The following is a 72089-nucleotide window of genomic DNA, read 5'->3' as shown; positions in this document are numbered from 1 at the left end:
ATAAAAATTACCTGGACCCGTCCCCTTTTTAATCAGAATCAGTAATCTTATTACATCATTGAAAACCGTGCTTTCATAATATCTTCTTTTCCATGAACTAAAAAAAGGGATTGACATTTAATTCCTCCGGGTGGGCGTTGTGGTCTAGTGGTTATGACTCTCGTCTTTCAATCGGAGGGACGTGGGTTCGAATCCCGGCCATGGCGCGTTTTCCTTCAGCAAGATATTTACCCATATTGTGCTGCACTCGACCCAGGTGAGATGAATGGGTATCCAGTAGGACTTGAATGTTTAGCGCCTGTATGGCTGCTCAGCTACAGCCGGGGTAATGATGAGTATCAAGCGCAGTTGAGTATATGCAATCATAATTATATATAGTTGCGCTATACAAAATAGATCATATATTATTATGATTGATATTGTGTACTTTACCTCTTTATTTATGTTATAATCATTTGTACCTACCTGATTAATGTGTAGCTTGATGTATTATAATAATAATTATTATTAGGCCCTATCATTATATTATTATTATTATCATCATCATCATTGTTATTATTATCATTATTGTTATTATAATCATTATAGGTCATTATAAGGACCGCTATTCATGATATGAATCAGGGGTTGATAGAGGCGTTTCCCCCATTTATGGCCTCCTCTCACCTCCCACAATGTCCCCTTAAGAAACCTAAGGAATGACGCGACAATTTCAGGTCCAAGAATTGAACACCTCATTTTGCGATTTGTTATACCGGTAGATAAAAGATTTCTGGAACTACTTCCCATATGCAAGCAGTAGGTGGCGTCATCCAATATTAATTATTAATAAAAAGAAAAGACCGTTTGCTGGTTTGCAAACTAAAATGTATTTTATATTCCAAGATTAACGAAGAAGAACAAGAAGGGTGTAATGTTTCATTCGCGATATTATTGTGAGGAGGCATGCATCCGTGACCGGCCAATCAGTTTGGCGTCGATGATAAAAAGTGGGATGAAATAACACCAAGACACCAGATTCAATTTTACTTTGTGATAAAATCAATCATTCTGTCCATTACTTCTCCAAGCTCGATTGAACCAGAACATCTTTATTGAAGATTAGCACCATAGTTGCATAGTAAGGGGGTGGGGCGTGTTTTGCAACTGGCATTTTATTTTGCGATTTTTGGCAGTCACTGCATATCTTCCGCAGGTGATCTTTTTTTTTTTTTTTTTTAGAAAGGGTGTATTCTAAATTTAGATCAATACTTGATACTTCGCTGTCTTTGATTATAGCTGTAAATATGAGCCTACCCCCCCCCCACAAAATTTCCCAGATATATGACGAGACCCAAGATCTTGTCATCTGATCATCTCTCCCACGGGATGTAGACATGACTAGATCTGAGATATCGTCATCTTGTCCTTTTCCCTATGAGATGTAGACATGACTAGATGATTATACGAACATCCGGGTGGCACTTTTAAGCTTCCATTGATTTCATATTTACAGGTTGGTTAAACCATGGAATTATAATAGCTCTATGGTTAAACAATCCCGATGGTGATAATGATAACCCAAGGTAAGAAGGAAGTAGTTTACCTGGTAAAAGAGAGGATTGACCATGAATAAGATCTACATGTAGTTTCCTGTGAGTATATGCACATAATTATCATCCTGAAGTGAAGGGTAATGTTAAAAAAAAACGTTGACACGCAAAATGTCTTCAGAATTAAAACAGCAATGAATAATTTTCGATTTCAAATATGAAAGTACTTATTAACTCATTACACTTAAAAGAGGATTTAGACGAGTACTTTGAAATTTTGTTTTCATTTACTGGTGACACGCATCACTTCGCAAAGTACACTAACCCTAATGCACCAACACGATTAATGATATTTAATAAGAAATCTGTACAACGCATTTCATTATACATGTACCTTGGTACTGAGGTGGAAAGCAGAAGCACAGATCAGAATAAAAAAAAGAAGAAGAAGAAGAAGGAAAAATGTCTTCAAGTGGAAGAGTGTTAATCAAAATAATTATGAACACTAGAGGGCGTTTGCCAGTATCTATTGCTGCTCTGGATTTATTGCAGTAACATTTTTGTTCACATTATATTCTGCAATTACAAACTGTATTTCCTCCAAAAATAAGATAAGATATTTATTCGTCTTTCTGTCTGCACATACATTTATCTTACAAGTGTGATTTCACATTCTACAAATGAAAAATCAATTAACCATACATCATTGTTACAGTAGAGAAAAAAAAAGAAACACAGCAAATAACTAATTACGTATTGAGAGAAAGACAAGGAGAACCCCTGAAAAAGCAAGGCTTGTAAGGCTAGGGTCTCCTTTGTTTCAAGTACATGACTAAATAGTATTCAGTGTGTACATGTAATATCCTTAAAAATACAAGAGAAACAAAACAACTAAAAAAAAGCAACAACAATAAAACACACACAAAAAAGAAAAACTAAAACTAATCAATGACAAAAAACACACTAAAAAATAGAATACATTGCTTGAATGTACAATTATGAAGTCTAATAAACTAACAATATGATATAATTAAGGTATATATGATGGAACAAGAAATAAGTATGGATAACATGGCATGAAAAAAAGAGGAAGATCGTATGTAAAATAGTAAAGTAAAAAACAAAACATGACAAAGGTAAAAGATACACAAGAAAAGAATACAAGAGGGAACAAAAAAAAAAAAAAAAAAAAAAAAAAAAAACATGGGCTGACCCTCTGCAGAAGAATCCAGTTAGACAAGATACAAGATAAATAAATATTGATATATCATAACATTCTCCAGTCTTATATACAGTTTTTTTATAGGCTCCAAAATTAAAAAATAACATAGTATATAAAAGCATATCTTAACCTAGAGCAACTCACAAATAACAATTAAGAAGATAACCTTTAAGTACACGCTGAAAAGTATAAATGCTTACCGATTTTTTAATATTTGAATTGAGAGAGTTCCAGAACCTGGGTCCTGTATTTATAACTGTCCTAAAAGCAAAACTTGTATGTAACTTTGGTAAGTGGAATGCAGAAGCATTTCGTGTATAATAATTATGTATGTCACTATTTTTCATGAACATTGTGACCAGAGCTGGTGGCATGATGCCTGCATTGTATGCATACATTAGAGTACCAAGTTGAAAATCATAGATATCTTGTAATTTAAGAATTCTATGCTCATAAAAAAGTGGGGTAGTATGCGAGCGATAGTTAACATTACAAACAATTCTTAAAGCTCTTTTCTGAATCAAGTAGACCCTTTCTAGATTGGTTTTAAGAGAATTACCCCATGCAAGAACACCGTAATTGAGATAAGGGAGAATTAGTGTTGAATACATCATACAAAGAATATCAGTAGAGAAAAGGGATTTCAATTTGTATATTACACCACAATTTTTTGATAATGTCTTACATAGATAATTTATATGGGTTTTCCAAATCAGTTTTTCATCTATATGCAACCCCAGAAATTTGGTCGTCTTTACTCTATCTATTAACACATCATTAAATATAACATCACCTGGAACTTCTCTAATCCTGTTGCTAAAAAGCATGTAATTTGTTTTCTGCAAATTTAGAGATAATTTATTTGCTTGAATCCACAAAGTGACTTTCCTCAGTTCACTATTAACTGTTTTTAAAAGGGTCTCAGGATTTCTGTGGGAATAATACAAACTTGAATCATCTGCAAATAAAATGAATGATAAAATATCAGAGGAATAGTGAAAATCATTAATATACACAATAAATAATAACGGACCAAGGAGGGATCCCTGGGGAACACCACAAGTGACATTCTGTAAACCTGACTCAGCATCCTTTATCGAGACAAATTGTTTCCTGTCAGCTAAGTAACTCTTGAACCAGTCCAATGCTGTACCCCTGATACCATAATGTGATAACTTGCCAATCAAAATATCATGATCTACTGTGTCAAAAGCTTTCGAATAATCAAGAAATATACCAATTGTATGCATCTGTTTGTCTATGGATTGTGATACTTTATCAATAAAATGTAGCAAGGCATGGGTGGTGGTATGTTTCTCACGAAAGCCAAACTGAAATTTAGAAAATATATTACTCTTGTTGAAAAATTTCAGAGTTCTAACATAGATCACTTTCTAAAGAATCTTTGAGAATGCAGTCAATAGAGAAATAGGTCTGTAATTATTCAGATATTGAGGGTCCCCTTTCTTAAAAATGGGTACGACCTTCGCAATTTTCATGTCAGTAGGAACTTCCCCACATGACATTGATAGATTAAAGACATGAAGTAGGGGTTGAATAATTCCTAAGATAATTTCTTTAATTAAGTTGTTAGTAACCCCATCATAACCGGGACTTTTCCCGTTTTTAAGAGATTTCACAATGGTAAGCAGTTCTTCCCGATACATGAAAAATACATGAACATGATTGTATATCGCTGTTTTAATGCCATTGCTATGATACAAAACATGTGGATTTGATTAATTGAAAATGTACCCCCCCAAAAAAAAAAAGGGGGGGGGGGGCAGAAAAAAATTCACAAGCGGCTAGCGATCATATTATACTCTTGCACAATGTTGAATATAATATACACTCTAAAAAATGGAATGTTAAATCAACATTTTGAAAGGTTGGAGGAGTGACAACATTTTCTAAATGTTGCATTTACCACTTTAAATGGTTCTACCCAACATTTAAAATGTTGGATTTAGCTTTATACAAAGTTGGATGTAACATTTGGAAAAGGTTGTCACTCCTCCAACCTTTCAAATGTTGATTCAACATTCCATTTTTTAGAGTGTATATTACGTGGTTGTCGAAATGTGCTTGTGCTAAATGAGGCATATTAATGTCCTCTTGAAAGGTTTAATTTTCGAGAGATCAGATTATTTATAATGCATATTATTTCCGATGATCGTCATTTCTCATTCAAAGCACTCCACCCCGGTCCCCTTGGGAAGACTTTGTATGTCAAACTTGACCGAGGAAATTGATTGCAAAAATAAATATAGGTACACAGAATGGAAAAATGGGTAAATGCAAACTAGGGCAATGACCTCTATCCGCCAGGGAGAAGAGAAGAAACTTAATGATGATGATGATAATAATAATGATAATAACAACAACAGCAATAATAACAATACTACTACTTGTACTACTACTACTACAACTTATAAAAATAATTTGGCACATTTTTTTCATTCACACATGCAGACACCTGGGCCCCGTCTTACAAAGAGTTACGATTGATCCGACCAATCGTAACTCTATGGAAATCCATCCATACCATAATTTTATCTACGAAAAATTCGCACAATGTCCTTGGAATGCAAAGAGAAGCGCAGTGAATTTACAATAAAACAATGAATGCATGAATATACATCATAGCTAGAAAATAATTTGAACAAACATGCATAATAATGCGTTGCTGGCCGTCCTTTTTCGGCTCAATCGTAACTCAGCCCGGACCATCCCATTAAAAATGTCATAAGTTTCTTATTTCATATCCGATTATAGTGTTCTCGTTGTTGGTGGGGAACCCGAAATCGAATGAAACCTTAATTTGTAACCAGGTTTATTTAACATTGAAAATCGTGTTAATTATGTGACATGCCGGTGCATTCGTTTCCCATGTGCTTGTACTTAAAATAAATTTTGATCAAAAGTGGTTTTAGTGCCTTTTGAGCTCTTTATAATCAAGATCTTCATATCTTCAAAGAAAAAGAGAAAGAGAGGGAGAGAGAGAGAGAGAGAGAGAGAAAGAGGGGGTAGGGGTATGTAGAGCCATGGAAGGGGCCTACTTGGGGATAGATGACACTACGTTTGACCGAGCTAAAGCATCCGTCACTGTGCATCACCACTGTTACATGTATAATGCTATTCACGGCTACAAGTCGAGCAAAAAAGAATGAACTCTTGACTTCTGAAATATTGAAAAACATACCCTTTGTCAGTCTGTACATGGACTACGAGCGCAGCATTCTCTGCTCTGGAATGCATAGCTCTGTGCGGTTTATTTTCAATTCGTCTAATCTTCCAATTGCCAACTCGTCTACTACCATTTGGTCAATCATCAGTTCGTCTACTCACCACATGGTCTACTTTCAATTAGTCTAATGCCTTTAGTCATAAAGTTGATCCAAAAGTCATATAGTCCATACCATACCATTTGGTCTAATTAAACTCCCGGGGGGGCCACTTCCATTCACGAGTGGATACCATGCGCGACCATGGGGTCTCGAAAAGCACCCTAAACACGTAATTTCCATATTCTGAAAATGCACCCCTTAACAAGTATTGGCGTGTGAAACCCTACCCTTAACAAGTATTGGAAACAAAACGATACTCTTGGCAAATATTCCCTGAAATGAACCCCTAATCAAGTACAGGAATGTTTTATTGTTACGGGTACTTTGGTTGTCGGCTTTACCTTTTTGGTTTAGTACGACCCCACCTGCACCTCTCGCAAATAGGACTCTAAACACGTAGTGTTGGGGCAAAAAGGACATCCTTTATAAAACATTTTAATTTTGTTTTATCATCCCCGCAAATTCGACCCTAAACACGTAATTTTCCTAGCGAAATAGATACCCTTTTTTCATTATTTTTGTGTTTTTGACACCCTTTTCACGTTACGTACGTAACGTGCCCTATCGTGAAAAGGACATCCTTTTTACGTGTTTTTTTGGTCGCGCATGGTATCCACTCGTCAATGTAAGTGGCCCCCCCGGGATTAAACTAAAGCATTGTGCAAAAGGAATGAAAAGAAAATGTGTAGAAGATCAACTGCATTAGACGAAATGGTGATTAGACGAAGTGATGATTGGACTAAATGGTCATTGGACCAAATGGTTGATGGACGGAATTAGAATAAATGAAGGTAGACCATGTGATGAGTGGACAAGTTGGAAGTGGACAAATTGGCGCTTTACCAACAGGATTATATCTCTGCATTATCATAAACATTCGTTTATCTGTTTACTGTGACATACGACGGAGGGAAACTGTGAATTATCGATAATATTCGCATGAAAAGATGAACTTTTGACTCCTGAAATATTGAAAAACAAATCTTTTGTCAACGTATACGTGGGCCATGAGCGGAGCATAGCACTCTTTATGATGTACTCTATGATCAATTCATTATGCCTCTGTTCTAGAATGTAAAAGTTCTGATGTGCATACAACAGGATCATACCTCTGCATCGTCATAAACATTCATTCATTTACTGTGACACATGACGACAGGCTAGGGAAACTAATAAACTTGTTGGTTAAAATATTCGCATAATATTTTTTTCATCAGTGAAACATGTTCGCGCAGGGCAAGCTTCTTCTGCTGGGCTGCATGTGTTTGATGCTCGTGGTTTTTCCACTCTGGACGATAGATGCATGGCGGCTCTCTTGGCCAGCATTCATAGTGTGGGGTAAGTTGCATTCAATTTATGAGAGTATACATGTAGTACTACAACAGTCTGTATGTGGTATTATTCTGTTTTTTTTTAATAACGTACATAAACGTATGCATAGTGGGATGCCCACTCTACGAATTCGATCGGCACTATTAGTATAAAGGTACATTATACTATAAATAATTTCTTTGAATATTTTCTACATACGTATTCGTAAGTATAGGCGTTACTACCTTCGGGTCTCCTTCATAACGATCAATAAATCAACAATTTTACCACTAAGACATCACTAGAATTAACAATAGTCCTCACGATGAAAATGTATAGATTTCGCTTAATTAGATTATACGACATGTTAGCGAATGATCAAGGGCGCCCTCAATAATAAGGGTTTGAGTAGAGCATTGGTGTCCCATTTTATTGAGATAGATTGGCCATTATTGTCTCCTGTCATACCTCATTTATCTTATGCCTGTGGTATATTTGATTCCTTCTATTTTCTATACAATTTTTTACAAATTTCGTCTCTCTTTGGTTGAAGTGATGCGCAAGTTTGGGTGCTTTGGAGAAAAGTGTAGCTTAAATGAAACTGTTGTATGATGCTTTATAATAACTGTCACTGGCGTATAGCCGACCACCCCTCTATAAGAGAAGGAAAACTTTTCTGCACATTTTTTCCTATTCAATATCTTTCTAAAATTACATTTTTTATTATAATGGTCAAAACCTTGTTCACTGTAATATTTTCAAAACTTTAGCTCCATCCGCCATATCTGACCGCCTCCGAAAATTGTTGGCTCATTACGCCACTGCTACTATATAGACATAGATTATTAACGTATATTTTCTTGAATTCATTTCAGTGTGTGCTCTCATCTGCACGTCTACGATAACATTTATACTGTTTCATGTCTCCTTCTTGATTGCACCAAAATATGATGACGCCAAGCTCCTAATATGTCGGTATTTATTCATGAACATTATGGAATGGGTTGGGGCTTTCTACCAGAAACGGCAAGAATTTGACTCGATCCATTGCATGGAGACGCAACAAAGGTTTCTCATGAAGACATTGTCGGAGATGGCGAAGACTGCTTACGGAAGAGACCACGGATTCGCTAAGATGACTTCAGTGTCTGACTTCAGGACCAGTCATCCGCTGACGACATACGCGCATTATCGGCCGTATGTGGAGCGCGTCGCACAAGGAGAGGAAAACGTTGTTCTCCCAGGAAAGCCTTCAAGGATAGCTTTGACATCAGGAACAACAGGACGTCGGAAGCTTATCATCGCTTCCAAGAAACGCCAATCTGTCTTTCTCTTCAAACTGGGCACCGTGGTATCTCGTGTGCTCCGAAAGCGGTACGATCCTGGGCAGTCCCTGCTGCAAACGGTGTGTCTTCTCTACATTCACACCGAACCGAAGATGTCTGAAGGTGGGATTCCAATGGGCCCTATCTCGATGATTCAGATCCCAGATCTACTCTTTCGGATCACCTTCAGCACACCGCCGGCCGGAATGCGACTGACCAATGAACGACATGCTATGTACGTTCATCTCCTTTTCGGACTCAGAGATCCGACCCTCAAGTACATCAGCGCATTCTTTGCCCCGACCACGTACTCGTTCTTTTCCCTGCTCGAGGATGAATGGCGAGATCTCGTTGACGATATCGACCAAGGAAAGATAAATGTCCACCTCGACATCGATGCTGATGCTAGAGCTGCTCTGGAATCAGAGTTGGTGCCAGATCCTGAAAGAGCGGCTGAACTAACCAAGGAGTTTCAGAAGGGTTTTGTCGGTATTGCAATACGGATATGGCCGCGGATGAGGTACATGCTTGGGATATCATCGGGGGCATCTGTGGTCTACGCAAAGCGTTTACAGGCTACGTACACCAGAGGTAAGTCTACTATGTCGCTCCCACAGCATTTGGGGAATCAGTGATGTTGGAACAACACAGTGTGTTCTACAATGTGTTCACTGTCCGGAAGACAATGTGAAACTGTGCTGTTAAAGTGCTCAAAAGATTCTGAATCCTATATTCACAGAGCCCACTATGCGTACACACACTCAACATTGCACTGTCCAAATGACCACGGTGTGACATTATCTTTTGATTCTAACATACCGTCATTATCATAATTATCTTCACATAGTTGACTACCTGAACACTCTGTCTTTCCAGCAGGCTCAACCAGTTTGTTGATACCAACTAAAGATCACTCTTGCCAAAAGTTATACTAAATTTAGGAACCTGTATCAAAATGTACCAGCGGCATGTCAGAACCTGAAAATTAACATGTCAAATGCAAATAATATCACATGTCAATAAAAGTCAAGATCGTTTTTTTGTCAGATCATTTTGTTCCTCCTTATTTTCGGAATTATTTTAGGGATTCCGCTCATTTCGTCTACCTACAACGCATCGGAAGGTACGATTGGCACACTTTACGGAGAAGACCATCAGTACATTGTAGTCCCTGGTGATCTGTTTTACGAGTTTATCCCGATTGAACATAGGTAGGCCCTAGATATTTACACAATACACTCGTTTCTGTGCTTTATATCCCATTATTTTACTCTTCTCCAGGAAAATATATCAATTCTCCTAATGGCCTTCTTGCTTCTTGGCAAAAACTACCTTACAATAATATCTATGTTTTGGAGAAGAAAAGAAGGGATGTAGGGGCCTTTAAATGGATGCTCTAATTCGAATACGAAGGGGAAAAATGATGAAGATCAACACTCAGAAGAAAAAAGAAAAGAAAAAGAATATGAGTAATCATATCTTCAAATTTCAGTGAGAATTCCGGTTCCATCCTGCCCTGGGATATCCTTGTCCTCGTAAACTTAATTGCTAGCCTTCCAAGTGGTAAATTGAAAACATGAATTCAACTGAAAACATACCGACTGGCTAATGATACATTATTTTTGTTTCTTTTGAGTGTCGATACAATTTAATTTGATTTATTCTTGAAGTGAAGAAGACCAACCCGATACACTCTTGGCGGACGAAGTCAAAGAAGGCCAGACATATGAACTCGCCATCACGAACATGGATGGTCTTTATCGATATCGCCTTGGTGACGTCATCAAAGTGACGAAGTTCCACAACAATGCTCCGATCCTGGATTTCCAGTACAGGTGATTGTATAACGACTGTATCCCGGAGGGGCCACTTACATTGACGAGTGGATACCATGCGCGACCAAAAAAACACGTAAAAAGGATGTCTTTTTCACGATAGGGCACGTTACGTACGTAACGTGATAAGGGTGCCAAAAACACAAAAATAATGAAAAAAAGGTATCTATTTCGCTAGGAAAATTACGTGTTTAGGGTCGAATTTGCGGGGATGATAAAACAAAATTAAAATGTTTTATAAAGGATGTCCTTTTTGCCCCAACACTTCGTGCTTAGAGTCCGATTTGCGCGAGGTGTAGAAGTGGGGTCGTAAACCAAATAAAGCCGACGACCGAAGGAACCGTAACAATAAAACATTCCTGTACTTGTTTAGGGGTTCATTTCAGGGAATATTTGCCAAGAGTGTCGTTTTTGTTTCCAATACTTGTTAAGGGTAGGGTTTCACACGCCAATACTTGTTAAGGGGTTCATTTTCAGAATATGGAAATTACGTGTTTAGGGTGCTTTTCGAGACCCCTTGGTCGCGCATGGTATCCACTCGTGAATGGAAGTGGCCCCCCCGGGGACTGTATACACCCGATGAGTGTTTTAAGAATATGGATTTTACAGTTTACCTTATACGCATGTCGGTATCAAGATAGATATTAACGAGTTTTCACACTACTGCACGGATACTTTCAAGAACACAGAAAATGTGTTCACGAATGCCCTTCATGGCAATGAGCAACCCAAAAGTCTTTGTCGAAAATTGGTAAATCAAAATAGCAGTTTCATCCTGGACTCTGGACAAACGACATATTTGCAAGTTTTTGTCAGCTACGAAAGTTGAGACGATCTGCTGCTCCTGTTCACCACTTCTTTACAGAGGCCCGTATTGTGAAGTCGAATTTGATTCAAAGTCTGGTTTTCAGTTGTGGTTTAACTATGGAAAGCCAGTTGTTACATACATCTCTAGCAGTAGAGGTTCAACGTATCAGCTCATTTGACTCCCAAAACATTAACTGCCTTGGAAGGGTAAATATGACAACTGTCTTCACCGTTAAATAATAAGTAAAGAGCACAGTTAACATGAGAAGCATTCGGATTCACTGTAAACAAAATTTTGAAACGTTTGGCTTCCCATGATTTTAGCACAGAATTATAACATGGTCCAAGTTAAAACTGACTTCAGAATACGGGCAAAAGACTTTTCGGTTGTTTCATTGTGATTTACATGCATTTAAATTACATTTACAGTGTTCTTCAATTCGTTCTGAGCGGCGGCGAGAAAACCCGCTATTGTTACGGATCCACGTAGAGCGTTCCACAAGGTTGTCCAGATTGAACCTTCACAGAGTAAAGCTATACCTTTCCTAAAACTAACGTAGAGGGACTGACTCACAAATTCCTTAACACATGCCTATCCCTGCAGCTTTAGCTATCAAATACTAATATGCTATCGATGACAACAATTCGTGTGACTGAAAGGGTCATTTTAGGATGAAAAACATAGACAAATGACGAATACTTTTTTTTCTGTACTATAAAAAACCAGATCTGGTGAACTTTTAAATTTGAAAGGAGAAAAGACAACGGAAGTGAACCTGAGGTCAGCCATCGTAGATTCACTAGCAGGTTCCGGAAAGGTCCTTGTTGACTACTCCTGTGTTGAGAGTGTGCTTTATGACGATGCACTAGGTGAGATTCATTTTTTTTTCACTAAAAAACACTAAAAAACATCTTCCTTTAATTTGCAATGTCAAGTTAATCTCGCATTGTACCACGTTGCTGGGGCCTGTTAAAGAGGTACAAATATTGTAACCTTGTCATTAATATGGAAACTACCACGGAAATCTGGTCTGTGATTGGCTTCCCGACCCTGTGAGCATGTGGCCAAGTACAACAATGAAAGACCTTACTGAAACTGGCCCCTGTGCTATATGTGACTCGCCTGTTTTCAGTAAACTGAATATGTAATACAAAATTGTTCATATATCGTGTTCTTTTTCTGATTTAGGGCATTCTGATCTGAGAAACAGGGTATATTATGTTATATTTGCTGAACTGGATGACGATGACGACAGCACGGGCGAGCTGAACGTTGACGAGGTACTCTCTCTTTCATTGTCCCTTACCCGTCCCTTTTCTCTCCCCCTCACCTTCAAGGATCATTCCGGACCAATCATGACATTATTTAACCAGTCACATTATCATGACGTAGCATGGATTTATTATATTGAAACTCTTCAAGACTCAATTTCCGATGAGCTAACTAGCTCCACTTCGTCAAAATGAAAGTCAATTGGCCTGTTTTAACAATGAACAACCAATAAAAACCAAAATTCCTTTGACTGAAAATAAGTTTACCAATCAATGTGGATATGATCATGGCAGAATCCTGTTTCTAGTTTCTTCAGCAAAAAGTAATCTTCTGAATTACCATTCGAGTTTTTAAATATTATTTTGTTGTCAATTCTCAGCTTACATCACAAGTCGATACTCAACTACAGGCGGATGCAGCAGGCTACGCCCATCAACGAAAACGAGATGCGATTGGTCGGCTGAAGTTGGTCATCGTCAAACCAGGATCCTTCCAGTTTCTTCGCGCTCATATATTGGCAAACACCGCCTGTGCATCCGCGACACAAATGAAGATTCCCAAGAAATTACTCAAGGCAGAATGGATACAGCTACTGGTGAATAGAAATATTGAAAACGACTAACGTCCAAAATGGTCCAGACGGCTGTTTATGGGGACTGTAGCAACAATACCCCTCCTATCAATGTCAAGACAAACACTTTTCGTTTCTTGCTCAGCGCATGCGACATGATTGTGCGAGTGCTCTCCCTCTCTTTTCTTTTCCTCTTCTGAGGTACTTTATTTTATAATATCAAAATAACAATATAATCGCATGTACAAAAAAATAATCAACCGGTGAAAAATAAAAAAGTGGTTACATACAGATGCAGAAAGAGTAAGAATATCTAGAACACAAACATATCGAGTTCTTCTATCTTCTTTTTTTTTATTTCCACTCAACATAATACTTGAAATCATTTTTAAATACCTTCCAAACTTCTAAAGTAATTTAACATAATTATATACCTTGTAACCTGCATATTGTGAATAAAGTCATATGTAAATCAAATTCACTTTAGACTCACAGATGTAAAAACCAATCACAAAAAAAATCTTCTAAATAAATGTTTTTTTGAAACCAATCTAATATTAATTTATGAACCAGAAACCAGCTGCTTTCCTAATACATTTTTAGAAATAAATTTTCTAGTATTGAATACATGAATACATCCCATATGGCATGTCTGATGATTCCATACGTCATCCAATCAATCGTAACTCTATGGAAATCCATCCGTGTCATATTTTTTCTCTAGAAAATTTGCAAAATGTCCTTTGGAAAAAAAGGAGAACATACCAAATTGTCAAGATATCAATGAATTTATGGATATACATTTCTGTCTTGAAAATCTTTTGAACATGCATTTTATATGTTGACTCTTCTGGCTTTCCATAGTTGCGATTGATCGGATCAATCGAAACCCTTTGTAACACCTGACCCAGGACTTGCATTTAAACACAACTCTTTTTGCAAATGGTCTCTTCCCTGAAATTCGCTTGGCTGAGAATCATAGGTGTTGAAGATCGTTAATATACGACTTTCGAATAAAGGAGTTTCTGGCAGATGAAACATCTAGCAGTCCTGACATCGAGCACGTCCTTTCACGAACACTCCTGAAAATCCCCAAACAAAATTCAAGATAAAGTTAAATACTAGTTAATCACTTGTTTATTTTTTTATTGCGCATATAAACATCTATGTACTTGAATTAAACTTATGTTATAAAGTCAGATTAAACTGAATATATTGATAATGAAGTCTTCAAGAGATATTTATTATTTTTGTCATTTGCTTAACTAGTTGCTTTTTTAATACTCTAAGGCGTTGTAAATTGATTTTTATTCAATATTTTGTCATTTTCTAAATATAATGTGTTTTCTTACAAAATTTACAAAGGCGCTGATCGCAATTACAGCTTCTTCTGGGAACTGGGGATGTGGTTCAAAGAAAGAAAATGTTTAAAATTGAACAATAAGCAATTATCTACTCATGATTTCATCACCTTGTGATTGGATAAAAACATATTAAGGGCATATACTTCCATTATTACAGCAATTGTTAAAAAACCCACCACATATCCAAAATATTCTTCACACAGCATTATAATTTACCTTCAAGAAACATTGTTCATATGGATGACTGATTACTTTCAGTAATTTCAAAATTTGACTTGCGAGTATAAAAAAAGATACAGATATGATATGCATACCGGACAACCATTAGTAAGTTACATCGGTCATACATGTCATTATACAATCCGTCTTTTAACTGGATGGCGGTTTTTATGAATCACGATTTATCTAGCAAGTGTACTACCATTACAAACATTGATTATAAACGTTCCTTTTCTTCATTTTTTTTTAAATTCCAGTCATTACTCATTCTTAATTTTGTCACCTTTGGTTAAACGGAAGCAAAAGCAAATACATAATCTAAGAAGTTTATAAGCGAGGAGCATTAATGTTAAACATATTAAAGTTAATATCAAAACCACATCTAACAAATGATACTGAATGAACGATAAGTCATGGGCAGGGGATCGCATGTAGCTTCCACCATGTTTGATGACGTGTTCTATCCAGAAAGCTGCTCGATCAGGAGCTGTCATTGGCCGGTCTCTTAAAATAGCCGAAGCACGCTTCGCGTTCTTACTGTACTCTGGATTTCCCAGAGCTTCTGTCAGGGTTTGGTAAATGTAGTCCGCGTTCAAACGTGTCTTGTCAAGAGTGGTACCGAGTCTCAACTCCTTGACCATGACAGAGACGTCGACCTGGTCGCCGACAAGGGGCATGACGACCAGGGGCACACCGTGGTAGACTGCCTCCAGGAAACCATTGTTGCCACCATGATAGACCAGGAGACAGGTCTTGGGATGACCGAGGACATCCTGGAGAGGAAGCCATGGCAGAAACTTGATATTTTCTGAAAAGCGTTCTGGTGGATCTGCTCTTAGGTGAAACAGAACCTTATGAGGCAAACGGCCGAGAGCCTCGAGGAAATCCTCAGTGAGCTCGGGTTTTGATTTGGTTATCTCTGTGAAGTTCGAACCAAGCGAGAAGACAACGACTCCTTGCTCTCCAGAACTTTGCATGAAGCTTTCCAACTCGTCCTCTAGACGCTGAGCTGGTCTTGCAGTAAGACCACCGACTGGAATGACATTCGGAGTTAAGGAATGCGGGAACCCGATCGAAAAATCCGAGTTAATGAGATATAAATCAACTTCCGCGTGAATAGAACTTTTCATTTCTGGATCCAGACCGTATACATCTACTATCCCATGAAAAGGTTTTGAAATAAGGTTGTAAGTAAACATGTTTCCTACCAGGTAGGAAATGGTATTCATAACGCGTTGCGAGAATGACATGCTAGAAGACAACCCTGAGGAAAGCATAGGTTGATAGGATGGGTTAACTGGAGACCCGGCAAGCTGTTGTATGTATGGGAATGCTGCTGAAGTAGAAACGACGACTCCACGAATTTTGGTGCCCCTTTGCTTTGAGAAGAATGCCTTCATATAGATTCCACAAGGCCAAACCACATCAACCACCACAACATCCACATCTTGCAAACGTTTCATAAGCTTCGCGTCGCCAAACAGTGCCTCGCAACTCCGCCGGTTTAGATCCGAGAACATTGATGCCAGGATAATCATTTGGCTATACTGGTCACCAGCAAAAGCCAGGTCGTTCACTTTGTATTGAAGGTGTTCATAATCTCTGTTTAGACTTGGAAAGCTGTAGGTTTCGAACTTAAGATAATCAGTGTACTCCGGCTGAACGTATTTCGCGCTTATCAAATCATTAATTAAAAATGTGACCTCATGTCCTCGTTCAACAAGAGATCTCCCTATAGGAATCAATGCCATCACGTGACTCCCGCCTGCATAAACTCCTACGAATAATACTCTGGCACTATCACACAATACTGAACTGCCAAGCAACAGGCAGATGGTAAAAAGCACATAGTCATTTTTGAAAGCCATATTCCTGCGTGCGGTGAGACCGGAGTCTAAAGAGGCGATTACCTCGCACGTCTAAATAACCTAGCGGACAGTTTGGTGACAGTTCGTATGATACATGTATTACTATTTAGACTTGCCGATTTTCCTTTATCGTTGGGTTCATTCATGGTACACTTAATAAAACAGGACTTTGAACTCATATTATTAGGCACTCGCATTTGACCTCTGAATACAGAAAGATTGTGATAAACTGTAATCCTTTCCGATCCTATTCCGATTGGTTTGGCAGTGTTTGTTTTGTGTGTGTGTGTGTGGGGGGGGGGGGGTGCTCATGGGCTCGTACCTAGCTGTGCCAGTGAAGTATTTTTTCTTAGGGTTTTCGCTAAAAGGTGGGCAGCCATCAAGAATTCGCCCCCCACGATCGTGGGGCTATAATGGGCCGCAGAACAATGGGGGGGGGGGGGTCAGTCAGCGAAGAGTGTGGGACTGAAGTTGCTGAAAATACAAATCACAATTTCATGGCCATTTTTCAGGTTTCTGTTAAAAGTTTACTGAAACAAGTGAATGTGGGTGGAGGGGGGGGGGGGGGGGTTCGTCGGACCCAGTCTGGTTTCGTTGCCACTTCATATAAAGACAACTTAGCTAATCAATAATTATATTCATCGAAATTCCGGGCAGGAAATTGGGATCCACGTCTACAGGAAATAGAACATATAGGTGGAAGTGCAGGACCTGTATATGGATCCATAAATATAGCCTTCATTTAATGATGCAATTTCTGTTCTTTTATTATCTCTTTACTCTATTTAACGAATGGATAAACCAAATTACAAAAACAAAAAAATAATGCAAGCAAGCAAGGCAAGATTTAAAAATAAGTATTGATTCCAAATTGTATTATTGTGTACGTGACGGGGAATCCGGGGGGGGGGGGAATGTGCCATCTCCTCGGGTGATCGCATCCGATCCGGTCATATTTCCGCGATGTTTTGTGAAAATTATAATCCCAATATTCATATTTCAAGGGGCAACTACTTTCTGCTCCCCCCTTCCGCTACGTACGGCCATGAAATAGAATAACACGTTAAATTTTAAGTCCTCATTCATACCATTCAGTGGCGCGAAGAAGATGAAGGAGGAGAAGTTTAAAAGGAAGAAGAAAGAGAAGGAGAAGAAGAAGAAGACGAAGAAGGAGAAGAAGAAGAATAGTAATAATTAAAAGGGAGGATGAGTGAATCTGGATTCTACAAGCGATGATTTAGTTGACACTTTTCGGTGTGAAGTTGTACACATCATCCCTCTATCATGTCTGTACCTAAAATTCTTCATTTTTTGTGAACACCATTTCTTCTACTCCATTCAGTTAAATTTCAGTCATCTACTTTTTCGATTCCCTTCTCATCATCTTTATTTATCCCATTATATGAAGAGCTCATTTACAAAAGTGGTTATATCTTTTTTTTTGGGGGGGGGGTCTCAATGTGTAGATTTTTAAGTAACTCTAAGATGATACCAAATAATAGTTGAAATACCCATTAAAAAGTGAACTAAAATGGCAAAGAAAAATCCCTTTTTCAAAAAGGATAAGGTCTATTTCAGTTTGGTTACAAAAGGGGTTAGGTCCACACAGATTTTTTTGAAAAAAAAATATTTTCAAAATATGAAGACAGGTAGATTTCTTTTATGCCCAATTTGATGTTCACGTGATAGGGTAGTAAAATATGACAATCTAATTTCTCATAAGAATAATGCAATAAGTGAAAATAAAAAAAAACATGTTTTTTCTCGGAATGGTCGAAAGTGGACCTAAGTCACCTAACCCATTTTGCAACCAAACTCTTCATATATATTTCCTTGTTTAAGTTTATTGAACGCACCAAAATTCTAGTTTTTGTCTCTTCAAAGATGAAGAGCGCATCGCATCGGTCCAAAGTGTGCGAAACTATTATCATCAACGACGTTTGGCACAAATTTAAAGGGTTCCAATGAATGGTCAACAATTAAGCGACAAATATAGCCGTTTTAAAAACTCAAGGAGTAAACACAGTGAACTATCTCCATCCCCGTTTCCGTTTGTTATCCCTGACCGGGGTAGCCTTGAGAAAAGTACTATATTAACTAACATTATTTTGACAAGAAAAGAGAAACCGAAGGGTTGGTATGAAATCGTTTAGAGCGAGGGAAGATGTCGTCGGGGAGTTATCCTGCGAGGGAGTTGTCTGCTAGGAAAGTTAGTTATACAGTGCGTATCAAAAAAAAAAGTTTACACTTATAAAAAAAGCTTTAAAAAAGAGAATTTTTTGATTGCCAGTAAAAAAATAATCCGGTCATATCATGATGTGAACAGCAGTGGCGGAATGAAAAAAAAAAATTTAGGGGGCTAGATATGGTGTATATCGTATTTTTTTTAAGTTGAGAGCGACCGAGCAAAAATTGCGACATATTCATTATAAAAAATTCAGTTTGTGATAGATTTTGACATAATATTGATTTTTTTAAGAACAGCATACCCCCCCCCATCTGAACGCCAATGATGAACAGGCTTTTTCGTGAGCGTTGCTCAAAGCTCTATACAAGAGTAACGTGATGATTAAAGGAAACCAACACCCTAGAAAAGAAACAATATCTTTGGAAAGAGTAAAATGAGAGGAACAATTAAAAACAAGTTTCATCAAGATCGGTTATGAAATATTTTATGGACATTTTTAACAGTCTTGTTGTACTTACCGGGCATGGTGGTAAAGCGTCCGCCTCACGAACGGGAGGTCGTGGGTTGGAACATTCTGCCTTCTTGCTAGGCGCTCAGCATTTTGATTGGAGAAGGGTAATAATAACATATTGTGTTAAGCATGGGCCTACTGGAAGAGCAATTTTCCAACTGAAGTGGCCAAATGGATAAGTAAAATGTTATTATTATTATAATTATTCTATGGGGATCCTCAAATTGGCAAACATGCTTCAAGATGGCTGATTTTGTGGACAACTCTCCATTTGTTTTGTACACGAATTTTCAGATTTTCCCCTTTATTTTACATATTTCAAATAATCTCCTCCTGACCTTGAAATATGTGGTGTGAATTACATTTTTCATTGACATATGATGTGTTCAGAAGGAGACAAGATGCAATTTGATAGATAATCATGAGTAATATCTGAAAATTTGTGTACAAAATAAATGGAGAGTTGTCCACAAAATCAGCCATTTTGAAGCACGTTTGCCAATTTGAGGATCCCATAGAGAGTACGAAGAAAGTTTTTAAACGTTCCTAACTTGCTTGTTTCATAACCGATTTTGATGAAACTTGTTTTAAATTGTTCCTCTCATTTTACCTTTTCCAATAAGATTGCTTCTTTTTCTTGGGTTTTGGTTTCAAATGAGGGGGCATAGCATGGCGCGAGGGGGCGCGAGTGGAAAAAGTTTCATAAAAGTCCCGAGCGATTGGAGTTTGCGAGAATTTTTCAACTTTTCATAACAATTACTTAGTGGTAGGTTTTGACATGATGTTCAGAAAATAACATTATAATAATGTTATTTATACCTGACACTTTTCCGGTCCTTTTTTCTTTCCTTATTCAGCCATTTTTACACCTAAAATATAACCCTTTTCAATCAAACCACGCATGTGTTTTTTCAAAACACATTACTTCAACGCCGTGGCATTATCATATTAAGGGATGCTCGGGGATTAGAATATTTAATCTAAATAAAAAGAGTAAAATTCACCGAGCAAAATGCTGAAAATTTCAACAAAATCGGATATAACGAATAACAAAGTTAATGAATTTTAAAGATTTGCATTATCCATGTGAAACAGTTCTAGGCACGTCTTCATGAATATTCATTAGGTGGGCTGATGTCATATCCCCACTATGTCTTGTTCTTATGTATTTTATTAAAAATTAAATAAGGTTTATTCAATTTTTTTTCTACCAAGAACTAATACAATTGGATTGACAACTGCTTAGGTACATTAGTTATTTCTTGTTGCTATACTTATTTCGTCATAATGGAGACACATCATTTACACATTTTTGAAAAAATGAAACTATGAATTCATGTAATAACATGGTAATAACATAAGAAAAAGGAAAGTGGAGATATGACATCATCAGCCCATCGAATGAAAATTCATGAACATGAAGGCATGTCTGTTTCAACAGAATAATGCAAATCTTTAAAATGCAATAATTTTACTATTTGTTATCCGATTTTGATGAAATTTTCAGCATTTTGCTCTGTGAATTTTACTCTATTTAGATATGAATATTTTCAGCCCGGAGTATCCCTTTAACCCTAGATTTTGAGGATACACATCATGGGAACTGTGTGAAAATTCAGAACGCCCCGAGCGAGCGAAGTGAGAAAATTTTTAGTCTTAGGAAAATGAAATTCTAATAATGTAGTTGAAAGGGCATGTCTATTGTACAATTCATAATTACATTTTCCAAATTTTCCTCCTAATATTCTGGATATAAATGGTGCTTATACTGCGTGGAGATCGTATATCTTTCAATGTTTAAGGAGAATGAAAAACAAAGGTAAAAGTTCATTTGCATGAAAAAAAAAGAAATGATGAAAGAAATCTTAAGAACAAATTTTGACAAACAATAAGAAAGCTATGAGCATTTGAATTTCAAAATCATTTAGGCTATGGAGATACACTGACTAAGATTTATGAGTCACAGAATTTAAACTCTCCCCGTTATTCCATCAAACATCTATTTTCCGCATTGTAAGGATAGCACAAACCCTTTGTCCATGATTTTTATGAATCTTCTTGTATACGAGTCATCCGATGAAAGAAAACACAGCTAGGCCTGACAAATAGATAGACTTGACAAAGGTGATACTTTGAGTAAAATCATGTAGGGAAGTACTCGGGGAGTTGTAAAATTTGTACATACTCCCCAAATACATTTTTGTGTTATTGCCAAATCATTTCTGTTTTTCTGTGTCCAAGTCATTATGACGTCAACTTTCAAAAGGCTCGTTACTTTCGTATTATTTTTTTTAAACTTTTCACACTCTTTCATGGAATCGTTTCTTTTATATTTCTTTTTCAACTAAATTTTTCCAAAAGATTTCTGAGGTTATTATGTGACGGTGCAGAAGTGTGCTGATTGAAATTTATAGTTGATCGAAGGTCACCTGTACAGGGGCGGATCCAGCTTTCGCCAATAGGGGGGGCCGACAAATATTTTGATCAACATTTTTCTCGATTGGCCGCTACAATCTGGCTTTTTTTTTAGTTTTTCAGGGGCTAGTCCTAACTAAAGACTGAAGTTTTAATAGTTTTTATTGCTATAAACAATATAAGGTATCTCATGTGGTCTTAATATATAATGCGAGCGCAAAGTGCGAGCTAAAATTTTTTTTTTATAATTTATGTCCTTAGAACTGAAGATTCATATCAGTTTTTATAATCATGAACAAGGATAAGTATCCAACTAAACAATGCGAGCGCGAAGCGCGAGCCGAAGTAACGTGAAAAGTGACTCAATTAGGACTGTTTTTAGTGATTAATGAAGAGGATACAAGTATCACCAATTAAATAATGAGAGTGCGAAGCGCGAGTTCAAAATTTCTGATATTCCGACCTGAAAAATATAAACAGTCTAAGCGCGTTTTTATTTAACTAAACAAGCTGTGTGTCTCAAACAATTAAATGCGAGCGCGAAGCATGAGCTTAATTTTTTGATATACTGACATGATAAAGGAGCATTTTCACAAATTTCGGTAGGAATTTCCAAAGAGCGTAGGTTTCTCACAAATCAAACAATGCGAGCGCGCAGCGCGAGCTGAACATTTTGATACACATTAACAATTTGTGTAAATCAAACAAAATAATGAAAGCTTGATGTGCGAGCTAAAACATTGTGTGCAAATTGATATCAGAACTGGATATATTGTATATATATTGATTATATATTAGTGTCATTTAACCCTCCTTAATGGGATTCTTACACAGGCAATGCGAGCGCGAAGCGCGAGCGAAAATTGTATATAAAGTCTATTTTCCAATTCTTCCCCTCACCTTTTTTTGTATCCTTTCGGGGTCGGGCCGGTCGTTACGAGGCTGTAAAATACACATCATGGGTAAAATACCTCTTTCTTACTTTTTTTCTGTTTTTCGTATTTTCTAGCAAAGTAAAGAGTACACTTTTTCTGTAGGTTGTCAAAAAATAGGGGGGCCGAGGCCGGCTCGGCCCCCTCCTGGATCCGCGCCTGCCTGTATGCTTTTTTCAAATAATAGGAAGCATGCACAATCAGGCAATGGTTACTCAAAAATAAGGCTTGCGTATCGCAGGTCCATGGTTGAAAATGAACAGAGAATAGTAATTTTCAACGATTTAAAAAAAATCACTGTCTGGGTGCTGGTATAAGAGAATAGTGAACAAATTGTAACTTGTAGTCTATAAAATACAGTCTTCCTCAATCTAGTAAAAACAAATGCATCTAATGACATCTATACGTATAGAATCTTATCAATTATTATCACTCATCAAACAATTATTATTATTTGGTATCACCTTGATTGCAGGAGCTCCCCTCATCAACCGCATACATGAAGCAATGGACAGCTGTCGTATTACCCCACATCCCTCGGACAGAGCCCGGGCCAGAGCAGCCCACGGCGCCCGTGGACGGCTGGCTGTCTTCATCCTTCCGAACCTTTGTCCCGTTTTCTTTCTTTTAGTACAAGAATTCCTAAGCTTTTCGGGTGCCAGCTTTTCTACCTTCCATTTTAATCCTGAGTCGAATTCAGTTAGACAAAACCAGTTCCATTATAGTACGATTTCGTTTAAGGCTGTCACGGAGCGGAATTCCAAACGGAAGGTCAAGCACAGGATTCACGGAATCGGATCATCATCAATCAAATTTTCGCGCCCGGTTGGTCCGGTCTGGTCGACGTCTAGAAAGTCAATCATTTTGAAAATATATGAATTGAAATTGAATTATTAAACTAGATCCTCTCCTTAAGACTGCCCCTTGCTTAGGCCTATTATCAATTAGATAATTTCATCCACTTTACACTTGCACATACGATGTCCTGTAAGTCTATAGGCCTACCAAATTAAATAGCAAACAAATATTTTCAAATTTGGTCTACTTACAATGTATGCAGGATTTTCAATGCTGAAATTCCCCATTTATTTTACGAATCCCGCAAATATGTGATTTTAGAGTTTTCAGTAGTTTACCTAATTTCCCCGAAACTGTCAACCTTCACCCCATCAAAGAAAGAAGAACCATACTTCTATATTTTTATACTAATTATTTTTACATAAAATATTTGTTTTTAATGCAAGAAATTCCTAAGTACATTCACCATCAATAGGCGCTGTAAAGTAATGAAGCAAAAGGTCCCGCTAGAGGCAATCGCGATTGTCCCATTTCACCTCGATTTCCCAAACATTCATTGAAAAAAAACATAGGCCTATATAAGATATCCTGCCGCGCATCTAGCTTTAAATAGATTGCTCCTCTAAACCAAAACAAAACCTGTCAAAATATAGATTCGGGCTATAGGCATAATAGGGGAAGAAAGTTCTCAAGCTAAGAGTGAGTACGAGTATATGCTGGCTGTGCTGACGAAGAAACACTCCTTTTTCTATGTCGCAGGGCTCATTCAATATTCATCTGGACACAGGATGTTTTTATACAAATATACTTAGGACAACCATTTGACTTTATAGTTTCTAGATACAAGACAGGGGCGGATCCAGCTTTTGCCAATAAGGGGGGGGGGGGGGCCGGGGGTCCGAAAAATATTTTCATCAACATTTTTCTCGATTGGCCGCTATAATCTTTTTAAGTTTTAAGTATATGTTAGTTTTTATTGTTATAAACAAGAAAAAATATCTCATGTGGTCTTAATATATAATGCAAGCGCGAAGCGCGAGCGAAAATTCTTTGATATTTTATGTATTTATATAGAACTGAAGATTCTGAGCAGTTTTAATAATCATGAACAAAAATTAGTATATAACAATGCGAGCGCGAAATTTTATTATAGTAATGTGAAAGGTACTCAATTGAGACTGTTTTAGCGGCCAAAATAAAAATAATAATAATAATAATCACAACCAAATGGCGATTTTTACGTTTTTGCACGTAGTTTTTGGGAAAAAAGTGGGGGGGGGGGTGAAGCTCCTGGTTCCGCGCCTAATAGGTCAATAGGCCTACACTTTCAACACTACAGACATGACAGACTGGCAGTGATGATTTTAATTCTTGCTCGCTGTCATTGCTAGTAATATAGAGTGCCTTTACAATTATGGTAATTGTTTCAAAAAGCAAACGGCTTCAGAAGGATGTAATGAGAATTTTTCGCGCTCGCATTTTTAGTTCAGCTTTCATTAAAAATGTGCGTAGAATGACAATTTTTAGGTCGAAATGTCAAAATATTTCAACTCGCGATCGCATTAATTGTTGAAATATGTAACTGCAAACAATCCTTAACAGGTCCCTTTTCGATCAAGCGTTTTATTAAAATTTTCTTCTCGCACTTGGCATTCGTAGTCATTTATTTTAGTTACATAGTTACATACGCATTTCGTTCAGGATAAAAAACATTGCCCAGAAAGTTAAGTTATAGTACAAAATACATGAAAGCTAAAAAAACATTTAGCTCGCGCTTCGCGCTCGCACTTTTTTCTTTTAATTCAGGTATTATGGAATTATTTCAAATTAATTTTGTTTTATAAGAATAAAGCTAAGAATTAAGTGTGACGACTACCCCTTTAAACAAACGAAATTGTCATCTTTGAGCGGCCGATCAGGGAGAATAATGGGTGAAAATAATTTCGGGGCTCATTCTTCATAGACACATAATTATACACACAGAGAAAAAATGTTGCTCCCATTAAAAAGAAAGGACTCTTTGAGTGGCCCCCAGGAAAAAAAATCCTAGCTACAGCACTGGTCGAAGGTGTTGAACATCTAGTTATTTCGGGCAATTAACAATAAATTGACGAAACCAGGAGGCAAATTCACAGGGCCCTGGGAACGATTTTTTGGGTGGGGTTGCTGATGTACGTTTTGACAAGCAAATGAGAAAAAAATATATAGGTCAGTTTGATAACATATTTTTAACACCTGCAATAATTCCTTGGAGAGCTGCCTATGAGACGCAGTACCCAAAAGAAAAATCTTCAGCATTCCTGCTTCCCAGGGCCATGCAAATCACAGGGTAATAGTTGGGTGACAGTAAACTGACATTACTTGCTCTCTTCTTTTTATTCCGGGGGAGGGATCGACTGCACGTTGACCTAGCTTATCTTTGCCTTGTGGATGAGGGATATGATATGCAAGGCAGAACAAGCTTGCATGAAAAAGGAAAAAAAATACCCTGAGCCTAGAACTCAACTGCTGGAATAAAGGAATGAGCAAATTTGATCAACTTTTTGTGAGAATTAAAAGGGGGATCTCAATAATACATTTTGTTGATTTGCTAAAAATAAGAATATACTCCTTTCCGATTTTAACTATGTTTCTCTTTCTCTCATTTCTGGGCTGCTTGCATGCCTCCAAGGTCTTGTTTGTTTTGTTTTGTGTTTTTTTTTTTTGGGGGGGGCATATGTGACGTCTCCATGCCACAATAATCAGTATACCTATTCACCTTGCCTGGATCACTATCTCACTGATGCAAAAATGTAACAAAAAAAAACTTTTAAAGATTGTACTTCTTTTTTTTTCACTGAACGTGCAAGTAGATGTGTTAAAGAAAGAAGGAAAGAAAAAAATAAAAGCAAACAAAAACAAACAAAAGCGTGATCGATAGCGCTGCTGTTTAGTATCGATATCTAGCTGAAGCGGAAATATTGCAATATTGTCACTCGGAGTCGAATCCGTGAGGTCGAGAGTTTTCATCTGTTCTGTTTGCGAAGCATCTGTCTCTTTCCTAGTTACCTAAAGTATATAGAAATCATGCAGGTAATGAAACGGCGTTTTAAATTAGTGAATGATATTCATGATTATTTATTTTTGTTGATATTTAAGGGAATGTTGAGAAATTGAATAGAGGAAGCCTTAATACAATACACAAAAATGCACATTCGGGACTAAGCTGTCGAGTACATTGCACTCGTGCATGTAAATGGAAATGAGAAGTGGGCGGAGCTCCAGCAGAGCTTGTCAATACAGTCATTCATTGCCGTGCGTGATCGTGGATTCCCTTATTTGGTTATTAAAAAGATCTTCTTGTGTATGGCAAAGGCTGAAACGTTTAAGATCTGCCATAATACATGTATAATCATGATTCTTTTGTTTTTGATGATTTGTGCTGAATAAGTTCTATGGAATTTTTCACTGTCTACGATACCCCTGCCACCCCTCGGCTCTATGGCCATGCCATGCCAACATAAGCAGGGGCGGATCCAGCCTTCGCCAATAGGGGGGGCCCGGAATTTTTTTTTCAGACATATTTTCCCCGATCGGCCACTCAAATATGATATTTGCCGGGATTTTTGGTTTCTTTAAATGGGTAGTCCTAATAGTCACTTCTCATTTAGATTTATTCTTATGAATAAACATATATAATACCATAATCCTTATTTATATAATGCGAGCGCGAAGCGCGAGCTATTTTTTTGGGGGGGATCTTATGTACTTTTTTCCTAAAGTTTTGAACATTCTGGGCAATGTTTGTTATTCTGATAAAAAGATGTGTATGCAAGTGAATAATTATTACAAACGTGAAGCGCGAGCAGAAATGAACTGATGGAAAAGGTACTGTTAAGGAATTGCTTGCAGTTAGCCATGATGAAGACGCTACATATTTTAAAAATCAAACAATGCGAGTGCGAAGCGCGAGCTGAAAATTTTTGACATTTCTACCCGTAAGGAATGAAATTCTAAGCACTTTTTCTGTAACTTAACAGATTAGGTATATAATTAAACGATTGGTGCGAGCGTGAAGCGTGAGCGAAAAAATTCGAGATTTAGACCTACTGAACGAGACACTCTATTCAAGTTTTATAAATCATGAAAAGGATGAGGAAGTGGGGATCTTCTTTACATTATTAATGCGAGCGCAGAGCGCGAGCGGAAAATTTTTATATACGTTTTGAGCTATTCGAAAACGTACCTGTTACGGACTGCTTGAACTTAGCCATGAAAGACGTTGCATATTTCAACATTCAAATATTGCGAGCGCGAAGCGCGAGCTGAAAATTTTTGACATTTCTACCTGAATAATGGAAATTTTAAGCACTTTTTGTAATCGTGGAAAGGAGAAGACAAAAACTTAACAGTACTGATGCAAGAGCGAAGCGCGAGCGCAAAAATTCTGGACACTTTTCATACATTAATAATGCGAGCAAAAAGCGCGAGCAGACATTTTTTTATATTGTGATCTAAAACTGGATAATTATTTAAATGGAGAACAAGCTGCGTATCTGAATAAACGTGTGTTTCAGATTTCGACCTAGAATTTGGGTATTCTAAATACCTTTTTTTATCATGAAAATCAATAAAGCGAGCGCAAAGCGCGAGCTAAAAATATATGATATTCCGATCTGAAAAGGGGTCACTTTAAGCTCTGTATTGCAAGCACTTTGTGGAAAAATTGTGAGGTGAAAAAGGATCACAGTTAAAACAGAGCTGATATTTTTCATTATTGTTACTTTGAGTTTATGACATAGGACCGGGATATTCTATAAGGACATTATGTCATCATAACAAAATGATGAATGTCTTCCTATTTCTCTTCCTAAGCATGAGAGCGCGAAATCTATTAATATTATGGCCTGAAAACTGGACATTTAAAGCACTTTTGTAATATGCATGATGCATGAGTTTAATATCTATCAATGCGAGCGCAAATCGCGAGCAGAAATTTATGATTAATTGTCATCAAATGGTGATTTTAAGTAGTTTGTTTTAGAATTAATATTGAGATATACATAACTCACTAATCAAAATGCGAGCGTGCAGCGCTAGCTGATACGTTTTGAAAATCTGACCTAAATAGGGATATTTTGAGAACTTTATGAAATACAGGAAAATAATAGGTACCTGATAAATCAAATTTTGCGAGCGTGCAGTGCAAGCAGAAATTGTTAATATTGAGACCATTTAACAGAAATTTTTACGCTTTTAAAAATCAATTTGTAAATAAAACAGAATAATGAAAGTTCAATTTCCCAGCTGAAATATGTTTTGTATATTGACTTCAAAATTTGATATTTTAACTTTAAAGTCCATATTGAGCAAGATATCACCTAAAAGGCAATGCGAGCGCGAAGCGCGAGCGAAAAATTTATATCCCAACATGAAAGATTTTGTTAGAAATTATTTTCAAAGTCTTCCCCTCATCGTATTTTATTCACTCATCTTCCTCCTCTTATGCTTATCTTCCTTCTTTTCTCCTCTCTTTTCCCTTCTTTTTCTTTTTTCCTTTCTTTTCCCCTTTTTTTCTTTTTTTTTGCTCCGCCAATAGGGGGGGCCCGGGCCCCTCGGGCCCCCCCCTGGATCCGCCTATGATAAGTAGCGCATCTATGATCTAATTTTGACTGAAGGAGAGCAGCAATAGACATTTCTCCTTTGATCGATGAACAGGCTTTGTCCTACAACATCGTTGGAGTAAACTAAACTTCATTGGGAGATATGGGATTGCAAATGAACTGCATTTGGAATGAAGTTGTGCGCCATGTCTGCGCACCTAATTATGTAATTTTGGATTTTACATGAATTTGTTTTAATTCCACAATACTTTTTCAGTTGAAAATGTTCCGTATATTCTTATGAGCAAGTGTGCCAAAAATGTCATATATAAATTTGAAATAAGTAATAATTTTCTTGGAAAAAAACCTTGGCCAGTCATTTAAAAAAAAAAAAAATGGTGCTCCGTGTCTGCGCACCCATTCACTTTACACACGATTTTTGGATTTTGATGAGGAAGGCTGCATTTTGTGGCCGTCAGATGAAACGCCAGAAATAATTTTTCCCCCATTTTGAGTCAGATTTTTTAATGAATATCTGTCTATGTATTGCACTTGCAGATGTAATTTTTTTTTAACATTACATTGGGTATATTCTTTTATTAGAATGGTGCAGACATGGGTAATTGGTAATTTTTTTGTATGTATTAGTCAGTGGAGGAAACAGATTGAATTTAATTTTCCCAAACATTTATGATCGATCTTTATGCCCGGTCCCCAAGTATGCAGCATGAATTAAAACCAAGAGATGAGTATTTCAGTTATTTATATTTGATGCCCTCTATATTAAGGATCCAAATGAGGATACACAATGGAATGATGTCTTGCGAGCCAAAGGTATCATTCCGGAGAAAGAAGCAACGGTGACAGAGGATCAGATAGAGGACTTGTTAGACCAAGCTATCAAGCACAAGACCGGAGTTGGTGCTGAAGGTGAATGATAATTAGTAATATTAATGATAGAAAAATTATAATAAAGTAATGATAATAAAAAGAAAATCACCATCACGTTTTAATTCTTTATTACAATCATCCATAAAATTGATTTAAAGATCAATGTCATTGTCAAGATTGGTGCAAATCCTCCCTGAATGGATTGGTTCAATGATGCTGAAAGTGTTCATGTAATGACTGAAATAATGACATAAATGGTGTGCATAATGTATATTAATGTGCAGTTATAATCTATGTAAATAATGTAAGTGCAGTATATCTATGTAAATAATGTACATATATTTTGTAATTTAATGCCAAAAGAGTGAATTTCCATTGAGGACAATAAATTCATGAATCTGAAATCTGATCTGAGTCTGAATGTACAGGTTTCAGAATTTGCCCTGAGGTTTGAATGTAATGTAGGAAGTATTAATAATTTTGTCCTTTTATTGGTTTGTATGTTTTACCAGAGAAAGCATTAGAGGACATGACATTAGATGAACTGGATGAATTAGAAGATGAGGAGGAAGAGAGGATACTTCAACAATACAGGTAAGGAACAGTTTAATCACAATAATAATAATATTAATACTGATAATAATAATGATAATGATAAGTATAATAATAATACTAGTGATAATGATAATAAAACATCAATGATTATGATAATAGTAATAGATAATGATGATGATAATAATAATAATACATGAGATTTGTATAGTGTACTTTCCATCTTGATTAGATGCTCAAGGCGCTTCAGAGCAGAACCCCACAAAAAACTATTTACATGTACATATAATACATGTCTGAACAATATTAAAGTATGTCTATCAAAAAGCACTCTTAAACAGGTATGTTTTCAGGTTGCCCTTGAAGGTGGTCACTGGGTTTTCAAACTCTGGCAGAGAATTTCAATATTAATAGGATTTGAAATTTGCTTAATCCACTGTGCAGAGTGACCAAGGCGCTGAAATTGAAATATAAAGTTAGGTTAGCAAGCATTGAATATTATAAAGGAGAATGGAATCCTTGGAGCAAGTAAGCTTGTGTGAGAGACTGAGAGCAGAAAAATCAAAGAATGAGTTCACAACATATGTTGTACAATCATTAAGACAGCTATACAAGCATTTGACTGTCTAGAACACAATGGAAATTCTCCTACTGGCAATGCAAACACGATACTTCATATCCCGTTTTGTGTGTATTTCAGGCAACAGAGATTAGCAGAGATCAAGAGGATACAAGACAAAGCAATTTATGGCACAGTCAAGGACATTTCTGCTCCGGATTATGTACAAGAGGTTAACAAAGCTGGTGAAGGCGTATGGGTTGTGTTACATCTATACAAAGTAGGGTGAGTGGTATACGTATGTCCTGTATTTGCTTCTTACAAAAATATGAGTTTGAGACAAAAAATTGAAGAAATTATTGATGAATGTTCGTTGCAAATCCAAATAATAATAAGATTTATGTGATGTTTGTTTTCAATATTTATTGACCTCACATGCAAACAGATGTCTCTTGGTATAATCAAATTCATAAAATACCACCTTCTCTGAAAAGTTTGAATTATTTTATCAGTGCATTCACTTAGGTTACGAGAATTAAATCCATCCACGGTTTGGGGGGTAATGCCTGTTCATCGTTCCCTGGTAAAAAATAATCCATCTCTCTTTAGGCACGAGTTTCACCAAATGTCATCTATCTATCTTAAACATATATTGAAAACTGAGCAGTGGTGTGAGAAAAAAATCATCCTTTATATTATGATTTTTTTTCTGGAATGTGCTTAGAAACAGTTCATACTAGTATCTGCATTTAGGAAATGATTAAATCTATGAAGAAAGCAACTTCATGATGGTACATGATACAATACATAATTCATAATCTCTATGCCCTTCACAAATGAAAAAAAATATACGTAATATATTACATTTAATTATTATTCTAGATCATAATACCTTAGATTAAGTTGTACTATATTTGTGCATTCTTCTTGTGAAAAGTATACTACATGTGAATTTGGCTCCTACATTGCAGAAATATGAGATTTCTTGAAAGTTGCTATTGATAATGATGAATATTGTTTTGTAAAAAAAAACAATATCAAGTGCTTCCCATTCAGACCTTTCAACCAATGTAAATTCTGATGAAAGAGTACAAATTTTCAATAATAAATTCATTCCTATTTTTCCTGATTACTTCATTGCGCAGTCCTGGGGAAAGTACTGTTTTTTGTATCTGAACACAATAATAATAGTTAAATGCGAAAATAATAATAATATTCCAAGCGCTTTACAGATATATTATTACTCCAGTCATCGGATCCTTTCGTGCCTGCATACAATGTATGCACCTTCTCCACTCCCTGGGGAGCACTGCAACAAGAGTTCCAAGACTCAGTTGCTAGGTATACTTCAAATGGCTTTGGCATCCTACCAGGTACCCATTCAACACCTGGGTGGAGAGGGGCATATTGTGGATCGACGTCTTGCCAAAGGACACTATGCCATGATGTATTCGAACACATGACCCTCATTTACATGGTGAGAGTCATAACTGCTACACCACGGTGCTTATTAAAGTTTGTTTCCAAGCACTTTACTTTGTTTCTACTTTCAGTATTCCTTTGTGCGCACTCATCAACCAACATCTCACGCAGTTGGCGGACAAATTCAGGGCCACCAAGTTTCTTAGGAGTATATCCACAACATGTATACCCAACTACCCAGACAAGAACCTGCCTACAATATTTGTGTACTATGAAGGAGAGATGAAAACGCAGTTCGTGGGTCCATTGGAGTTTGGAGGGATGAACTTAACGATAGAAGGTAAGTTGGAGTGTCATCAGCTGGATAGCGACCGGTATCCCTGTCTTTTTTTTTCTCCTCCTTAACTTCTGAATGACCCGTATTCTGAATTCCGGGTCAATTTTAATCTTTGGGGCCTGTCTTACAAAAAGTTACGATTGATTCAATCAACTGTAGCTGTTTGAAATCCAGTGTCTGTCTTACAAAAAGTTACGATTGATCCAATCAACTGTAACTGTATGAAATCCAGTGTCATAATTTTTTCGACTGAAAATTTGCACAATGAGAAGCACAGTGCATCTTTAAGAAAACAAAGAATGCATGAATATACATCATAGCTAGAAAATATTTTGAACAACCATGCAATAATACATGTTGATTGTTGACGTTGCTGGCCGTCCATAGTTGCCATTGACCAGATCATTCATAACTATTTGTAAGGTGTGGCCCTGGGTTAAAGTTGTGGTTTAACTATACATAGCCAAAGGTTACCCAACTCCATGTAAAACAATACAGGTTCAATTTGTCAGATTAATTGATGTTCAATTCATTCATAACTGTTGGGGAATACTAACTAAAGAAGTTTTCTTCACCGTTAAAACATGGGGAAAGAACACGATAAAGATAAGAAACTTACAATGTGAACAAAATCTGATATTTGGTGTCCTATGATTTTAACTGTACTTTACTGGTCATTTGAGTAACAAACATTCGCTCCTGTGACAATTGCTACTCTGCTATTTCTCTTCAAGGTATAGGGTTTTCTTTGTCCAGAATAATGTGAGGATTAGGGTACATAAGGTTTTAATGTCAGGATTTTCTGTAGAAGCCATTGTCGCAGGAGCCTATGTCAGGAATCATTATTTAATCTGTTTCTTTTTTACCTTTTCCCTTTCATACCTATTTCTCTCCATGCCACTCTTAATGTTTCAATGTTTCTTACCTTCTCTCATAGAGCTGGAGTGGAAGTTAGCTGAAACGGGAGCTATGAAAACAGACATGAAGGAGCCTCCTAAGCCTCAGCTCAGGAACACCCTCACCGTCTTCTCAGGGCGAGGCCAGAATGTTGATGATTCCGATGACGACGACTACTGAAGACTGCCAAAAGGGGTGGAGGTTCCTGGATTCAACTCGTCCCTTTTGCTATTTGACATGGATATTAGCCCCAAGTTTAGTTCTGATGATGTAAACTACCTATTCACAGCTTTGGTAGTTCTATTACATTGCCATTCTTGCAGGAACTCTGTCACCATCTTTGCAGGGCTTGACCAGATTATTCGTGACCTTCAGAAAAGATTTCTTAAGAATTTCTCTGGAGTTTATTAACTTCATCTGTTCAGTACAACTCACAGGTCAACAGGTGATTCCCTTTTGATATTTATTATTAAGCATTTTGCAGTAAAGAACTATTTATAACATTAACTGAACTTTTTGCCTTCATCCATGAGACCAAAATGGAAACAACTTTGCCATCTTTGTTTGGTGTGACTGGTATATAGTTAACTTTAAAGAGGATATTTGAAATTACTGTTTACAGAATGGAAAATAAGACAATATTGAACATATCGAAGCATTCTTTGCTCTATGACCTTATTGTTTCCTACCAATTGGCACATTGTTTAAAGCAGATTATCAACAAAGCCGATCAATGTTGACAAGCAATACAACATTTTGAAGCTATCTCTGAGAATGCTTTTCATAAGTGGGGGCTGTTTCCTAAAGCTAATTGTAAGTGTTACAGGAAGTTTATCATCATAATCTTCCAACAAGTAATTAGATCTAACAGCTTTTCCTTATTTCAATTGGCTTAGAAGCACAGGTGTCTGACTAATAGACTTAAAAAGTTGTATTCATGTTTTCTCACCCTATCCTAAAAATATCCCACACAAGAGCTATTGTTTATAAATTATTTATTGCTATCAATATCGAATATAGTCACTCTACATTCGCAATGAAGTTTGCTGTTTTGAAGTGCCAAGAAACAGCTAATGTACATGTGTAGTTCACCAAGTGTAAGCATCAACAATTGCATAAATTAAGTTTGCCCTATCCGTGGGTTCTTCCTGAAATAATTTTAATCCAGTTTCTAGTTCTCTTGGAAAAAGTGTAACGTTCTCAAATTATAGTGGGTTCAGCCATTCATGAAGTGACATAAAAAAAAAGACGGAGTGGGTTGGTAGTGCAAGAAGGATGATTGCTTTATGGAATTGTCGAAAATCAAAGTCAGAAAAGATTAAGTTTGTAGATGATAACAAGTACTGTACAGTGCATCCCACAAAAAAGGAAACCTGTTTCCAGAGATAAATTTAACAATTAGTAAACATGTCTTTTACTTTGAATTAGATACTTATGAAAAGAGTGGAATATCATTTTTAATGTAAGACCAACAGCTTAGCAAATTACTCACGCATGGCAGATTACAAACAATGAATTTTGAGGCCTATCAGAAACGATTTGTGCAGAAACTCACATGTTAATCTGAATCCACTATCATTTTCAGGGATCAGTGAGAGAAACTTAACAAATATAAAAGAATTGCTAATGAGCCAATCATCAAATAAGCACAATTCACGTACCACGAACCACTCTTGTTCAACTTGTCTGCACAACCTGATTTTGACATTAAAATTTCAAACTCGTCTTGCTCATTAATGCATGAAGTGTTTGTCACATATTAGGTATCAAAATGTAGAGGGATAATTGAACTAGATGAATATGTGAATCAAATATGAATAATTTGCCTTTGAAGAAAAAAAAGATGTGGGAATCCCAGTTTCCTTTTTTCTGGGACACAGACTGTATAGGGCCTAATGCTAGTCTGGAACTCAAAGTTTAACCTCATTCTCATCTACTGGCTTAAACTAGCTTAGTGGAAACCAGTTTAACATGTAATGGGAATGGTTGAAGCATGGAGCTACTGAAGCGATCTCGGAAGTGATATTACGTGGCCTTCAAACCAAATTGGAAAACCAATCTCAATGTGGTTTTCAAGCCTTGTTAAACTGGTTTAAACATAGATGAGGACACAATCGTTCTTTGTGCAAAAGTACATGTATGTGTGCATGTTGGACACACTACTAAGTACACACTTGCTGATTTCAAGTTCAGTGTTGAAATTTTTTGTGTTGGTGTTAGGTCAATTTTCACATGATTAAAAACCAAACACAAAATGAAGCTGGTCCTGAAAAGTCACTCACTAGATGTCAATAATGTGATCTTGATCAGTTTTTGCAAACTGAATAAGTTTTGGAGCTAGGGGAAGCAATTCAAATTTCAACACCAACATTAAGGCCAACATCGGACTTAAAATCACCCATTGTGAATAGAACGCCTACGCTGCGGTTTCAAATTTTGTGCGAACATGTGACCCCATGGAGATAGAGATGAGTATGCTAGCATAATAATCTTCTAGACTGGCATCCTCTCGAAACCAGTGCAAGAAAGTATGATGAAAGTAACATGATGAAAACTAATGTATGATACATGTATAATACCCCTTTCATAAACCTATCCTCCAATTAGCCGCTTAAGAGTAATGCGGATAATTCAATAAAAATTGCGTTCATAGACTCCAAAAAGTAATCCGCACTATTTTAATGAGCGCCCGTCCTGAAAAAGGAGGATAATCGTCATGGCAACCGCACACACCCCCTCCGATGCGGTTGCGTTGGAAAAGGGTGACCTTGTGACCGCTCCATGGCAATTATCCGCATTACTTTCGAAATGCGTTCATAAAGTCAAAATCTGGTCCCGATGCTGCTATTATGCGGATAATGCGGATAACTCTGGTCCTCGTCCGATTTTACGACCAAATTACTAGTATGCTGCTATTAGCCGCATAATTGGGTTTATGAAAGAGGTATAAGACCATCAAAAGATGGACTGTATTGTGTAGAAGTAATCTTGATGAATTAAAATTAATGTCTCCATAAAACTCATTGTGACATGTCTTCCCATCATTGAAGTCAGGAAATTCATTCATGCATGGTGTATAATTATGTGTTGAGATAACAAATCACACAATGAACTGAGACTGAAACATAAATGATTAATTAGCTCGCCAATTCAAACGTTATATTCAACCCATGGTCATAAAATTGTAGTTATCAGATATCTCACACTTGATGTCACTGGTAGAAACTATGAAGTCATTAAGATGACTGTCAATAGTTTTTGTAAAAAAAAAAAAAACGTTTAAAGAGACTTCTTGATAATGCTTAATAAAGTTTTTGTATTATTTCTTGTGTATCCTACTCTTTGAAGTACGAAATTAATATATTACAATGTGAATGGAATGAATACATAAAATGAATAAGGATATATATTCATTTATATATCAGGAAAAAAACAGCTGTATAGTTGTACCTGAAATTATTAGACTTCATGTAATTACTGGTTCGGGAATGAACCTATCCTCTAAGGTTTACATCAGGGCCCGTCTTACAATCAATCGTAACTCTAAGAGAAAATCCATCATTGTCATTTTTTTCTACAGGAAATTTGCACAATGTCTTTTGTAAACAAAGAGAAGCATGGTGAATTTTCAAGAAAACAATGCATGAATATACATCAAAGCTAGAAAATATTTTGAACAAACATGCATAATAGATTTTGACCTTGCTGGCCGTCCATAGTTGCGATTGATCGGATCAATCACAACTCTTTGTAAAAGACAGGCCCCAGAAGTTGAATTTTTGTTCAAATGGTTTAATTACCATTACCATATTTGTTACTGTCAAAAAAAAAATTCTTGGATATAAACTGTATAATACTGGGTAAAAATTGAGGGCTCACATTTTGCTATTTCATATTCCAATATTTCATAAAGTCATGCACAACTTTACTGGAGGCTTTATGAAACTGGCCCTATTTTCAAGGATGTTACACACACATCTGTATGTCAGGTAGTAATAAATAAACTGAAATAGTGAAAAAAGGATAAATGCTGCAAACAATTGCTAATTAAAGTTATAATTAAAAATACACAAAGATCTTTCTAAGCAGATCAAAATATTGGGAGCAATATTTATTTTGTCATTATATACATGTATGTAAAAATTTGATCTGAATAGTAGAACATGGAGAAAATACACAAAGGGTTGCTACCATTCACAGAGAGATATGGGGGGTACATTGTTTTTGTTTTATTTAATCAGTTTTGAGGATCATAATTGTTAATCATTTCAGTTTTTATATATTTAATTATAAATACAAGCCATTTCTGAACACATGAACCATTCATTTTGTCTTGTTCATTACTCTGTTAGATTGGTTTGATATTTCACCCCTTCTTTGTTTTTCCCATTTCCCGTTTTGTTTATTTTCTGGGTGAAGTCCTCTGGGAGGCAGGCTGGGGAAACGACCCCATCAAGTTTTTTTGTTCATTATGTCCCCACGTTGGAGTAATGTGTTGTGTAAAAGCTATATCTGTGCAATGCTGTTCTAAACATCGGCCATTTTTTAAGTTTTAAAATGGCTGAACTGATCTTGATAGCTTCCACCCCGGACCCAAATCTATGCATAGTGTTTTCATCTGATGCGCGCCTGGTGTGCGCTGCGCGCAGAATTTTATTTATAAAGTCCCGTTCAATGCATGTTTTTCTTTGTTTTAATGTATATAAAGCATGATAATGACCGGGAAATTAATGGTTCTTGGCAATCAGCCGGCCCCTGTGGTTATTGGGTGGAGATGACGGTGGTCTTGATGACAATGAAAGGGGAATATGATCATGATGGTTCTCGAAAAGGGCCTGTTTTGGAACTGTGTAGAGTGACTCATGAGGAGAATACAAATCTCACCAACTAAATAATGCTAGCGCGAAGCGCGTGCAGAAAAAAGTATTGATATTCCGATCCGAAAAGCTTGACATTCTTAGCTGTCATAAATAATCAAACCTAAAGATTTGACTACAATCAGCCCAAATCAAAGAATCAATCTCTCATACCACAAGCACCCTTGTTTAAAGTGAACTATATGACGTAGTCAACGAACACATCAGTAACATCACTGCACAATAAATATTCCGGTTTAAAGTTGTTCATTACAAACTGTATTATTTCGAGTTTCAAATCATATTTCAATGTCATTCAACATAATTTCATGACTAACTATATCGACTTTCAAGTAATTCAAAATTATAAGTTTCATTTCATGAGTTGAGAATTTCAATATGGAACGAGAAATATTCAATATGGAGTTGGAGAAAAGAACGTTCCGAACATCATTTTGGGGAAGATAATTAAATCAAAGGACTTCTCTGATTGTTTGCGGATTCAGTCCAAATGTCCATATGATTTCAATGGAGATGGATACCAAGGAGTTGATTGGACATGAATATCGATGACTGATGGCGTAAAATGACGAATGTCGAAGGAAAACGAAGAATGCCGAATGTCGAAGAATAACGAAGTGTGTCGAAGAATGAAGTCGTCGAAACTTGACGCGGTGTGACGATGCACCCAGAAGCTGTCAGGAAAGCTAAAAATTCAGTGATCAGGATTGCTGAAGCATTTTAGCATAGCCCCAACAAAGACATACTGCCCATTACTTACATCTCTCTGACCAAAGGACCCTTGAAAATTTAATAATATCCCATTTTCCAAAATGGCATATTCTAAAGTTTCAACATTTTCAAATACTTTTATTAATAATTATGTTTCAATACCCGTCTTTCTTGTTATTCATTGTGCATAGCCAAAATTCACACTAGTATTAATTCCTCAGTAAATTATATCAATCCTTATAAAGTCAACACAAAGTCACTTCTGAAAATTATCAAACAAGCGCTCACTCCAACACTGTACAAAGTATACTTGCGAAAATTAATTAAGACAATCACATATGTCTCGCCTAGCCGACTGACAAGAAAGCATCGGTGTTTCTTTAATTTTCAGAGACAAAGTCTTGAGTGCAACTCAATATCAGAGTAATAGTCCTTTAGATCAATAATAATTTAAAGATGAAATAAGGAGTGATAAGAATATTTAATAAACTCACCGCATCTGTGGATAGAGAAACTCAAGAGAGTGGTTAACTAAATGTTACCAAAACAAAACTTGAGGGCAATTTCTTGCTGGCTCCTTGGAACACAGCCTCAATCAAAGAGAAACAAAATGAATGTGAAACCCTCTCTGTACACAGCAGCAATTACATGTAGGTGCACTGTAAACCAGATTTCGGGCGGGAATCTAAAATGATTTTGTTTTTTTCTTCACCTGTTGAGAACCAGGGAACTACAATAAAAGGACCTGCAAGAACTGAACAGGCCTATAACCCTTTCTTAATCAAGTGACTAAACACATAGTCCTACAATGACGAAAAATAAAATAACACCACGAGGCCAAAATATGAGCAATTTAAAGTTATATCCTTTCAATCAAAACATTCATCATCACAAGCGTATAGACGGGGGGGGGATGCCGCCAAATTTTTCACGACCAAGAAAAATATGAGAAAAGAGAAAAAAAAGAAAGGAAAGGTAAAGGAAAATTGAGAAATATAATATTTCAATTTTGATTATTTCATGTAAAAATCTATCACAAGCTTGAATTTTGTGTTAAAAATGTTATTTATTTTTTCCTCGCCGCTCTCTCGAAGATTTGAATGAACTGTGCCGATGCTCCATGTCTGGCCCCTCGATTTGTTTTTATTATTTACACTATGCTTGTGATAACACCGTTTGGCATAAAAATTTCTATGTAAGCACCATTCTATGTGAATTTTTTTTCTATTTTGTTGTAGTGACAATTTTCACAAAATAGATGAATTACTTTTGTTAAAAATTATCAGGATATTCGAGCGCGAAGCGCGAGGTGATGATTTGTTGTTGTTGACATGATGATGGTGGTGGTGCTTGCGGTGATATTTCATCATCGACTCATTTGAATAATTGCATATTACATTAAAATATGCACCTTTTGAATTCAAATATTTTTAATGCATTATTTCCATTCATTGCTCCTCAACTCTCTCTCTCTCACATTTTCCCTTCCTTTTCTGCCTCTCTCACATTTTGTTCTCTTTCTTTGCCTTTCTCTACTTCCCTGTCTGCCCCTCTCTCTCTCTCTCTCCCTCCCTCCCCCTCTCTCTCTTAATTGTTCCATTTCCTTTTGCTTATTTTGATGTGCATAATGCCTTTTTTTTCTTTTGTGATGACTCTTATAATGAAATTTTTTCGTTTTCGTCATGTTATGAATTATATGTTTTAAATTAAAATACAGAACCCTGTGGAATTGTGTAATTTCACACATCTGTTTGTATAACACTGAACAGGCTACTCTGGATCAAGATTTGCAATAAATGAATGAAATAAATACCTTCCCCTTTTCGATAGAACAATCAGAAATGATGCGAATGATCAACATTCGCATCTTTTCTGATAGCTTTCTGGCCAAAAGAAAAAAAAAGAAATGAAATGAACCACCATGTCAGGCGCGGATCATCCATGGGTCCGAGGGGGTCTTGCCCCCCTCAAGAAAAATGAGAAAGGAAAAGGGGGGAAAGGAAGAGAAGAAAAAGAGAGGAGAGGAGGAAAGGAAGAAAAAGAGAGAGAGGAAGAGAGGAAAGAAGAAAAGAAACAAAAAAGAGAGAAGAAGAGGGGAAAGGAACAGAAGGAGAAAACAACTTTTTTATAAATAAATTTTGCCCGATACACCATATTTGGCCCCCTCAATTTTTTTGGCGCATTTTACCACTGCTTGGTCCCGATAATCATAATCCCATTTTTTTTTCATTCTCATCTTACCTTTGAAGAGTTTGCATTGAACAAATACTCGACCGTTTAATCCGTATTTGCTCTTTTTATTTATTTGTCCCTTTTTCTTAAGTTTAAGTTATTAATCATTTACCCTTCTAATAATTACACATCCATTAAAAGACGATGTTGGTCATATTCTGTCTTCCAACTATTAAAAATTTGCTAGCTCGCTCGCTATCATATTGACACCTACTGCCATTCACTACTTTATATACCGACAAACCCTTTACAATATAGCCGTCGAAAACAGAATCTTGATAAGCCTTGAACAGAGAGATGGAAGTATTAGTGTACACATTTACAGGAAATACGTATACATTGCAAGTGATGTGATCACTACACACCACTTGAAATAATTTTTTTTAACACCATCTTGTCTTAACTACTTAAAATTAGCTCACGCTTCGCTCTTTTACATACTGATATTGACTGTAATTCATCACTTTACATCACAACAATTATTCATTGCAATGCAGTCATCAAGAAAAAATCATTGCAGGCCTTTAAACTGGATGATGATAGCATTATCTACGCGGTCGTTTACCCCGGCCGTATACATATCCATTGGTGAGGGCGGGGGGGGGGGGTGTCCCCAAAATTTTGACTTTTAAGGTGAATATGTTGATATTATCCCCCAACTGCTCTGACCGGATTTACGCCAGTGGTATTTTTTGTTCAGATTATTGGAGAAAGTGAGCCTTCGTGCAGCAGTATTTCGCCTTCTTGAAAAAAATGCGAACACAGGAGAATGGTTTGGCTTCATTATCACTTGTAGTTTAGTCAATATTGATAGTCGTTTTTATATCGAAATTAACATTTTTTTTACCAGCTATTCCGCCCCCCAAAAAAATATAACAAAAAATCGTATTTTCTTTTTCTCTGATATTTTAGGGCTTTGGCGTATTTAAGCCGATTTCAGACGTGCCGAGGAAATCATAATATTTCCAGTCTTGTGATCCAATCTTCAAGCCATAATACCAAATAGCCAATGTTAGGAGGGTATTGAAATTGCCCGCGCCCCCGCAGCAATCCCCAAAGCACTTTAAATCTTCCAAATGTCGTATCATGCCATCTATGCATAAATCATATTCTGACTGGCGCAGCGACGACAAGGCGCGTCGAAAATGGCGCCAGAGATGAACGAGGTTAATGCCACGAAGTGCCAGCAGAGGAAGGATAAAAACCACGATCTTCTCCGAAAATATGTGTGCATTCATCACATTGATGGTGATGGATTCTTGTGTTGTTTGGGCGTTGTGCAAGGCTTGGTAATTCCAGCTCAGGTGTACAGCGAGCCCGAGAGTTGCGAGGTTGACCGTGAACAACATCCAGTAATGAATGACGTAGTTGAAGATTTGGAAGTCGCGATAGGTTTCGGATAGACGCCCTCGGCAAAAATCCAACCTACATTAATGAAAAGAACAAAAAAATGCACAAGTGATAGATCGGGTCTCGCAAGTACACCGGTGTCTGTTTCGCGATTACAATCCAACACACCTAGGTCTAGAACAAAATGAAAAAGGTAATTACAAAAATGATTCATACCTTTTCTTATGTTTGACGATAAAAGCGAGGTCGACCTCCATCTCGTTTTCAAATGATCTCCTCATGAGGAACAGAAAGGCACAGAAAGCGACAAAAACGAGGAATAAGAAAGACACGAGCGTCGATTCGAATTCCCAGAGTCCATGACGGTGTTCGACGAGGGAACCGAGTGCGATCTTGATGGCGGCATCGATCATAATCCATACAACGCCAGCAACAATGAACCAGGTGCCGTCTGGTGATCGACCACGACTTCGTGTGGATGCATTGGACAGATACTGGAGTCTGCGCATGACGAAGTCCTGATGGAGGATCGTTGGCCAACTCCGTAGTTGGGGCTTGAACTCATTCGTGGATGGGGAAGGACACCGATTACCTTTCATATCAAGAGCAAAATCCAACGCTTAAATTATTAAAGTATTATAATCTTAATTATCATTGTTTGTATTCTCTTCCCTCTAAGGAGATCTTCAGAGTCAATACGACTTGAACTCTTCAATGGAAATGATAGACGTATTACACATTATATTTTTATTTATAATAATTAAAAATATAATTGTGAATTCCTTTTTTTTTTTTATCTATGTCGGGGTTAAGTTTTTTTTTTGCAACGGTTGATCAACAGTCTTCCATGATGATGATGATTGATGATGATGATTTTGATTAAGATGCTGATGATGATGACTACGACGACGACAATGATGATAAATTTTAACATCAGCAAAATATCTCATCATCTATTAAGAAAAAACAAAGTCTACATTGGCAAACTGGATATATGGCCTACTTGTAGTCCTATTATGATTACAATATTTCTGGTCAACACACAATCATGTATGTGTTTATTGAAAAAAAAATAGCGGAATATCAAGACTTACCATTGAAAAGATTTACAAGGTGCGAATAGAAGCAAATGAGGGGAACGGATCCTATAATACCAAGGAATGAGAAATACGACGTCAGGTGCATGATCTGGTCTTTCTTGCCGAAATACTTCGTAATATAGATCCAAGCAAGATATAAAGTGGCCGCCGTTAGGATTGTCATGGTAAAAAATGAGATAAGACTTCCAATGTAGCGGTGCCTGGGACCATGACCTGAAAGTTTAAGAAGTAATTTGATGGGTCACAAAATCATTTAATTTATTTATGTATTGTAAAAAAAGGATGAGCAACAGTAGAGACTAAATGGGTCAATTTACATAAACTGTTCCGGGAAGAATGAAATGCGTATAATGTTCTTGCAAAAAAATATAATAAGCTATGTGTAGCGAAAATGATATAAGGAATATTGCTTATAGCCATGAAATGAAAGGAGGGGTATGAGCCGTTTGTCCAAACAGACATTTTGTGAAACAATTTTGCAGAAACATCCATGCACAAGAGATCGTTATTTGCAATCGAATTATGAAATGCCCTATAATGACCTCGATGGCATAATTATGTTCTTGTGGGTTTATCTCTTCTTGCCTTCCAGAATGGATCACCAAAAAATGCTACTATTACAGTCCCGGATTACAGTTAATATGATATATCAAAATTTCTCATTCCAATTAAAGGACCTAAATAATGACATGAATGTGGTGTGCGATTAATGAACCATAGAGTTGGCGTCCAGATTATAGGGGGAGGGGGCGGTGATTGGGGTCCATTCCCTCGCAAAGTTTCCCCCACAGAGAAAAATAAAATAAAGATAAAAATAAAGAACAAAGAGAAGGAGTAAGATCAATTAGTTGTGAAATATATCAAAAGCTATCACAAAATTAGATCTTCATTTTTAAAAACACACCATATGTAGTGTTATTCGCTCATTTCGCCACTGAGCTGAGAATTAATGCAATATTGCGAGGATAGGAAATATTTTCTTTGGAGACGTGTGGGCATGTATTAAAATAATAAAATGATCATGTTAATGATAAAAACGTTTTCATTTTATCATTATTCGACTATACGAGAGTTTACTCAAAGCTTGCGTGATGGGGACAATGTTCAGATTTTAAAAATGAACAATCATGGCAGTGATATGGTGAGACTGAACATACGATGATAGTGGTTGTGGTGCTAGGATGGTGACGATGTCGTTGGCTGCCATGATTCTGAATATTTGTTTTGTTGGTGGTGACGATGGCAAAATCAGGGGAAAAAATCAACATGATAATGATTTTACTTATAATGTTTTTGGGAGAAGGCTATGATGAGGATCAATTGCTGGTAGGATAGGGGTTGGGTGTCCGGACGCTTTAAAATGTTGAAAAACCTTTTTTTTTTGCTTTGGATTGCACAAAAATATAAATTCAATAGCACTAGGTCTAGATGTAATTTATTTCAATTATGTTCTTTACAATATTGCCTAAGAATATGTACTACAAAATGATGAAACTTTGTTAACATTTTAAATGGCCGTTTTACAATCGATTGTCCGGACACACAACAATTGGATATACCACGGCACGCTTACCTGTTTCACTTGTCGGAAGAGGCCTGGCATCGCCGTCCCAAGCCAAACTCTTACAAACTTCACATTCCACAGAGCGTGATGATCGTTGCGCTCTGCCTCCGATTTCTTGGTCATTGGTACGCTGAGAACTCGCTCGTTCTCGACCGCGACCATGGACTCGAGTAGGCAAAGGCGAGCCGTTGCAACCACGGATTTCAAAAGGTGAGACAAAATCTTCGTCGAAAACGTTCGGTACTCTACCGTCATCGTGCGAATCCCTGCTCGCGTCGTCGTCATCGTAATCGTCCAGCCCACCTCCTCGACCTTCCCACATCACGCATTGGTCGCATTTCTTCTTGATTGTGATGGGGCGGGGGTAAAAAATACCCAACAACTGGAGGCTGGTCTCGATCAAACGGGTCCATTTCGTTATTGCACTCATGTTAACTTTTCGCGATATTCCCACAGCGTTACAACCACAACGTTAACCATGTAACGTTGTGGGTTTGTTTCAATGTAAAAATACAGTGATACGATCCGGTCAGTTCTTCTCGGTTTATTAATAGAATGTCCTCCCGTGCATGTCATAAATTTGACTCCAGCATCAGCTACTGTTGCATTTTATGGATATACAGTATACAGCCTAATATATGATAGAAACCATAAATTACTACTTATAAAGTTATCTTCTGACCGAAACTGTAAAGGCATCACTCTATTCATAAGTTCCCTATTCATTATTGTCATTGGCGCAAAGTGAATCCGGTCTTAGGCTTGGCGGGAAGCGAGGGGGGGGGGTTAGTCATAATAATAATGAGCTAAAAATTCATATTTAGGGGCCCGGGCACTTCCACATCAAGGGCTAAATGTATACGGATACGCGGGGTATAAAAAACGTGATAATATTACTATTGACACCCTTGGTAATGTCAAGAATGTCCTATGACGATTTTTCTTTCTCGATGGCCGTTTTAATGGTTTTGTTGTGACTATGACTATTGAATTATAATGTGGCTGAACATGTCCCTATTAACCGCGTAGCCAGGATTTAATTTTGGAGGTGCGAAGCGCGCTCCCGGAGGGGGGGGGGGATGCAGGGAGGGGGAATTTCCCTCTCCCGCACCAAATTTAAATCAAATAAAGACGTCTCTTGTGTCTGTAATACCCTTATCAACTCGAATTCAATTGACTTGCTGTGATAAAAACAAAACCTGTTTTCAAACGAAAAGATGAGCGCCTCAAAATGGGAAAAGATTGAGGAATTCAAAATAATTCCTCTTACCGGCGATGATGTTGTTGGCTGTGGTCAGTTGCGGCGCTGCAGGAGGGGCATGCATGGGGGACCTCGCCCCATGGGTGTTTTTTTTTCAAGTTATAAAAAAGGGAAAAGAAATCTGAAGAGAATGCAAAAGACGCGTATATAAAAACAGGCATACGAGGTCTTGGGGCTGTTACTCTTCATCACCTCTGTAATTTAAACAAGATAAAAATAGGCTGTTTTGCCCCAAATCCAATCCCTCGACACCGCCCCTGGTTATAATGGAGATGATAGTGTTGAATGATTATATTGGAGGTGGTCATAATGGAGGGGTGGGTCCCATTTTCGCCACTCGGGGGAGGGAGAAATATTTTCATCCAATTTTCCCCGATTAGCCCCTGAAAGCTCCTTTTTGGCAGGGTCATCCTCTCTAAAGTAAAGACTGAATTTACAAATTTTGGGATATATTGTTTATTCAGACCTGAATATTGTACATTCTGAGCATTTTCTTAATCATGACCAAATGATGTTTAAAAAAAAAACAATATAAATTGTATCTAATTTGACGCGAAGCGCCTGGACTGTTTTTTTAACACACTGACCCGAAAAGGGCCTGTTTTGGAACTGTGTAGAGTGACTCATGAGGAGAATACGAATCTCACCAACTAAATAATGCTAGCGCGAAGCGCGTGCAGAAAAAGTATTGATATTCCGACCCGAAAAGCTTGACATTCTTAGCTGTCATAAATAATCAAACCTAAAGATTTGACTACAATCAGCCCAAATCAAAGAATCAATCTCTCATACCACAAGCACCCTTGTTTAAAGTGAACTATATGACGTAGTCAACGAACACATAAGTAACATCAATGCACAATAAATATTCCGGCTTGAAGTTGTTTATTACAAGCTGTATTATTTCGAGTTTCAAATCATATTCATTTCAATGTCATTCAACATAATTTCATGACAATATATATTGACTTTCAAGTAACTCAAAATAATAAGTTTTATTTCATGAGTTGAGAATTTTAATATGGAATGAGAAAATATTCAATCTGAAATTGGAGAAAAGAACGTTCCGAACATCATTTAGGGGAGGATTATTAAATCAAATGACTTCTCTGATTGTTTGCGGATTCAGTCCAAATATTTTTTTTTTTAAATGAAGATGGAGACCAAGGAGTTCATTGGAAATGAATATCGATGACTGATGACTTAAAAAGACGAATGTCGAAGGAAAATGAAGAATGCCGAATGTCGAAGAATAACGAAGAATGACGAAGTGTGTCGAAGAATGACCTCATCGAAACTTGGCACGGTGTGACGATGCACCCAGAAGCTGTCAGGAAAGCTAAAAATTCAGTTTATCAGGATTGCTGAAGCATTTTAGCATAGCCACAACAAAGACGTACTGCCCATTAGTAACATCTCCCTGACCAAATGACCCTTAAAAATTCAATAATATCCCATTTTCCCAAATGGCATATTCTTAAGTTTCAACATTTTTAAATACTTTTATTAATAATTATGTTCCAATACCCGTCTTTCTTGCTATTCATTGTGCATAGCCAAAATATACACTAGTATTGATTCATCAGTAAATTGCATTGTAAATTTTAACCCCAATCCTTATAAAGTCAACACAAAGTCACTTCTGAAAATTATCAAACAAGAGCTCACTCCAGCACTGTTCATAGTCATGACAGTATACTTAAGATAATTATTTAATTGAAGCAATCACTACGGTCTTGCCTAGCCAACTGACAAGAAAGCATCGGTTTTCCTTTTATTTTCAAAATCTTGAGTACTACTTACAATAACTATAGTCCTTTAGATCAATAATAATTTAAAGCTGAAATAAGGAGTGACAAGAACATTGAATAAACCATTCACCGCATCTGTGGATAGAGAAACTCCAGAGTGGTTAACTAAAAGTTAACAAAACGAAAATTGAGGGTCATTTCTTGCTGGCTCCTCGGAACACAACCTCAATCAAAGAGACACAAAATGAATGTACAACCACTTTGTACAGCAATTACATGTAGGTGCACTGTAAACCAGATTTCGGGCGGGACCAGGAATCAAAAATGTTTTTGTTTTTCTTCACCTGTTGAGAACCAGGGAACTACAATAAAGGACCTGCAAGAACTGAATAGGCCTATAAGCCTTTCTTAGTCAAGTGACTAAACACATAGCCCTACAATGACGAAAAACACCACAAGGCCAAAATATGAGCAATTTAAAGTTATATCCTTTCAATCAAAACATTCATCATCACAAGCGTATAGACGGGGGGGGGATGCCGCCAAATTTTTCACGACCAAGAAAAATATGAGAAAAGAAAAAGAAAAAGAAAGGAAAGGTAAAGGAAAATTGAGAAATATAATATTTCAATTTTGATTATTTCATGTAAAAATCTATCACAAACTTGAATTTTGTGTTAAAATGTTATTTATTTTTTCCTCGCCGCTCTCTCGAAGATTTGAATGAACTGTGCCGATGCTCCATGTCTGGCCCCTCGATTTGTTTTTATTAATTACGCTATGCTTGTGATAACACCGTTTGGCATAAAAATTTATATGTTAGCACAATTCTATGTGAAATGATTTTTTTTTCTATTTTGTTGTAGTGACAATTTTCACAAAATAAATGAATTACTTTTGTTAAAAATTGTCAGGATATTCGAGCGCGAAGCGCAAGGTGATGATTTGTTGTTGTTGACATGACATGATGATGGTGGTGGTGCTTGCGGTGATATTTCATCATCGACTCATTTGAATAATTGCATATTACATTAAAATATGCACCTTTTGAATTCAAATATTTTTAATGAATTATTTCCATTCATTGCTCCTCAAATCTCTCTCTCTCTTTCTCTCCCTCTCACATTTTCCCCTCCTTTTCTGCCTCTCTCACATTTGTTCTCTTTCTTTGCCTCTCTCTCTCTCCCTCTCTCTCTCTCCCTCCCTCCCCCTCTCTCTCTTAATTGTACCATTTCCTTTTGCTTATTTTGATGTGCATAATGTCTTTTTTTTTCTTTTGTTGTGATGACTCTTATAATGAAATGTTTTCGTTTTCGTCATGTTATGAATTATATGTTTTAAAATAAAATACAGAACCCTGTGGAATTGTGTAATTTCACACATCTGTTTGTATAACACTGAACACGCTACTCTTGATCAAGATTTGCAATAAATGAATAAAATAAATACCTTCCCCTTTTCGACAGAGCAATCAGAAATGATGCGAATGATCAACATTCGCATCTTTTCTGATAGCTTTCTGGCCAAAACAAAAAAAGGAAAGAAATGAACCACCATGTCAGGCGCGGATCAACCATGGGTCCGAGGGGGTCTTGCCCCCCTCAAGAAAAATGAGAAAGGAAGAGGGGGAAAGGAAGAGAAGAAAAAGAGAGGAGAGGAGGAAAGGAAGAAAAAGAGAGAGAGGAAGAGGGGAAAGAAGAAAAGAAACAAAAAAAGAGAGAGGAAGCCGGGAAAGGAACAGAAGGAGAAAACAACTTTTTTATAAATAAATTTTGCCCGATACCCCATATTTGGCCCCTTAAATTTTTTTGGCTCATTACGCCACTGCTTGGTCCCGATAGGCCTAATCATAATCCCATTTTTTTGTTCATTCTCATCTTTACTTTGAAGAGTTTGCATTGAACAAATACTCGACCGTTTAATCCGTATTTGCTCTTTTTATTTATTTGTCCCTTTTTCTTAAGTTTAAGTTATTAATCATTTACCCTTCTAATAATTACACATCCATTAAAAGACGATGTTGGTCATATTCTGTCTTCCAACTATTAAAAATTTGCTAGCTCGCTCGCTTCGCTCGCTCTCATATTGACACCTACTGCCATTCACTACTGTATATACCGACAAACCCTTTACAATATAGCCGTCGAAAACAGAATCTTGATAAGCCTTGAACAGAGAGATGGAAGTATTAGTGTACACATTTACAGGAAATACGTATACATTGCAAGTGATGTGATAACTACACACCACTTGAAATAATTTTTTAACACCATCTTGTCTTCAAACTACTTAAAATTAGTTCCCGCTTCGCTCTTTTGCATACTGATATTGACTGTAATTCATCACTTTATATCACAACAATTATTCATTGCAATGCAGTCATCAAGAAAAACATCATTGCAGGCCTCTAAACTGGATGATGATAGCATTATCTACGCGGTCGTTTACCCCGGCCGTATACATATCCATTAGTGAGGGCGGGGGGTGTCCCCAAAATTTTGACTTTTAAGGTGAATATGTTTATATTATCCCCCAACTGCTCTGACCGGATTTACGCCAGTGGTATTTTTTGTTTAGATTATTGGAGAAAGTGAGCCCACGTGCAGCAGTATTTTGCCTTCTTGAAAAAAAAAATGCGAACATAGGAGAATGGTTTGGCTTAATTATCACTTGTAGTTTAGTCAATTAACAGTCGTTTTTATATCGAAATTAAAATTTTTACTAGCTTTCCCCCCTCCCCCCAAAAATATAACAAAAAATCCTATTTTTTTCTCTGATATTTTAGGGATTTGGCGTATTTAAGCCGATTTCAGACGTGCCGAGGAAATCATAATATTTCCAGTCTTGTGATCCAATCTTCATGCCATAATACCAAATAGCCAATGTTAGGAGGGTATTGAAATTGCCCGCGCCCCCGCAGCAATCCCCAAAGCACTTTAAATCTTCCAAATGTCGTATCATGCCATCTATGCATAAATCATATTCTGACTGGCGCAGCGACGACAAGGCGCGTCGAAAATGGCGCCAGAGATGAGCGAGGTTAATGCCTCGAAGTGCCAGCAGAGGAAGGATAAAAACCACGATCTTCTCCGAAAATATGTGTGCATTCATCACATTGATTGTGATGGATTCTTGTGTTGTTTGGGCGTTGTGCAAGGCTTGGTAATTCCAGCTCAGGTGTACAGCGAGCCCGAGAGTTGCGAGGTTGACCGTGAACAACATCCAGTAATGAATGACGTAGTTGAAGATTTGGAAGTCGCGATAGGTTTCGGATAGACGCCCTCGGCAAAAATCCAACCTACATTAATGAAAAGAACAAAAAAAAAAATGAACAAGTGATAGATCGGGTCTCGCAAGTACACCGGTGTCTGTTTCGCGATTACAATTCTACACACCTAGGTCTAGAACAAAATGAAAAAGATAATTACAAAAATGATTCATACCTTTTCTTATGTTTGACGATAAAAGCGAGGTCGACCTCCATTTCGTTTTCAAATGATCTCCTCATGAGGAACAGAAAGGCACAGAAAGCGACAAAAACGAGGAATAAGAAAGACACGAGCGTCGATTGGAATTCCCAGAGTCCATGACGGTGTTCGATGAGGGAACCGAGTGCGATCTTGAAGGCGGCATCGATCATGATCCATACACCGCCAGCAACAATGAACCAGGTGCCGTCTGGTGATCGACCACGACTTCGTGTGGATGCATTGGACAGATACTGGAGTCTGCGCATGACGAAGTCCTGATGGAGGATCGTTGGCCAACTCCGTAGTTGGGGCTTGAACTCATTCGTGGATGGGGAAGGACACCGATTACCTTTCATATCAAGAGCAAAATCCAACGCTTAAATTATTATAATAATTATAATCTTAATTATCATTGTTTGTATTCTCTTCCCTCTAAGGAGATCTTCAGAGTCAATACGACTTGAACTCTTCAATGGATATGATAGACGTATTAAACATTATAATGTGAATTCCTTTTTTTTTATCTATGTCGGGGTTTAGTTTTTTTGCAACAGTTGATCAACAGTCTTCCATGATGATGATGATTGATGATGATGATGATTTTGATGATGACTACGACGACGACAATGATGATAAATTTTAACATCAGCAAAATATCTCATCATCTATTAAGAAAAAACAAAGTCTACATTGGCAAACTGGATATATGGCCTACTTGTAGTCCTATTATGATTACAATATTTCTGGTCAACACACACAATCATGTATGTGTTTATTGAAAAAAAATAGCGGAATATCAAGACTTACCATTGAAAAGATTTACAAGGTGCGAATAGAAGCAAATGAGGGGAACGGATCCTATAATACCAAGGAATGAGAAATACGACGTCAGGTGCATGATCTGGTCTTTCTTGCCGAAATACTTCGTAATATTGATCCAAGCAAGATATAAAGTGGCCGCCGTTAGGATTGTCATGGTAAAAAATGAGATGAGACTTCCAATGTAACGGTGCCTGGGACCATGACCTGAAAGTTTAAGAAGTAATTTGACGGGTCACAAAATCATTTGATTTATTTATGTATTGTAAAAAAAAGGATGAGCAACAGTAGAGACTAAATGGTTCAATTTACATAAACTGTTCTGGCAAGAATAAAATGTGTATAATGTTCTTGCAAAAAAATATAATAAGCTATGTGTGGCGAAAATGACATAAGGAATAAATATTGCTTATAGCCATGAACTGAAAGGAGGGGTATGAGCCGTTTATAAATTGCCCAAACAGACATTTTGTGAAACAATTTTGCAGAAGCATCCATGTGCAAGAGATTGTTATTTGCAATCGAATTATGAAATGCCCTATAATGACCTCGATGGCATAATTATGTTCTTGTGGGTTTATCTCTTGACTCGCTTTCCAGAATGGATCACCGAAAAATGCTACTATTACAGTCCCGGATTACAGTTAATATGATATATTGAAATTTCTCATTCCATTATTAAGGACCTAAATAATGACATGATTGAGGTGTGAGATTAATGAACCATAGAAAGAGTTGACGTCCAGATTATAGGGGGGAGGGGGCGGTGATTGGGGTCCATTCCCTCGCAAAGTTTCCCCCACGGAGAAAAATAAATAAAGATAAAAAAATAAAGAACAAAGAGAAGGAGTAAGATCAATTAGTTGTGAAATATATCAAAAGCTATCACAAAATTAGATTTTCATTTTTTAAAAACACACCATATGTAGTGCTATTCGCTCATTTCGCCACTGAGCTGAGAATTAATGCAATATTGCCATTGCGAGGATAGGAAATATTTTCTTTGGAGACGTGTGGGCATGTATTAAAATAATAAAATGATCATGTAAATGATAAAAACGATTTCATTTTATCATTATTCGACTATACGAGAGTTTACTCAAAGCTTGCGTGATGGGGACAATGTTCAGATTTTAAAAATGATCATGGCAGTGATATGGTGAGACTGAACATACGATGATAGTGGTTGTGGTGCTAGGATGGTGACGATGTCGTTGGCTGCCATGATTCTGAATATTTGTGCTGTTGGTGGTGACGATGGCAAAATCAGGGGGGAAAAATCAACATGATAATGATTTTACTTATAATGTTTTTGGGAGAAGGCTATGATGAGGATCAATTGCTGGTAGGATAGGGGTTGGGTGTCCGGACGCTTTAAAATGTTGAAAAACCTTTTTTTTTGCTTTGGATTGCACAAAAATATAAATTCAATAGCACTAGGTCTAGATGTAATTTATTTTAATTATGTTCTTTACAATATTGCCTAAGAATATGTACTACAAAATGATGAAACTTTGTTAAAATTTTAAATGGCCGTTTTACAATCGATTGTCCGGACACACAACAATTATTTTATTGGATATACCACGGCACGCTTACCTGTTTCACTTGTCGGAAGAGGCCTGGCATCGCCGTCCCAAGCCAAACTCTTACAAACTTCACATTCCACAGAGCGTGATGATCGTTGCGCTCTGCCTCCGATTTCTTGGTCATTGGTACACTGAGAACTCGCTCGTTCTCGACCGCGACCATGGACTCGAGTAGGCAAAGGCGAGCCGTTGCAACCATGGATTTCGAAAGGTGAGACAAAATCTTCGTCGAAAACGTTGGGTACTCTACCGTCATCGTGCGAATTCCTGCTTGCGTCGTCGTCATCGTAATCGTCCAGCCCACCTCCTCGAACTTCCCACATCACGCATTGGTCGCATTTCTTCTTAATTGTAATGGGGCGGGGGTAAAAAATACCCAACAACTGGAGGCTGGTCTCGATCAAACGGGTCCATTTCGTTATTGCACTCATGTTAACTTTTCGCGATATTCCCACAGCGTTACAACCACAACGTTAACCATGTAACATTGTGGGTTTGTTTCCATGCAGTGATACGATCCGGTCAGTTCTTCTCGGTTTATTAATAGAATGTTCTCCCGTGCATGTCATAAATTTGACTCCAGCATCAGCCACTGTTGCATTTTATGGATATAGAGTATACAGCCTAATATATGATAGAAACCATTAATTACTACTTATAAAGATAATGACCGAAACTGTAAAGGCATTACTCTATATATTCGTAAGTTCCATATTCATTATTGTCATTGGCGTAAAGTGAATCCGGTCCTAGGCGTGGCGGGAAGCGAGGGGGGGGGGGGGTTAGCCATAATAATAATGAGCTAAAAATCCATATTTAGGGGCCCGGGCACTTCCACATCAAGGGCTAAATGTATACGGACGCGGGGTACAAAAAACGTAATAATATTACTATTGATACCCTTGGTAATGTCAAGAATGTCCTATCACGATTTTTCTTTCCCAATGGCCGTTTAAATGGTTTTGTTGTGACTATTGAATTATAATGTGGCTGAACATGCGATGTCCCTATCAACCGCGTAGCCAAGATTTTATTGGAGGTGCGGTATACCGTGCGAAGCGTGTCAACACTTACGGATGGCGCGAAGCGTGCTCCGGGGGGGGGGGGGGTGCAGGGAGGGGGTAATTTCCCTCTCCCGCAAAAAGCGCGAAGTTTTTGATATCTCCTCAAATTTAAATCAAATAAAGACGTCTCTTGTGTCTGTATTACCCTTATCAACTCGAATTCAATGGACTTGCTGTGATAAAAACAAAACCTGTTTTCAAAAGAAAAGATGAGCGCCCCAAAATGGGAAAAGGTTGAGGAATTCAAAATAATTCTTCTTACCGCTCGATGAAAGCTTAGACATTCTATTAAAAATGAGAACAGGGGTGGTATAAAATTGCTACCTTATGTCACATCAGATTTGATTGCAAAAAAACTTTAGCCACATTAGATTTCTTTTAACTCGCAAAACAGACTAGATGCGGGTATGCAGGAAGGATATTTCTTCCCACGAATGGTGTTGAAGCTCTGAATTTTAAAATTTCTCTGAAACGTTCTCCTGCTCTAATTGATAATTCTTAAAGGTCAAGTCCATTCCAGAAAATGTTGATTAAGAAAAATCACACACACAAACAGTGAAAATTTCATCAAAATTGGATGTAAAATAAAAAAAGGAATAGCATTTTGAAGTTTCGCTTGGTTTTCACAAAACGGTGATATGCACAACTTTTTGACATGCAAATGGGTCAGTCGATGATGTTCATCACTTACTATTTCTTTTTTTCATATTTATTTACATATTTTACCATAAGGACAAACTTGACTGAACCATATAGTATTAAACAATGCAAATTCCACATGTTCTGGGAGGAATTAATTAGGACAAAATTAGAATATTTCATATTACATAATAAAATACAAAATAAATAGTGAGTGAATGACCTCATCAGTCTCCTCATTTGGATACCGACCAGGGTGTGCATAATAATACTGTTTAGTGAAATTAAGCGACAATTTAAATTGTTATAAATTTCTTATTGTACATCCAATATTGATGAAATTTTCAATGTTATACTTGCTGGATTTTTCTCTTTTTATTCAAATTAACCTTTTCTTGTGGTGGACTTAGTAAGAAGAAAAATATAGCTCAAAATGTGAAAGGGATGATGTGTATGAGAGACTTTTCCTTTCCCATTCATGCATGTCAGTGCAATAGAAATATATATATCGATCAGTTTTAGAAAGTCATTTGGAAATATTTACAAGCAAAGTTTCATCAATTTTTAGTACAAAACGTTAGCAAATATTATAGAGAACAAAATAGAAGATGATTAAAACCATTGAATCAATTATTTTATAGTGTAATCCAAAGACAAAAAAGAAGGCTTCAAAAATATTAAGTGTCCGCACATCCGACCCCCATTCTACAGTGCGTATCAAAAAAAGTTTACACTTAGAAAAAATCCTGTGAAACTATAATTTTGTAATATCTTGAAGATTTTTTCACATTTTAACATTGGTACAGGTTCATTTAAGCAAATGACGACAAAACTGTCGAAAAATATTTCCGCTTGAGTATTAAAGCACCACTTACTTTTGAAAATTTTGTGAAAATGATTTGCGCAGAACTTTGAAATAGTTATGCAAATAAAAGTAGACCTTAATCATGAAGAAAACGTGTAATTTAGCTAGTAAAACTGATTTGAAGATATCTTTTACCTTTTTAAACTTGTTTCCTTGCCCAAAACACTTCGGAGAGTGCCCCACCCTACTCCCCCACACACCGAGGCTATCGAGATGTTATTTGCTTTACAGTGATATGTGATTTACATGAAATGGCTTATGCATTGTTCACACAGAGCCGAGTTGGATGTACGAGTTTGTTCGAGTTGTGGCGAGTTGATTTTTTGGGCTACTCGCGGTAACTCTTCATTCAACTCTTGATAACTCTCCGTTACTCGCAGCAACTCGGCACAGCTCTTGGCAGCTCGACGCAACTCGAGTGATGTCGCAGTAAGCTCGTGCAATTTTTAAAAAATTCAAAATTTTGTCAAGCTCTCGAGAACTCTTGAAAGACTCGATCAAACTCGGAACAACTCGAAGTAGACTCGCTAAACTCGTGAGAAACTCTTCGTAAACTCTTGGCAACTCGTGAAAAATCGAACTAGAAATTTGCATAAATTACCATATAATTCCATACACGAGTTCCCGCGATTCTAGTACGACCAGCTGCGAGTTCTGCACGAGCTTGCCGAGTCACTTGGGAGCAACCACGAGGTTTACAAGATCAAGTGGGTCCCTGAACATTTAGGGTCAACGAACTTTGATAATGTTGGGTGTATGTGCAGAATTTTCATCATAACTTTAAAAGTTTATGGATCTAGTTCATGAAACTTGGACATGAGATCAACAATGTATCCTTCAATATCCTGTGTCCGTTTCAGGTCACATGACCAAGATCAGATGTCATTTAAGGTCAAAGAACTTTGCCCGTGTTGGGGGTATTTGTCTAATTGGCATCATCACTTAGAAAGTTTATCGATCTACAGTGCGTATAAAAAAAAGTTTACACTTTGAAAAAATCCTGTAAAATTATATGTTTGTAATATCCTGAAGATTTTTACACATTTTAACCATGGTACAGATCCATTTTAAGCAAATGACGATATAAATGTCGAAAAATATTTCCGCTTGAGTGAGCACCACTTATTTTTGAAAAGTTGGTGAAAAATGATTTGCGCAGAACTTGAAAATTGTTGTGCGAATAAAAGTAGACCTTAATCATGAAGAATACATGGAATTTAGCTAGTAAAATTGATTAGATGATATCTTTTACCCTTTTTAAATTATTCCCTTGCCCAAAACACTTCGAAGAGTACATTGCGCCCCACCACACTCCCCCACACACCGAGGCCATCGTGACGATACACTGAGCTGTGATTTACATAAAATGGCTCAGGCTTCATTTTCATTTTGTTAATCATTTTAAAGCTTGGGAAAAGTGTGGAGAAACAAGTATTAAATGAAAAATGAAATGTAAACCCACTTTAAATGATAAAACTTAGTGAAAAATGCTGGAGATGTCTGATATAAACTTTTGTTCCGATTCAGTTATGTCCTCAGATCCAGCTGGCATAAAAAAGGGTAAAAGTTGTGCTTACTAGGTGTTGAAATTTCAATTTGGGTGGCAAATTGTTACAAAATGCTTGAATGTATCCGTTTTATTTCAATTGACTAAAAGTGTAATCTGTTTGAGCATTTCTGCGCAAACAGATTTCTGCGAGCTTTACAAAAATGGACAGTGCTCACTCAAAAGTAAGATTTTGTCAAAACTTCTAGTTCTACTTCCATTCGATAGATGAGACGCAAACCAATATTATGTGAAAAATTACCTCATGTTGTATATTTTTGAATTCCCAGCTCTTTTTCAAAGTGTAAACTTTTTTGATACGCACTGTATATATAGATAGATATACACATATACACAAAACAAGTTTATAATGATGAAAGGCTTGTTCGAGTTTTGTTGCAATCAATCGCATCATCTAAAGCTCAGATAAGTTCAGATATCAACGATCGCTAGTGTTCATTTTTTAAAAAAAAATTTATTTTTATTTTTTTAAACAAGTGCACACCTACTTACCAATAAAGCATATAGCATTTCCATTTATTTGAAAGCAGGATAAAAGAGCATTGTAGATTAAATTCCTTGCTCACGGGCATAGGTGCCGCGGCCGGGGATCGAACCCCGGACTTTCCATGTATTGCCATGCGCCTTAGACCACTCGGCCACGGCACCTCCATGGTTTATGACGTGACGTGGCGATCGCGAACAATAATTGATGACGTGAATGGATCAGCTGCTGAGCTTGAGTAGACGAAGGGATAGACGCGCGTTGTAAATAGGGTAAATATCAGCTTCTGAAACAATTTATACCGATGTTATTTTTATTCAATTTAGTGAGCATAATAGCACAATGATTTTGATTTGTTCAGGAATGTTTTCTTGTATGTTAATGATATGAAAATTGGAGGTTCAGGTCCGTGACCAATAAATATATTTTTATTTCTATCCAGTCCCACGTGCTGCAAAATTTGTTATTGTTAATTGTATTTGTGGCAGTAATTGTCAGTGCCAATATTGAATCCTGATATTACCGAAAACTTTCATAAACTCAATGATATCAAACTTAATATAACTTGCATGTGAAATATTTGGTCACTTGAAAGTAAGTAGTTACCAAAGTCCAAACCACTGTAGGAACAGTTTGAAAATTTACAATGTCACTGATCAAGCTGATCAGCATTTCATTTGTTTGAACAAAAAAAGACTTAAAAATCAATGTGTAATTTGCCCTTTTTCATCATCTATCGGCATTATCCTGGTTTAAGTCACCAATCCATTTATTTCGTCAGGGCTGGTGACTTCTTTCCACTCCCATTCCTACGAACGACTTTGTACACGGTGAGTGCACACCGACACCACTCATTCAATAAACAAGGTTATGAATAGAGAGATTTCGATTGTCTGCGACTGCAACGTATTCCTAGTTCACCGGAAGTGGTGACACCGCTCATTCAGTATCACGTTCGTACATTGATGAAAACAGTTTCGATTTAAGTCGACGTACCCGTACCACGCCACAGCATATACCAGCGTGATAGCGAGCGGGCCGTGGGCCGATGCTTGGCCGGAGAATCAGGCGTAGCATCACGCTACGAACCAGTGGGGGCGACTGTGGGTGCAACATTTGCACTCTTGCGCAAAAAGCAGAAAAACACGGTTGTTTGGAAATAAAACATCAATTACCTATCGGATATATGTAGTGTCTGAAAACAGGACACACTAAATGTAATGGAAAAGCTGGTAACAAGCAGTAATTTGCAGTTTACCAGCCCTGCTGAATCAACGAAACTCGAGTGTTGATGCGGCTTCATTTTTGCCAAGCTGGGATGACGTCATCATGTACGAACTAGCGCTCGTTCGAGCACTATGACACCGAACGTCAAAACCCTCAAATACGAGTCACAGATTTGGTCAGTGGACGAGAAGGCTCGTCACAGATTACTTCGCGCATGCGCAGTGCTCCCAAAATTCCTTAATCTCGTACGTCCACATGGCACGTCACAGAAAACGAAAGGTCTCAACTATAACCTTGTTCTCAGTTATATCTCCATGTGTGGCAAAATAATGGTGGCAATGTTTGGCTTAATTTCTCTTTTTATATGGGACAAATGCTTGATTTTCTTACACTGTCAGTTTTCATTACAGGCATTCATCATATAACTTGGCTCTTATGTAAATTTAATTCTTGAAATTATTTTTTTCTTAATTAAATATAGAGATTGAAAAATGAAAATTTTCTTGCCATATTACTTTCCACCAATAGAGGGCGTACACAAAAATATGCAAAAAATTCAAGTTTTTGAGCGCTCTGGTGAACACAAAAATTATTCTTAAGTTACTTATGAAAAATAAATTGCAACTGTATGGAAATCAGTAATTTTGGTCACAAAAGTGATATTTTAATGATTTTTCAAAGTGTGTGCTATGTACAGCATTGGCATACCATAGTCCTATCTGTAGATTCCCCACAGGCAGGATGGTTGCAGTGAACAAGTGACCGACACACCACATAACCTGGACAGCTGGCAGCTGTCTGTTTCGAGGAGTTTTTTATTTTTTAATTTCTCCTCGTACACAGAGGGCTCGCTATCATGCAGCCACCATTAGGGGACTTACAATGCAAAATCCCCCGTAGGGGCTCTTCAATTTTTGTCTTTAATGAATCAAACTTTTGAAAATGAATGTAACTGAAATGCAAATTAATATTCCCTCTTGGCATTAATTGCCAAAAAACGGGGAAAAATCATCGGCTGTCGCGCAACTTCACTTCTCTGTTTTATACGAACTTAGTACATAAACATATGGCCATTGAGTCCCCTGTACATATTGCGCTAGAACTTCGGTCTCTGTATTTGGTGAGTGAAGCCAGCGGAGTTCAGCTGAACAATCAAGTTTCATACTGTGCTTTTCCTGGTGAACTTCGCTGGCGAAGTTCTCTGGCAAAGGGGAAAGTGTCCAGTATGAAAGGTACACTGGAGAACTTCGCTGGCAAACTTCTCCACCTCGAGAGGTGGAGAACTTCCCTGGCGAAGATCACCGGTGAAACGGGCAGTATGAAAGCTAACATGAGAACTTCTCTTTAATGATGTCAGACTCCGAGGTCATTTTTTTCTCCCCGAAATCCCCTGAACTGAGATTCCGCGCTTGCTACTTCCGTGGCTAAACATAGAAGGCCATGCTTTATGAGCGATTCGATAATACCATCGAGTTAAATACCCTCGAACGTACAGTTTGTTTTTTTCACTGACGATATCAATTATAAAAGCGTCATTTTACATGCTGAAAATGTGCTTAAAATATAAAAATACTTTGATTCTTTTTTTTTTTGCTTATAATATTCCTAAAATGTGTTGTATGTTAGATTTTTTTACACCTTTTTGTATTTTGGTAAGAAGCAAGGTTTACAGTTTTCTTTTCGTTTGTTCTAATTTTGCATGCACATGCTGAATGAGCTGATCAGCAGAGAAGTGTTTTCCAGCCATCATCTCCAAACTTCAGTGATAAAATTTAAAATTAATTAGGTATCTGCAATTAATAAGGAAAGAGTTTGATTAAAATTGTAATTAAAAAAGCATGCATTTTATTGACACCTGGTCCGTACTGACTTCCGCCCAAGCAAAACACCCGTTGACTTTCGCCGGGGAAGAGATGCCAGTGCGAAAGAGTACATTTTTTTCTTTGCCGGGAAGTGAGGAATGCATACTGGAGAAGTTTGCCGGAGAAAAATGAAGAGGCCAGTTTGAAAGGGGTATAAGTAAACAACACTTCGTTCAGGGAAGACAGAAGTTTAGATTATCCTTGAGTAGGTTGCTTGATGTCAATGTTGGACTCAGATATTGGTTGCCTCTCACTTAATGCTGCACCTCAGAATTTTTGTGAAAGAGAGAAATGCAAGGTGCATGTGTGCGTCATCCCAGAATGTCATTGGGAAACTTGGCTGTTAATTTTTGTTGGTTCGAACATGACAAACATCCCCAACTGACTGGCCGATAGCCTGCAAAGAATCATTGAAAATTTTAAGAGAATTTTATAGAAATATGTTGTTTTTTCAAAATCTATTTATCCATAGATCGTGAGTGGCATCAAGATCCAGAAAGATTTAAGTTGGACCATTGATGGAGAAATCATCCTTTTTAAAGAAGGATAATGCATCATGGATTTTCAATCTGCACTGTCTTTATCTGCAACCATTTCTACCATTGGTCTGTTTTTGACTGGCATGTAAGTATGATGTCGTCGGCATTGGAGTGTTCCATGACATTGGGACTACATTTGTACCTGCAAAGTTTTACACCGTGAAGTGCAATTTTAACTTCAACGAATTGTCCATTGATGGAATTAACAAATAAATTTATAAGTTCAGTTATCCACTTTAAGGTAAATTTTTCAATAGAAGTTATCAGTGGGCAGCTGTAAGTATGTATAAGTTCATGTAAATACAAACATTAATCCCCAGGGAGTGAATACTCACTCCCCAGGGAGTGGAGGATGTGCACACATTGTGTGCAGGAATGACTGATTGAATCCGATGACCGGGGTAATAATATATCTGTAAAGCGCTTAGACACGTCGTTCCGATGGATTAAGCGCTATATAAAAAAAAGCGGATTACTATTATTATTAATCATTTGATGTTGTATTTGGGCTGATGAAACTTACCATTTCATTTTCTTTTTTCTTGTAGACAAATTTGCATGAAGATCAGATCACAGGGTAATACCAAGAACATCTCCATTTTCCCATTCATCGCAGGTATCATAAAGTAAGTGTACTCTATAATGACCTCATGCATAGCTTTTATCTTAAAGGGTCAGGGGTTCAAATCTCACCCAGCATTAATGTTCTTTGGCAAGGCGCTTATCCACATTTGTCACTCTCAACCCAGGTGTTAAATGGGTATCTGGTTTGATGTGAACGTCAATGTGATTAAATTGGCATGTGTGCACTGATAAATGGTTGCCTGGCCAGGATAGTCCCCAGGGAGTGGAGAAAGTGTACTTTGTGTGGAATAGTGATTGATCCTTTGACTGGGGGAATGATAATAATTATAGTGTTGTAAAGCTCTTACAACCACAAGTATGAAGTGCTTTATAAATCTAATAACTGTTACTATTGTTACTATAGGCATGATGATATAGGTATACATGTATAGATAAACTATGCTTTAAGAGGAGGCCTACTCGGCCCTGAAGTTGGATCTAATATAAGGAAAAGAAAATTATCAGTGAAAATTTCCCCTAAATCTGTGAAAAGATCTGAGATTTTATAAAAAGTGCATTTCGGAATGAATAATTTCTAGATACATGTATATTGGGCTACACACATTCCTATGAATTTTATTTATATTAATGTTTGTCTTTTTGGTTTTGTTTTTCAAGCAGGGACATTTTTAGTATAAACGTCTTTTCTTTTTTTTTTTGGCCCTCCAGCACAGTGTTATGGACCAAGTATGGTGTACTGATAAAGGATCAGACAGTCATTTTTACCAATGGAGTTGGTATTATTCTTCAAACGGTTTACACACTTGTCTATTACTTAAACACAAATGATAAGGTAAGTGTATTGTTTATCTTAGCACTCTTACCACTATTTCATGCAGCCTGTCAGCACTGACACTGTGCGTGATTCATGTGTACTATTTGGTGTGCATGACTCGCTCATCTTTACGGAGTAAATTCTGGAAATCTATTGGCCTAGGAAGGTTGAGATCTTTCCTCCTTCATGATTGGCTCTCAAACACCACAGGTTTTACATGTAATTGCATGCCATTCATACTTTCATGCAGCTTTGTAATTGGTCTTTGTGTCACAGCTGATTGATATTAATATACTCTACTGTGCTAAACAATTGGTATCATAATTTTTATGACCCCGGGTATAGCCGAGTCGCCATATGGGTGCTCCAGCATTCGAGGAATTTCTTTCTACCGGTTACCCAGTCACCTCACCTGGGTTGAATGCAGCACAAAGTGGGTAAATTTCTTGCTGAAGGAAAATACGCCATGGTTAGAAATCGAACCCATGTCCCTCAGATTGAAAGATGAGAGTTGCAACCAATAGACCACGACGTCTCCACAGATTTATGCTTAGCACCCCTTCCCCCTTCCAGGAAAAAAAAATGTATGTTTGCTTTAACAGAATGGGAAAAAAAACAAGGGACAGTCAGTCTGGCATGGCATATGTTTATGTCTTCTAAAAATGATACAAAAGCTCCTCAAACTTTTCTGTTTTGGATTTCCCACAATAGAATATAATTTGTAAAAAGGAGACACTGTCATTTTTTAGGTCATAAATATTAAAACCTAGGTCGATCAGAACATTTTTTTTCAAGGGGGGGGTCATATTTGAATGAAGTGGGAGTACAGCAAACAAACTTTCCTCACTTTTTGTCCTATTATAAAAGCAAAAATATGTTCATTTGACTTGTTTTATTTTTGTTGCAGAAGAATGTGCATTCCAAGCTCCTATACACAAGCCTGATCTTGTATCCAACACTAGGGGCTGTGAAATTCATGGACATATCAGCAGCAACAGCCATTCACTACATAGGCTTAGCATCCTCATTCGCAACAGTACTCATGTATGCAGCACCTCTTAGTGTAGTGGTAAGTGAACATATTCGTAAACTCTAAAGAGACTTGGAGGCCTTCTTAACATTTTTGCGATTAATCTGTAACCTGAAAAGTCTGTGCAACGTTGTTTAGTAAGCCTTGTCTTTCAAGTTTGGCGTAACATCTGGGACCTACATGTAACAGTGTCATCGACGAATTCCATTTAAAACGCACTCACACACAAAAAAGGAAGTAACATATATATATGAGGAATTTCAAAAGCAATGAAATGATAAAGTGTTTTCAAAGCAATTATTTTAATATTTATTTGGATTTCATGAGATATCTGCGTTGTCATTGTAAAGCACTAACATGTCTCTATTTATTACTTTCCATAGCAAGTGGTCACCCAAGTGGCCTGCTTGCTAGGTGATCTTATGCACAGTATTTGACAAATCTTGATTGTTTGTCCCTTTCCTTTTTTAATAGATATTTCTGACTTTCCTTTGGTCTGAAAAGTTTGGGAATGATTATTTGTACACTTCAAAGAAATGCGTTGTACTGTACATTTCATTCAATCGGAAGTAATTTTTTTCCTCCTTTTTTCTAGGCTCAGGTCATCAAAACCAAAAGTACTGAGGCCCTCCCCTTTCCTCTATCATTTGTGGGATTGCTAGTATCGTTGCAGTGGTTCTTGTATGGACGTCTTGTCCAGGACTCATTTATTCAGGTGAGTTTGATCTGAGCAAGTTAGGCGAATAATTCCTAATGTTGGGTCACTAAGCAAGCCCTGTACAGTAAAGGGTGCAAGATCTGACTTGGGGGTTGAGAGATTCTAGGGCCACGTCTTACAAAGAGTTGAGATTGATCTGATCGATCGCAACTATGGACGGCCAGCAACGTCAGCATATAAAATGCAAGTTTGTTCAAAATCTTTTTCTAGATATGAATGTATATCCAAAGATTCATTGATTTCTTGACAATTTGATGTGTTCTCCTTTGTTTACAAAGGACATTTTACAAATTTCCTGTAGAAGAAATTATGACACTGATGGATTTCCATAGAGTTACGATTGATTGGATTGATCGTAACTATTTGTGAGACGGGGCCTAGATCTTTGGCAGTGCATGGGTGTGCAAGGAGAGGCAGACCAAGTGTGTTGCTTTGTATGGAAGTGATAATAATTACAAGATCACAGTTATTGATCACATTACAAATGTGACATTTCCATAATGATAAGAATAGATAATAGACATAATTCATACAAACAAGTTCAAGTATAGATAAGGGATAGATAAACTCTTCGCTCTACCCCTAACTGAGCCATGCAGGATGGGAGGGGGGGGCATTTGGTTTAACTTAAGCATGGTTATTTCCATAAGTTGTATTCCAAATCAGAAATGATCTAATTACAGAAAATATGAGGAATTCAATTTTACTGGTACAGAATATGACCAAAGCTCCAATGAGAGAATTTAGTAAACAGGTTGTTGATGCGGCCTGTGTTTATTTAGTTTTCCCGTATTGCACCTGACGACGATGGTACAAAGTTCAACGCACTTTTCTTTTGGGATTACCCTAGATGTTGGTTACATGTATTGGCACAATCATCATGATATCGATTATTTTTTTTCCTTCTTCTAGATTCCCAACTTCATGGGTCTGCTCCTGGGCGCATTTCAAATGTCTCTCTTTATTCGATATCCTGGCCCCTCTCGGAAATACGACCTCTCGGGACCATCGAGTGTCATTTGAAGGACTCGCTTAGATAGCAATGAAAAGTAAACAGTAACACTCACGGAGGAAACCGGTTTTATCGGCTTTCTCTCTCTGACACCAAGAATCTTGAAGTTTCTATTCCTTGATTCATCCATGTGCAATGACGGTAGAGGTTGCAAAAAGCAGGCGGGGATCGAAGAGACGAATCATGTGTGCTATTGTATTCTCAGCAAAGCATTTAACCTGTTGCCAACTGGAACTGGTTGCAAACTGTACAAGGTCTATGGGAATTACAGAATTCAGTATTCAGCGGGTTAATCTTACTCCATGTGCTTGGTCGCATCCACTTTTGAATTCGGCCAGAGGCAGCTTCATTAGCCCTGTGAGTCATCAGTTAAAGCGCTTGAACATGATAGTGACATTTGATGGGGGGTTGGATGATACCCCCTCCCCTTGAATTTTGAATTTTATACAACAGCATTAGAGAAATAATCATCCTAGAGTGACCAAAAATCTTATAAAATAACCTTGAATGAAATGTACTGTAGTTGCTGTTAAGACAACTTCTAAAAAAACCTGGGTAAGATGGTGTTCATGCTATACTGCGAGTATGTTTAATGTTAAATAAATAAAAAAGAATGTGTCTCTCCCGGCCTCCCTTCTCTCGTTACTAATCATTAGATTTTGCATGGCCATGTGTAAGGGAGACAAACATGAATTACAAGTTGAGCAAAATTCAACAAGAAAAATGAGAAAAGAGGGATTATGAGAGCTTGAATAAAAGTCGGGAAGGTCTGAAAATTTGTAAACACTATCTATTTTGGTTATTGGCAGTTTAATTAATATAATGGTGATGTAGGGTATTGACAACTCCCATGTATGTGGTTCAGTACAGATTTACGGAAATGACATCTTTTTTCAAGTTCTAGGCAGAATTTTATATTTTTTTAAAGTGAACCTATTAATTTTTTGTCTATGCTATTATATTTGGTAAGCGTGATAGGGAAGAAAAGACGCTGAGAAACAATCACAAAGACTTGTTGACGATTATGCACAAGCCCAAATTAGAGAGCTATCTTCAGCATCTAGATTGCTATCTACTCACTACATTGCTATTTTGAAATTTTATGTAGCTTTCAATATCTAACTTTAAACAAAAAAAATCTCAGCTTTCTATATTCCTTGTCTCTTTTCTTTCAAATTTACACCACACAGTTTGTCTTACTATTTCTACTTCACAAGTCATTTTACATGTATAGTGAGTGATTGTATTACCGACTGGCCTTGTATTACCGAACGCGCGCATCATATGCGTCAGAAAATAATCAAATACGCTCAAACCTTTGCAACTTCCAAAGGGAACTTGAATAGAAAAATGATGAAAAATTATCAAAAACACAATTTTGAAGTCTTTATATCCCCAAAACAATAAAATATGGTCAAAATAGCTCATCAGTGACTTTGTTGTTTTCCCATAGAAAACACATGTTCGGTAAAAAGATACCTTTTTCTTTCAAGTGACCAAAATATTTCACTTGCGAAGAGGGGTCCGATTGGAAGCTGATGTCGTAAAAATGAAAAACATTTTCTGCATATTTTCATTTAGTAGGTATAAGTTTGGTGAATTTTATTGGAATAATGTGTTTGATATGATCAAATTCATGATAAGTGTTTGGTAATATGATCCACTACCATCCAAGTAAAGTTTAATTTCCCTTTAACTAAATGCCACATACTTTCATGTAACACATTGAAAATGTTTTTGCATGATGGAAAGGGATTGAATTCTGAATACTATTATAAGTAGCATCATAACTTTCATTAAAATTTGCATCATAGGTTGCCTAGTTAGAATGTATAAAACATGTGTTGTGCTTTGTAGCTTACAGAATATTTACTAATTGTTTAATTGTTAATTTTGCTTTGAATTTCGCTAAGGATTTTTCAAACAGACACTTTCAATGGTATTTTATAAAACATTTCAGAATACAGGTACCCTAAAACACAACTAGCTAAACTGTACTCTGAATAACATCCTTAATATTCATCTACAGTGCTTACTATTGTGTCCTAAACATTGAATTTGAACAACTCCTTATGCCAAATTAATATGGAATTACCTGCATTTTTGAAATTTTAAGGTGATAATATATATTAAATGTTGCTGGGTCTCTAATGCTCTATTTTACAATAAATGTGTCGTTTTTATTTCCATATTCTTGTAAATTATTGTAATCATGTTTTAATTTTCTTTAATGAACTAGTATCTGATAATTTTTTTTTTTTTATAGAATTAGATCATTTCTTGCAATAAATCTTTTGTAGGCATTAAAAGTTTGCAGCTCTATGCATTGAAATAGGTGATGGTTTAACTTAATATTTTTTTATATGACAATCATTTATTACAAATGATGTATTTCTGAATTACCTTTGGGTTCAACTCCACTTTGGAGAAATGCTATGATTTTTTAGTTTGGCAATCCCAAGCAAAAGTGGACATTTAAACAAAAAATTGTTGGCTCTTGTCCAAAAACAGACAAAATCAAGTCTCATGACTTATTCCACTATCTAAAAAATTCTGGGCAATCGATCCTTTGCTCATGCCAGGCAGGCCCTGTGAAATTCACTTCCACAGGAGCTGACTAACTCAAACTCTGCAACATCCTTCAATGGCAACCTGAAATTGCATTTGTTCACCAGCAGGTACTAGGTTTGAAAACAAAGTTTTCCTCCCTCATTTATAATGTGCCTTTTCTAAGTTCAGTTTTATGTTTGCTCTCTTCTAAGCGCCTTGAGCATTTAATCAAAATGGAAAAGACGCTATATAAATCCTATGTATTATTGTTAAAACTTTGGGATGTTGGCAATTTATATCTCATGACAAACAGAGGAGCTGCTCGTCTGTGAGGTCACAAAATTAAAAAATTCATAACTCCGGTTTATTATTTGAAGGATTTTCATCGGACCCTCCCTAATGTTTCCCTCTAATTTTTCTGCTTTTAATAAAATGAACTTATCTTCCTTTAAGCGATCATATTTACAACGTTATGCTGCACATATCTGAATTTGTAGGTATTTACACTGTCTTTAATATTCTGATCAACTCAACCTTAGTATGTTGGGGGCTACTTTACATGAATGCTTTGGCAACCTGCCTTTAACTGCATGTTTTAATTGATTTGTTAAAGGAGAATGAAACCATTGGAACAAGATAGCTTGTGTGAAAACAGAAAAATCAAAGAAACAGATCAACAAAAGTTTGAGAAAAATCGGACAATAAATGAGAAAGTTATGAGCATTTAAATATTGCAATCACTAATGCTATGGAGATCCTCCCATTGGCAATGCGACAAGGATGTGTGATGTCACTGATGAACAACTCTCCCCATTACTTTAGTATATATTTCACTTGAATTGCCTCTTTTATCACATCTATCCAGAGATCATGTGTTCTTTCTACATGAGGGCATGTAATACATAGTTTTTTTAAAAATACATCATGGATAAAGAGTTTGTATCATCATAAGAAAAAGCAAAAAGAGACATTTTGAGGGTATTTTATAGTCCACCAAAAGGAAAGTTGTTCATCAGTGACATCACACATCCTTGTCGCATTGCCAATGGGAGGATCTCCATAGCATTAGTGATTGCAATATTTAAATGCTCATAACTTTCTCATTTATTGTCCGATTTTTCTCAAACTTTCTTTATTCTTATTCTTCGATTTTTCTTTTCCTACACAAGCCTATTTGTTCCAAAGGTTTCATTCCCCTTTAAAGTCATCCATAAAATTTAGATTGGATTTGTTTTAATGGTAGTATGAAAAGTTACAATTGATAAAGTAACTCTGCCATCCGATGGTAACTGCCCTCAAATCCTTGATTCTGATTGGCTGATTAGCATTGTAGTTACTATTGAATGGCAAGTTACTATGATAGTAACTTTTATGCAACGGGCCAAGGAGGGAGGAAAATCATTGTAGTTTGGCTATAACTGAAGAATGTATCTATTAATGAATTTGACAGACTAAATTTTACATGCATGATTGTGGTATATCATTGAAGTATTATATTTGTTTGAAGAACGCGATGCTATTTCTCCTGAATTGTATAGATAATTCATTTGATAATCTAATTTGATTCTTGTGTATATGTTATATGTAATTTCGGATCATTCCTTTTTACTTTACATCATTATACATGTGTGCCAATTTTTAGTGGATTCTTTTATTGAACAAAGATCGATTAGTTAGATTTTCTATTGATTTATTGCCAGTGGGTTTTACATGTGCATGTAGGTATTCATTTCGCTCAAGAACCTGTACTGTGCCTTTTAAGTGCATTTTTAAAACAAATGATCTTTTATTGAAGTTTGAGAGGAGGGTTACAAAAATTAGCGACAAAGCTTTTAATTGACTAAATGTTGCTGTTATTTTATATCTTTTCATTCATAATTCTTTAAGTATGCATATGCTTTTCGGGCAAACAGATCTGTGCTGAAAATTTTTGTTTGAGATTTGCAATTCTGTAAAGATGCAATTAAAATATTTCTTTGTATACATCTCATTGATTATTATTACATTGACATCTTTAATAAGTAAAGCCCATTGCACATTCCGAGTCAGTTTGCTGTCCTTTTTTGGAAAAAAAATAAGGGTGTTAATTTCTTTTTCATCTCAAACAAACTAAGGTTATGGATTAAAGGAGGGGGCAAGTAAAGGAATGGGGTCTAATCGTTGGTGAGAATATAGATAGACATATAACCCTGTGAAGATTACAATCATTTCCTAAAAAAGAATATTCTCCATAAAACGTTGCATGAAAGCCTTAAAATCAAATCGACCTCTAATCCAATCTCATAATCATTTGAAATATAGCTCCTTTTCCTTTTGGTTACACTACTCAATGTTTGGCCAACTAAACCAAGCGGTTTTCACGTTTCGTCAGCATATCTTTTTTTTGTCTATTTGTAATTTTAACCTCATATTGACAATGGATTATCTGTTTGCATATAATCATATTCCTGAAGCTCTCGATTATTTTGTTGAATAAAGCAATGTATCTGATGTATTAAAACAAATACTTGAATTTCGATGTACTATTTAAAAGTGTCAGTCTTTTTTTCAGTCAAGTGTTGTTACCATGGACTGCCGAGTTATATTAGCATTTTTCTCTCTCTCCGTTATTGTGATGAAAAAGTCGAGGGAATTTTCTTCTTGAAACGAAA

The 72089-nt window shown here is 36.8% G+C and overlaps 6 protein-coding genes across 6 annotated transcripts; 3 read left to right on the top strand and 3 right to left on the bottom strand.

Moving 5' to 3' along the window:
- Positions 1-7057: 7057 nt before the first annotated feature.
- Positions 7058-13727, top strand: LOC121406490 (jasmonoyl--L-amino acid synthetase JAR4-like). Its single transcript, XM_041597500.1, has 7 exons — positions 7058-7439; positions 8288-9328; positions 9822-9948; positions 10408-10572; positions 12107-12249; positions 12569-12660; positions 13032-13727. Exons 1-7 carry the CDS (start codon positions 7325-7327, stop codon positions 13272-13274), a joined length of 1926 nt encoding a protein of 641 aa, XP_041453434.1. The 5' UTR covers positions 7058-7324; the 3' UTR covers positions 13275-13727.
- Positions 13728-14173: 446 nt separating this feature from the next.
- Positions 14174-16829, bottom strand: LOC121418571 (UDP-glucuronosyltransferase 1A9-like). The gene has a single exon (XM_041612508.1). The coding sequence runs from the start codon at positions 16672-16674 to the stop codon at positions 15067-15069; it is 1608 nt and encodes a 535-aa protein (XP_041468442.1). The 5' UTR covers positions 16675-16829; the 3' UTR covers positions 14174-15066.
- Positions 16830-26475: 9646 nt separating this feature from the next.
- LOC121418562 (viral IAP-associated factor homolog) lies at positions 26476-36228 on the top strand. The gene is made up of 6 exons (XM_041612498.1): positions 26476-26590; positions 29889-30030; positions 30504-30585; positions 31244-31387; positions 32656-32864; positions 33799-36228. Exons 1-6 carry the CDS (start codon positions 26585-26587, stop codon positions 33936-33938), a joined length of 723 nt encoding a protein of 240 aa, XP_041468432.1. The 5' UTR covers positions 26476-26584; the 3' UTR covers positions 33939-36228.
- A 6258-nt stretch (positions 36229-42486) lies between these two features.
- Positions 42487-43341, bottom strand: LOC121431273. The gene is made up of 2 exons (XM_041628786.1): positions 43145-43341; positions 42487-43003 (listed from the first exon to the last, which is right to left on the bottom strand). Exons 1-2 carry the CDS (start codon positions 43339-43341, stop codon positions 42487-42489), a joined length of 714 nt encoding a protein of 237 aa, XP_041484720.1.
- Positions 43342-51385: 8044 nt separating this feature from the next.
- LOC121431262 lies at positions 51386-54921 on the bottom strand. The gene is made up of 4 exons (XM_041628775.1): positions 54493-54921; positions 52882-53100; positions 52048-52423; positions 51386-51902 (listed from the first exon to the last, which is right to left on the bottom strand). The coding sequence occupies exons 1-4, from the start codon at positions 54911-54913 to the stop codon at positions 51386-51388; spliced, it is 1533 nt and encodes a 510-aa protein (XP_041484709.1). The 5' UTR covers positions 54914-54921.
- Positions 54922-59266: 4345 nt separating this feature from the next.
- LOC121418553 (sugar transporter SWEET1-like) lies at positions 59267-67584 on the top strand. Its single transcript, XM_041612485.1, has 7 exons — positions 59267-59373; positions 62663-62814; positions 63278-63355; positions 64023-64146; positions 65036-65197; positions 65754-65873; positions 66789-67584. The coding sequence occupies exons 2-7, from the start codon at positions 62747-62749 to the stop codon at positions 66897-66899; spliced, it is 663 nt and encodes a 220-aa protein (XP_041468419.1). The 5' UTR covers positions 59267-59373; positions 62663-62746; the 3' UTR covers positions 66900-67584.
- The last annotated feature ends 4505 nt before the right edge of the window (positions 67585-72089 follow it).

This window comes from Lytechinus variegatus, chromosome 1, assembly GCF_018143015.1.
Source record: "Lytechinus variegatus isolate NC3 chromosome 1, Lvar_3.0, whole genome shotgun sequence".
Taxonomy (NCBI): domain Eukaryota; kingdom Metazoa; phylum Echinodermata; class Echinoidea; order Temnopleuroida; family Toxopneustidae; genus Lytechinus; species Lytechinus variegatus.
The sequence above is the reverse complement of the archived record's forward strand: the minus strand, read 5'-3'. Positions and strand labels throughout refer to the sequence as shown.

Coding starts and splice junctions, on each gene's coding strand:
- LOC121406490 (XM_041597500.1), top strand. CDS start 7,325: ATGTTCGCGCAGGGCAAGCTTCTTCTGCTGGGCTGCATGTGTTTGATG. Junction 7,440..8,287: donor GCCAGCATTCATAGTGTGGG/GTAAGTTGCATT, acceptor AATTCATTTCAG/TGTGTGCTCTCATCTGCACG. Junction 12,250..12,568: donor GCTTTATGACGATGCACTAG/GTGAGATTCATT, acceptor TTTCTGATTTAG/GGCATTCTGATCTGAGAAAC.
- LOC121418571 (XM_041612508.1), bottom strand. CDS start 16,674: ATGGCTTTCAAAAATGACTATGTGCTTTTTACCATCTGCCTGTTGCTT.
- LOC121418562 (XM_041612498.1), top strand. Junction 30,586..31,243: donor AGGATACTTCAACAATACAG/GTAAGGAACAGT, acceptor TGTGTATTTCAG/GCAACAGAGATTAGCAGAGA. Junction 32,865..33,798: donor GATGAACTTAACGATAGAAG/GTAAGTTGGAGT, acceptor CTTCTCTCATAG/AGCTGGAGTGGAAGTTAGCT.
- LOC121431273 (XM_041628786.1), bottom strand. CDS start 43,341: ATGATCGATGCCGCCATCAAGATCGCACTCGGTTCCCTCGTCGAACAC. Junction 43,004..43,144: donor ATCGTCAAACATAAGAAAAG/GTATGAATCATT, acceptor TCATTAATGTAG/GTTGGATTTTTGCCGAGGGC.
- LOC121431262 (XM_041628775.1), bottom strand. CDS start 54,913: ATGAGTGCAATAACGAAATGGACCCGTTTGATCGAGACCAGCCTCCAG. Junction 53,101..54,492: donor TCTTCCGACAAGTGAAACAG/GTAAGCGTGCCG, acceptor TTAAACTTTCAG/GTCATGGTCCCAGGCACCGT. Junction 52,424..52,881: donor CCTTGTAAATCTTTTCAATG/GTAAGTCTTGAT, acceptor TTGATATGAAAG/GTAATCGGTGTCCTTCCCCA.
- LOC121418553 (XM_041612485.1), top strand. CDS start 62,747: ATGGATTTTCAATCTGCACTGTCTTTATCTGCAACCATTTCTACCATT. Junction 62,815..63,277: donor GGTCTGTTTTTGACTGGCAT/GTAAGTATGATG, acceptor TTTTTCTTGTAG/ACAAATTTGCATGAAGATCA. Junction 65,874..66,788: donor TCCAGGACTCATTTATTCAG/GTGAGTTTGATC, acceptor TCCTTCTTCTAG/ATTCCCAACTTCATGGGTCT.